The following is a 72,089-nucleotide window of genomic DNA, read 5'->3' on the forward strand; positions in this document are numbered from 1 at the left end:
AGATGCAGCCACCATATCCTACGTATGACCCTGCCGAAGCATTCTATAGCACTTATGGTTATGCCTGGAACCCCTATTGGTACCAATATCATCCTTAGTTTACTTATTATTATTTTTTTTTTGTAATTTGTAATTATTGATACGTTTAATACTTTTGTTAATATTGTAATCATTTTTATAATTATCTAACTTTTATTCTTAGATTTTAATAATTTTTGAATGTGGGGTAATATACCAAACTTCAAAAATATGTATATATGTTTGCAGTTTATCTTATGTACACAACAGGGTAAAACAACGCATTTTCAAAGACTGGCATTAAGTTCAGCAAAAGCAACTAATTTTGACGACAAGATGCAAAATATATGTGAAATAACAACAAGACGGAATGAACAAATGATGTGCACCATTTATCATTCAGCAAACAAACGCCAATATATTTGGAAACTTTGGTAAAATTTAATCATTTTCACACTAATCACCCTCAATAATTTAAATTGTTACTGATTTCTTGCAAATGAGGGCATTGCAAGATCTTAAGTGTGGGAAGGGGTTAAATTCTTTCGGATTTTAAAATTTTTATCTTAAACTTAAATTCTTTCGGATTTTAAAATTTTTATCTTAAACACTTGGTTACCATTAAAAAAAACTAGTAAAGCAGTAGTTGTATTAGAATCTAGTGCTCTCTGATAATAAAGAACAGCCCTAGTCTTATATACTAACTACCCAATTCTAGTAAAATTTTAAAAAAAAAAAAAAAAAATTTCAATTAAATGAATTCAAAATCATGTTATACATATTTATGAACGATAAAACTAGGTTTTAACACCGAAATTATTGTTACCTCGGAAAGGACATAAATTGAGAAACAAACTAAAATGTTAAAATTCATTTAAAATGGAATAGATGACGATAAAAAGGAAAATAAAAAGCCAAGTGTGGGAAAATTTACCAAGTTATTTTAAACATATGTCACATATATCTGTAACAAATAACTGAAAATACTTTTGCAATGGACTAAACTAAACTGTTTTACCCGATGAAAGAAAAGAAGAGATGGATCTACATGATGAATCAATTCCATCATTAAAAGGAAGTAAAGTCTTCCGAAAAAGAAACGCGTTTCTTGATTTAGGTCATGAAGTTGTCGTCCAGACCAGCTGTAGGTTGACGAAAAATCTAGAAAAGTCATCACTAAAATCAGCAGGAAATCCACGGACCTCAGCATTAAACAGGGTCGCCAAGTGGTCAGATTTATCCTAACCATGAGAAGGATTTATCTCGTACAATGGGGGACACCATGCAAATTAGCTGGATAAGACTAATGAATCAGATCCCCAGAAAGGATAATCTCCTTAAAGATTAAAAATCAGCTTTTAAGACTGATATTACTCAATCCTAGAGATTGACCTTAAAGATTGAGAATTCAAACTCATGGAATTCAATGATATCTAAACTCGAGCTTAAACGAGAAAATATTTTGATCAAAATTACAAACCGATTTGTTTTCTGAAAACCCTATTTTCAATGCATTCATTACCATTGAACGTAAAATCCTAGGAATTCACCTGGAATTCATTAGGTCACCTGAACCAAATCGGGTGTCAACCGTAAGAACGGTGGTTGCATAGTGGTCAAAGACAGGACCTTGTGCCAGACCGAAAAAATTATAAGGGTGAGCTTTACTATTGCTCCTACCAAGGATAGTAATTGCGTCCGACACGTTATAGACCATAATTAAAAGCATGTCAGGGGACATTGCCTTAACAGTTGCTTGTTCAACGCTTTCCTTTACAACCGGACGGTAGTTTACCGAAAGGTAATATACGGGACAAGTAAACTGGACGTGTTGCTTTCCAAATACAAGGTTAGCAAGTGGGTGACACAAAACCGCAAGTTTTGAGCTAAAATTTTCAAATCTGAAACCCACCAAACCCACAAAAATATTTTGCAAACACCGGTAAAGGGTTATTCCGGAAAACTTATCTAGGGTAAAAACTAGATTTCAAAAGATCAAATGTTTTCATAAAGATCCAATTTCCTTAATGGATCTAAATTTTTATAGTCATTTGGGACTGTAAACCATATCGTTACTACCATTGTTTATACCGCCGTATAGAAATCACTGATGTACAAAGTGTGAAGAATAAAGAAGTGATTCTAGTATTTCAAGACGATATTGCTTGAGGACAAGCAACGCTCAAGTGTGGGAATATTTGATAATGCTAAAAACGAACATATATTTCATAGCATTATTCCTCAAGAAAGACAAGCTTTTAGTTGCAATTGTTCTATTTACAAGAGATATTCGTTTAAATAATAAAAGGTGAAGACAAAAGACAGATTCGACGAATTGAAGACGCAAACGACCAAAAAGCTCAAAAGTACAAAAGACAATCAAAAAGGTTCCAATTATTGATAAGAAATGTCTCGAAATTACAAGAGTACAAGATTCAAAACGCAAAGTACAAAATATAAAATTGTACGCAAGGACGTTCGAAAATCCGGAACCGGGACCAGAGTCAACTCTTAACGCTCGACGCAACGGACTAAAAATTACAAGTTAACTATGTATATAAATATAATATAATATATAATTAATTATATTAATTATATATATATTATATATATAATAAAAACCGTCGGCAGAGAAAGACTCCAAGATGTGAGCTGAAATTTCAAACTCCGCGACTTGCGAAGTTTGAAGGCTAAATTCACCGCGAGTCGCGGAGCCCCAAAATTGAAAACTGCCTATAAAGCCAACCGAATTCTGATCAAAATCATCATCTTTTTCTTCTCTTATCATACATAAAATTTATATATATATATATAATTTATATTTTAATTTTAATTATAATTCTAATAATAAGGGTATGTTAACGAATGTTGTAAGGGTGTAAGTCGAAATTCTGTCCGTGTAACGCTACGCTATTTTTAATCATTGTAAGTTATGTTCAACCTTTTTACATTAATGTCTCGTAGCTAAGTTATTATTATGCTTATTTAAAACGAAGTAATCATGATGTTGGGCTAATTACTAAAATTGGGTAATTGGGCTTTATACCATAATTGGGGTTTGGACAAAAGAACGACACTTGTGGAAATTAGACTATGGGCTATTAATGGGCTTTATATTTGTTTAACTAAATGATAGTTTGTTAATGTTAATATAAAGATTTACAATTGGGCGTCCCTATAAATTACCATATACACTCGATCGGACACGATGGGCGGGGTATTTATATGTACGAATAATCGTTCATTTAACGGGACACGGGAATGGATTAATAGCCACTAGAATAATTAAAACAGGGGTGAAATTACATTCAAGGGTGTAGTAAAACCTTGGTTTACACACAGTCGATAACCTGGTGTATTCATTAAACAAAGTATTAAAACCTTGTTACAATTCGAATCCCCAATTAGTTGGAATATTTAACTTCGGGTATAAGAATAATTTGATGAGGACACTCGCACTTTATATTTATGACTGATGGACTGTTATGGACAAAAACCAGACGGACATATTAAATAATCCAGGACAAAGGACAATTAACCCATGGGCATAAAACTAAAATCAACACGTCAAACATCATGATTACGGAAGTTTAAATAAGCATAATTCTTTTATTTCATATTTAATTTCCTTTATTTTATATTTAATTGCACTTCTAATTATCGCACTTTTATTTATTGTTATTTAATCGCACTTTTAATTATCGTACTTTTTAATTATCGTAAGTTTATTTTATCGCACTTTTATTATTCGCAATTTCATTATCGTTATTTACTTTACGCTTTAATTTAAGTCTTGTATTTATTTTATATTTTACATTAGGTTTTAACTGCGACTAAAGTCTTAAAATCGACAAACCGGTCATTAAACGGTAAAAACCCCCCTTTATAATAATAATATTACTTATATATATATTTGTATTTTTAATAAAAGTAAACTAATATAGCGTTGAGCTTTGTTTAAAGATTTCCCTGTGGAACGAACCGGACTTACTAAAAACTACACTACTGTACGATTAGGTACACTGCCTATAAGTGTTGTAGCAAGGTTTAAGTATATCCATTCTATAAATAAATAAATATCTTGTGTAAAATTGTATCGTATTTAATAGTATTTCCTGCTAAAATTAATAACTATTTTATATACACCTCGCATAACTAAAATTAAGAACGGGCTGTTTTGGGTTAGTTAATTAAAAACTATGATAAACTTTGATTTAAAAGTTGTTATTCTGAGAAAATGATTTTTATTATGAACATGAAACTATATCCAAAAATTATGGTTAAACTCAAAGCGGAAGTATGTTTTCTAAAATGGTCATCTAGACGTCGTTCTTTCGACTGAAATGACTACCTTTACAAAAAACGACTTGTAACTTATTTTTCCGACTATAAACCTATACTTTTTCTGTTTAGATTCATAAAATAGAGTTCAATATGAAACCATAGCAATTTGATTCACTCAAAACGGATTTAAAATGAAGAAGTTATGGGTAAAACAAGATTGGATAATTTTTCTCATTTTAGCTACGTGAAAATTGGTAACAAATCTATTCCAACCATAACTTAATCAACTTGTATTGTATATTATGTAATCTTGAGATACCATAGACACGTATACAATGTTTCGACCTATCATGTCGACACATCTATATATATTTCGGAACAACCATAGACACTCTATATGTGAATGTTGGAGTTAGCTATACAGGGTTGAGGTTGATTCCAAAATATATATAGTTTGAGTTGTGATCAATACTGAGATACGTATACACTGGGTCGTGGATTGATTCAAGATAATATTTATCGATTTATTTCTATACATCTAACTGTGGACAACTAGTTGTAGGTTACTAACGAGGACAGCTGACTTAATAAACTTAAAACATCAAAATATATTAAAAGTGTTGTAAATATATTTTGAACATACTTTGATATATATGTATATATTGTTATAGGTTCGTGAATCAACCAGTGGCCAAGTCTTACTTCCCGACGAAGTAAAAATCTGTGAAAGTGAGTTATAGTCCCACTTTTAAAATCTAATATTTTTGGGATGAGAATACATGCAGGTTTTATAAATGATTTACAAAATAGACACAAGTACGTGAAACTACATTCTATGGTTGAATTATTGAAATCGAATATGCCCCTTTTTATTAAGTCTGGTAATCTAAGAATTAGGGAACAGACACCCTAATTGACGCGAATCCTAAAGATAGATCTATTGGGCCTAACAAACCCCATCCAAAGTACCGGATGCTTTAGTACTTCGAAATTTATATCATATCCGAAGGGTGTCCCAGAATGATGGGGATATTCTTAAAAAATGCATCTTGTTATTGTCGGTTACCAGGTGTTCACCATATGAATGATTTTTATCTCTATGTATGGGATGTGTATTGAAATATGAAATCTTGTGGTCTATTGTTACGATTTGATATATATAGGTTAAACCTATAACTCACCAACATTTTTGTTGACGTTTAAAGCATGTTTATTCTCAGGTGAAGATGTGAGTAACAATGAAGAAGTTACACCACCACCACTAACAGAGTATGTAAAGCCAGTGGTGGTACCATACAGACCACCCATCCCATTTCCAAGAAAAGGAGTTGAGTATGAGCAAGTAATAGGTAATAAAGTTTGTGATACCTCTGGCAAGAAGAAGAAGAATAAGAAAGTGCAAGAAACAAAAACCGTAAAGATAAACTCGGTGAAGACAGTTCCACCAAAACCTCCACCCAGGTTGGGTGATCCGGGTGAATTTATTGTTCCTTGTCTACTTAGTGATTGTGTCATGTATGATGCACTAGCAGATTTAGGTGCGAGTGTGAGTGTTATGCCTCTTTCATTATATAAGAGATTAGGAGTAGGTGAGTTAAGTCTAACGGAAATGAGTGTTCGACTCTTTGATCAAACCTTTAGGCACCCGGTTGGAATTGCTAACAACCTACCCGTTCAAATGAGTAATTTAACCTTTCTAGTCGAATTTGTTGTCATTGACATAGAAGAGGACTCAAACATTCCTCTAATTTTAGGTCGACCATTCTTAGCTTCCATCAGGGCGTTATTTGATGTAAGAGAGGGTATAATGACACTTAGTAATGATGAAAAATTGATCACCTTTGTGAGTCGAAAGGCTAAATCTCCACCAACCAAAACCGTTGAACCAACAAAAATGATTGGTAAGAACCATATTGTTTTACCAACTCCAACGGTAGTGCTTAGCAATAATAAAATGCCTAAGTGTGGGGAAGATTAAGTAACACCTAATGATGACCTGATAACAAAGAACCCCGTTGTTGATACAAAATTAAATGACTCCGTTATTAACAGTTCAATGAAGAAACTTATTAAACGGATTCGCGATGCTAGAACTAAGGGGAACTTTAAGTTATGTAACCGGTTAGTATCCAATCTATCGCCTAAAGAAAAGGCGAAACTAGTTGAATTTGTGGATATTACACAGGAATACGACCAATGGCTTAAAGCAAAAGTCACAGATATGCAAGTTGATTATGGTCTAAGAGAAATTGACGATGAGGTTAATCACAATTTCGACACCACAGCTACCTAAGTGTGAGGAGATTCAAATGTTCTAAAAAGAAAACGCTGTCTAGAGTTAGTTGTTCTGTTCTCGTGTAGTTCTGAGAATGGAATTCGATTGGTCTTTTCTACTAGCAGACACTAAAGAACTAGTTTTCTCCCCCCATTCTGAATTTTTGTTTGTAGGTTTTGTATGAAATTAATATGCATTTTTAAATTTAAGTTTTGTGTGAATTTAAAAATAAAAATTACTTTATTTCATTAAGTTTAAAAAATGATTTCTAAAATTCATCGTAAGTTGAAGACTAGGTCATAGAACCGAAATTGCTTTACCCGAGGGCGGGGCGAAAAATTTTGTTATCATTATTTTTAATTTTATTAATCTAAAGTATACCAAAAAAAATTTAAAAAACCAAAAATCTTTACTTTTAAAAAAATCGCTTTAAAAACGACAAATTTTAAATTTTGTCGAGGGACGGACTAGGTAAACATACCGAAACTACCTAAAGTAAAAGGAAACAAAATTTTAAAAAATTATTCATTTAAATTGTTTTAATAAATAAAGGTTTTATTAAATATATATATATATATATATATATATTATATATATGTTTGTAGTTTATCTTATGTACAAAACTGGGTAACACATCGCATTTTCAAAGACTGACATTAAAGTTCAGCAAAAGCTACTAATTTTAACGATAAGACGCAAAACATATGTGAAATTACAACAAAAAGAATGAACGATGAGGCGCGCCATCTATCATTCGACGAGCTTAGAAATTTCAAACTGGGTATTTTTAATCACTTTTCTACACTAATCACCCTCATGAATTTATAATTATAGTCCGATTTCATGCAAATGAGGGCATTGCATGATCTCAAGTGTGGGGAAGGGTTATAAATTCTCTCCGGTTTACACTTAGTTTAATTGCCAAATTTTGTGAAAATTTGAAAAATTTTCAACTAAATGAATTCAAAATTATGTTTATATATATTTATGAACGATAAAACTAGGTGTTAATGCCGAAATTATTGTTACCTCGGAGAGAACATAAATGGAGAAACAACCCAAAACGTTAGAATTCATTTAAAATGAAATAGAGGAGAATCAAAAGGCAAAGAAAAAAAAAAGCTAAGTGTGGGAAGAATTTACCAAGTTATTTAAAACACATATCACATATGTTTGTACAAGATTATTACAGGTACTTTTGTTTTGAACGATTTTAATCAGTTTTACCTAATTTACTGTAATATATTTGAAAGAAAGATGGATCTGCACGATGAATCAATTCCATCATTAAAAGGAAGTAAAGTCTTCCGAAAAAGACACGCGCTTCTTGATTTAGGTCAGGAAGTTGTTGTCCAGACCAGCTGTAGGTTGACGAAAAATCTAGAAAAGTCATCTCTAAAATCAGCTGGAAATCCACGGACCTCAGCATCAAACAGGGTCGCCAAGTGGTCAGACTTATCCTAACCATGAGAGGATCTGTCTCGTAAAATGGGGAGGGCGCCGTGCAAATTAGCTTGATAAGACTAATGAATCAGACCCCCAGAAAGGATAATCTACTTAAAGATTAAAAATCAGCTTTTAAGCATGATATTACTCAATCCTTGAGATTGACTTTTAAAGATTGAGAATTACAAACTCATGGAATTCAATGATATCTAAACTCAAGCTTGAACGAGAAAATATTTTGATCAAATTACAAACCGATTTGTTTTCTGAAAACCCATTTTTAATGCATTCATTACCATTGAACGTAAAATCCTAGGAATTCACCTGGAATTCATTAGGTCACTGAACCAAATCGAGTGTCAACCGTAAGAACGGTGGTTGCATAGCATGGTCGAAGACATGACCTTGTGCCAGACCGAAAAACTATAGGGTGATCTTTACTATTGCTCCTACAAAGGATAGTAATTGCATCCGACACGATATAGACCATAATCAAAAGCATGTCACGGGACATTGCCTTAACAGTTGCTTGTTCAACGCTTTCCTTTACAACCGGACGGTAGTTTACCGAAAGGTAATATACGGAGCAAGTATACTGGACGTGTTGCTTTCCTAATACAAGGTTAGCAAGTGGGTGACACAAAACCATAAGTTTTGAGCTAAAATTTTCAAATCTGAAACCCACAAAACCCACAAAAATAATTTGCAAACACCGGTGAAGGGTTATTTCGGAAAACTTATCTAGGGTAAAAGCTAGATTGAATTTTCAAAAAGATCAAATGTTTTCATAAAGATCCAAATTCCTAAAGGATCTAAATTTTCATAGTCATGTGGGACTGTAAACCACAACGTTACTATCATTGTTCATACCGCTGTATTAAAATCACTGATGTACAAAGTGTGAAGAATAAAGAAGTGATTCAAGTATGTTTATATTCAAGTTCTATATTGCTTGAGGACAAGCAACGCTCAAGTGTGGAAATATTATAATGCTAAAACCGAACATATATTTCATAGCATTATCCCTCAAGAAAGACAATCTTTTAGTTGCAATTGTTCTATTTACAAGTGATATTCGTTTAAATAATAAAAAGTGAAGACAAAAGACAGATTCGACGATTTGAAGACGCAAACGACCAAAAAGCTAAAAAGTACAAAGTACAATCAAAGTGGTTCAATTTATTGATAAGAAACGTCTAAAAGTTACAAGAGTACAAGCCGCAAAACGCAAAGTACAAGATATTAAATAGTACGAAAGGACGTTCGAAAATCCGAAACCGGGACATGAACCAACTTTAAACGCGTGACGCAACGGAGCTAAAATGACAAGTCAACTATACACATGAATATAATATAATATATAAATAATTCTTAAAATTATATATATATTATATTATATATTAAAAACCGTCGGCAAACTAGCAAACAAGCGAATGTGAGCTGTCCCAGGGGGCCATGCGATCGCATGGCCAGACAGTGTTAAATCCATGCGGTCGCATGGCTTCCTGTAGCATGCCACATTCTATAAAAAGCACGAGTTCTGGCCGAAATATACACAATATTCAATACCTCTCAGTCTCTATGATATATATATATATATATATATATATATATATATATATTATATATATATATATATATATATATATATATATAATTTTAATTTTAATTTTAGTTTAAGATTAATAATAATAAGGTTATGTTAGCGAATGTTGTAAGTGTGTAAGTCAAAATTCTATCTGTGTAACGCTACGCGATTAATACTCATTGTAAGTTATGTTCAACCTTTTTAAATTAATGTCTCGTAGCTAAGTTATTATTATGCTTATTTAAGCCGAAGTAATCGTGATGTTGGGCTAAATATTAAAGACGGGGTAATTGGGCTTTGTACCATAATTGGGGTTTAGACAAAAGAACGACACTTGTGGAAATTGGACTATGGGCTATTAATGGTCTTTATATTAACTAAACGATATCTCGTTAATTTAATATAAAGGTTACAATTTGACGTATCTATATATAACCACATACGCTTAATCGGGTACGGTGGGCGGGATATCTATAAATACGAATTATCGTTCATTTTACCGGACACGGGGATTAATAGTTAATGGACTCATTAAAACAGGGGTGGATTACATTCAAGGGTAATTGGTGTAATTGTTAACAAAGTAGTAAAACCTTGGATTACACGCAGTCGATAACCTGGTGTATTCATTAAACAAAGTATTAAGACCTTGTTACAATTCGAATCCCCAATTAGTTGGAATATTTGACTTCGGACATAAGGATAATTTGACGAAGACTCTCGCACTTTATAATTATGACCGATGGACTATTATGGACAAAACCGTATGGACATATCGAATAATCCAGGACAAAGGACAATTAACCCATGGTAATAGACTAAAATCAACACGTCGAACATCATGATTACGGAAGTTTAAATAAGCATGATTCCTTTATTTTATATCTCATCGCACTTTTATTTACTGTCATTTTATTTATCGCACTTTTAATTATCGTACTTTTTAATTATCGCAATTTTATTTACTGTCATTTTATTTATCGCACTTTTAATTAACGTACTTTTTAATTATCGTAATTTTATTTACTGTCATTTTATTTATCGCACTTTAATTTATCGCACTTTAATTATCATCATTTACTTTACGCTTTAAATTAAGTTATATTTATTAGGTTTTAATTATGACTAAAGTTTTAAATCAACAAACCGGCCATTAAACGGTAAAAACCACCTTTTATAATAATAATAATAATACTTATACATATATATATATATATATATATATATATATATATATATATATATATATTTATATTTATACAAATATAGTTTTTAAAAATATAGCGTTAAACTTGGCTGGCTCCCTGTGGAACGAACCGGACTTACTAAAAAATACACTACTGTACGATTAGGTACACTGCCTATAAGTGTTGTAGCAAGGTTTAGGTATATCCACTCTATAAATAAATAAATAACTTGTGTAAAATTGTATCGTATTTAATAGTATTTCGCAATAAAAATATAACTATTTCGTATACGCTGCTGCACACATCAGGGATGTTACTCCCGATAGGCCTACCCCTAATAATTAAGAATGCATTTAACGAGCAAATAAAAATATCACTGTAGGGACTTAGTCAGACATAGCCGGGTATAGCATAGTTTAACAATTGGTACTTGTGTCTAAATTGTAAATAGTAAAAGTAGCATGTGTCTCACCCCAAAAAGTTAAATAAGTTTGCTAGCAATTAAGAGAGGGGCTATGAGTTCACCTTAGTAAGCATATGAGAGATTGTTATTCCTCGAAATAGAATAGTTGGGTGAACGTGAGCAGAAAGTCAACCTAATGACATTTTAAGAGTAGTTAAATGTTTTTGCCCAAGTTTAAGTTTAAGTATGCAAGTGTTTAAGTATAGTTTGTTTTACTATGTTTCCATTCTTAGTATGTTTCCACTTTTAGTAAGTTTCTACTTTTAGTAAGTTAGTGTTGAACAGTAGTGAGTTGTCCTTAGCAAATCTACCACTTATTAAGTGTGAAAGTAACTAAGTGTATGATTACTATATTCGGGTTGATATTGTGCACCATACCCAAACATCTATGCCACCGCCGAGTCACTAGAATGACCAATTGTTACCGGTTGGCCCAGGATTTCTCGACCAAAATCTAAGTTTGGCATTCGAAATCCACAAGCGTCTCGTAGTGGTACCAAGGATCACCCTAGGCCTTAAGCAGCGTCGACGTTCGAGCAAATTTACAATATCGTATATGTTATAACCTTATAATATAAGTGTTATGATATAAGTAGTACACTATAAGTGTTAATAGTAGTATAGGTGTGTAAGTAGTAGTATGTAGTATAGTATAAGTAGTATTAAGTGAATGATTTGTAGTATTAGGGTTAAGTAGTAACTAAGTGTATGATTACTATAGTCGGGTTGATATTGTGCACCATACCCAAACATCTATGCCACCGCCGAGTCACTAGGATGACCAATTGTTACCGGTTGGCCCAGGATTTCTCGACCAAAATCTAAGTTTGGCATTCGAAATCCACAAGCGTCCCATACTGGTACCAAGGATCACCCTAGGCCTTAAGCAACGTCGACGTTCGAGCAAATTTACAATATCGTATACGTTATAACCTTATAATATAAGTGTTATGATATAAGTAGTACACTATAAGTGTTAATAGTAGTATAGGTGTGTAAGTAGTAGTATGTAGTATAGTATAAGTAGTATTAAGTGATTGATTTGTAGTATTAGGGTTAAGTAGTAAGTAGTATTAATTAATTAGGTTTAATTAATTAAGGTAGTATTAATGATTAGGGTTTAGTAAAGTAATGATTGGGTAATGATTATTAGGGTTAGATAATAAATGTTTAGGGTTTAGGTAGTAAATTAGGGTTTGATAATTTAGGGTTTTATTTATTTAATGTTTATGAATATATATGTATATCGTATATGTGTATATATATATAGTTTTTATTTTTTTATATACCGTATATATATATATATATATATATATATATATATATATGTATATGTATATATATGTATATATAGAGAATATATATTTTTTTTGTACATATATATATATATATATATATATATATATATATATATATATATATATATATATATATATATATATATATATATATATATATATATATGTAAACCGCATATGTATATATAGCATGTATATATTTGTTTCCTTTTTTAAATGCTAACAAATCTCTAACAAATCTTTAGGGTTCTTAAAGATAAAAAAAAATCCTTTTTTTTTATAAAAACCGTAGGTGTTTATGTATGAACATGTTATATTTTTTTTACATGAATAATATGAATGTTAAGATCATGCATGAATGTAATTATGAAAACATGAATTGAAAGTAGGATTTAAAAGAGTTGGATCTAGGGTTTTTACCTTGATGAACGATGATGAAGATTAACAAGAAAAGTTGAAGATGACTTGAAGATGAAGATCAAAACCCTTGAATAACGAAGAACACCTTGAATATCTATGAAGAACGCGAAGAACGAGCTTGAAGATCACTTGAAAACCTTGAAGATCTTGATGATGATTTCGATGGTGGTGGTGGTTTCGGTTTTTTGGCAGAAATTAGGAGAGGGAGAGAGAGATTTAGAGTTTTTGTGTGATGAATGAGATGAGAAAAACCTAAACCCTTGCACCTCCTTTTATACTTGAGCTAGGAAGGATCTAGAATTAGGGTTTTAGTTAGGTTTTCTTAGGGAATAAGTTAGGTTTATGGAGGAGGTGTTTTGGGCCGAAATTGAGAGGGGTAAGATGGTCATTTTCCCCTTTTTTTTTATTAAAAAATTCGGCTAGGGTTTTAAAAGAAAGGGTTTGGAACTTTTTCGTTTTAAACCTTGTACTTTAGATTAGCTTAAATGGTTCCAAACTTGTTCAAGATTAATTTTGTTATATACATTAAGCTTTAGTTTATTACATTTTGTTCATGGAAGTTAATTGGCTTATTATTTACATCTTTTATTAACTTATCAATTATTGCACCAAGTTAATTAATATGTTTTATAACTTTTAATACTTAACAATTATTGATTAAAGTTTAATCGTTAAGTTTTAATTATATTGTTAGGACATTAAATATTGGAAACATATAGAATGGAAAAATGAGGGTCGTTATATTTGGCATACTTTAGATCTTTAAGATTAAAAATAATGATAACAAAATTTGTCGTCCCGCCCTTGGGTAAAGCAATTTCGGTTTCATAACCTAGTCTTTAACTCACGACGCATTTTAGAAATCATTTTTTTATATAATGAAATAAAGTAAATTTTGTTTTTAAATTCACACAAAACTTAAATTTAAAATGCATATTAATAAAATTTCATATAAATATTATTAATATTTATATACATTAGTTTTATAAAATTATATTAAATTATATTTATAGTTATATATTAACTTAGAAAACAAGGTAAAAATAACAAATAAAAATAAAAAAAAAATTTGGTCTTTTATCCCACTTTAATCAATCAAATATTAACAAAAATATACGTCCCTCTTTTGGGTAAAGTAATTTCGGTTCAACGACCTAGTTTTACTCCTGATGAATTTCTGAAATATTTTGGATTGATTAATTAAAGATATTTATACCTCATGAATAAATGGTTAATTTCGCAATGATGAATTAAATTTTCGTCTGATATCAATAATTTTGATTTATTATACCTAATTTTATTGAATATCAATTTAATACTTTATAGCGAACGATTCAGCGTTTATTAACAAAAGGTTAAAAGCAATAAATAAAATAAAAATTGTACATACTTACCTATGAGATAGAATTCTCAGAGACCTGCTTTAGTCGACTCATAGGGGAGTCGTTCGATTTGATTTTCCATAGCTACATAGGCGTAACCACGAGTTTTCAATAACTTTTCTTCTAAACATATGAACGGTCCTTCTCTGCATAGAGTAACGAATTCAGAATTGGAATGTATTTGATTGTTCGAACATTTCCCTTTGTGTGACCATTTTCCGCATTTATGACATCTTTCAAGGTTTCGTGCTCTTCTTTTTGTTACGGATTTTGATTTTCCTTTACCAAAATGTGTCTTATTATGATTTTTTCTGAGTTCTTTTCTCACTTCGTCCATTTTGCCTCTTATCTCCGACACCAGTTCACTCGGGAAGGTGTTATTATTACGCTTTGTAATCATAGCTTGTAGTAGTAGACCATGGTTCAAATCAAAGGAATTCTTCATCTCGTAAAACCTAAAAACACAAAAAATCAGAATGGAGGGAGAAGACTAGTTCTTTAGGGTCTGCTAGGGAAAGGCCATTCGGATTCCATTCTCGAGAACTACACGAAAACAGAACATCTAACTCTAGACAGCATTATGTAATCCTTAAAAGATTCGATTCTCCCCACACTTAGTTAGCTGTGGTGTCGAACTTGTGATTAACTTCATTGTTAATTTCAATTGGACCATCAACAACTTGCATATCTCTAACTTTTTCTTCAAGCCATTTGTTGATTTCCTCTGTAACATTCACAAATTCAACTAACATCGCCTTTTCTTTAGGCGATAATTTGGATACTAATCGGTTACATAACTTAAAGTTCCCCTTAATCCTAGCATCTTGAATCCGTTTATAAAGTTTCTTCGTTGAACTGTTAAAAACCGGGTCTTCTAATTTTGTATCAACAACGGGGTTCTTTGTTATCAGGTTATCATTAGGTGTTACTTCATCTTTCCCACACTTAGGCATTTTTATTGGTTCAACAGTTTTGGTTGGTGGAGATTTAGACTTTCGATTCACAAAGGTGACGGATTTGTCACCATCACTAAGTGTCATTTTACCCTCTCTTACATCAATGAACGCCTCGGTGGACGCTAAAAATGTGCAACCTAAAATTAGAGGAATATCAAGGTCTTCCTCCATATTAATAACTATGAAATTTGCAACAAAGGTCAAACTTCCTACTTTAACAAGTAAATTGTTGGCTATTCCAACCGGGTGTTTAATGGTTTGGTTAAATGATTGAACACCTATGCTGGTTGGTCTTAATTTACCCACACCTAATCTTTTGTATAAGGAAAGAAGCATAACATTCGCACTTGCTCCTAAATCTGCGAGCCCATTATACATAGCACCATCATTAAGCAAGCAAGGAATGATAAATTCACCTGGGTCTCCTAATTTAGGAGGTGGAGTTGGTTTGTTAACCTTTTCCGGGTGATCTTTTCTTGGTTCTTCCACTTCTACTTGGACTTCTTGTTTATATTTTTCTTTGTTTCTTGGAATGGAAGGTTTATATAGAAATTCTTCTTCGTCACTCTAATTTGAAACCTCCCCGTCTTCCAATTTTGGCTTTTCATATGTCGTTGAAAACATATTTATGTTTTCATTCTGAGGGTTTTCTTTGGTGGTGAAATTATGATTAACTTCATTGCCAACTTTCATCGGACCATGTATGTAATGTTTAACTCTGTGACCATTAACTTTAAATTCAATCTCATTTGAATTTATTAACTCTATTGTTCCGTATGGAAAAACGCTTTTGACTATGAATGGTCCAGACCATCTTGATTTCAATTTTCCAGGAAATAGCTTGAATCGTGAATTGAAAAGAAGAACTTTGTCTCCTTCCTTAAATTCTATTGAACTTCTGATTCTTTTATCATGTCATTTCTTTGTTCTTTCCTTATAGATTAACGAATTTTCATATGCATCATGTCTTAATTCTTCTAATTCATTTAGTTGACTTAACCGTAGACGTTCGGCTTCATGCAAATCAAGATTACATGTCTTCAAAGCCCAGAATGCTTTGTGCTCAATTTCTACTGGAAGGTGACATGCTTTTCCGTAAATGAGTTTAAAAGGTGTGGTGCCAATTGGAGTTTTGTAGGCTGTTCTAAAAGCCCAAAGTGCATCCTCCAATTTTATGGACCATTCCTTCGGATTTGTTCCTACAGTTTTTTCTAGAATACGTTTTAAAGCTCGGTTGGTATTTTCAACTTGTCCACTTGTTTGTGGATGATAAGCGGTTGAGATTTTATGAGTTACTCCATATCTTTTGAGAACTTTCTCAAGTTGATTATTACAAAAATGAGTACCCCGATCACTTATTAAAGCTTTCGGTGTTCCGAACCTTGCAAAAAGACGTTTTAAGAAGTTGACTACAACTCGTGCATCGTTAGTTGGGAAAGCTTGTGCTTCCGCCCATTTAGATACATAATCAATGGCAACGAGAATGTAGAGATTATTATGAGAATTTGGAAATGGACCCATAAAGTCAATACCCCAAACGTCGAATACTTCACATACTTGAATGACATTTTGTGGCATTTCATCATGTTGACTTATTTTTTTGGCCCTTTAACATGCATCATAGGATTTACAAAGAAGGTGTGTGTCTTTGAAAATTGTAGGCCAATAGAATCCAGCGTCGTAGAATTTTCTTGCTGTGAGTTGAGGCCCATAATGCCCTTGATAATGTTAAAAACGAACATATATTTCATAGCATTATCCCTCAAGAAAGACAAGCTTTTAGTTGCAATTGTTCTATTTACAAGTGATATTCGTTTAAATAATAAAAGGTGAAGACAAAAGACAGATTCGAAGAATTGAAGACGCAAATGACCAAAAAGCTCAAAAGTACAAAGTACAATCAAAGTGGTTCAAATTATTGATGAGAAACGTCTCAAAATTACAAGAGTACAAGACGCAAAACGCAAAGTACAAGATATTAAATTGTACGCAAGGATGTTCGAAAATCTGGAACTGGGACCAGAGTCAACTCTCAACGCTCGATACAACGGACTAAAAATTACAAGTCAACTATGTACATGAATATAATATAATATATAATTAATTCTTAAAATTATATATATTATATTATTTAATAAAATCGTCGGCAAGAAGCAAACAAACGAATGTGAGCTGGAATCCCAGGCGATGCGATTGCATGGTCAGCAAGACCAAATTCCATGCGATCGAATGGAGCAAAAAAGTTGGTGACATCCTATAAATTTCGCAGTTTTCGGCCGAATATCACACATCATTTTCTCTTCTCTATCTCTCAACGTAATATATATATATATATATATATATATATATATATATATATATATATATATATATATATATATATATATATATATATATATATATATATATATATATATATATATATTATAATTTTAATTTTAATTTTAATTTTAATTTTAATTTTAATTTTAATAATAATAAGGGTATGTTAGCGAATGTTGTAAGTGTGTAAGTCAAAATTCTGTCCGTGTAACGCTACGCTATTATTAATCATTGTAAGTTATGTTCAACCTTTTTAAATTATTGTCTCGTAGCTAAGTTATTATTATGCTTATTTAAATTGAAGTAATCATGATGTTGGACTAAATATTAAAGACGGGGTAATTGGGCTTTGTACCATAATTGGGGTTTGGACAAAAGAACGACACTTGTGGAAATTAGACTATGGGCTATTAATGGGCTTTATATTTGTTTAATTAAATGATAGTTTGTTAATTTAATATAAAGATTTACAATTGGACGTACCTATAAATAACCATATACACTCAATCGGACACGATGGGCGGGATATTTATAAGTACTAATAATCGTTCATTTAACCGGACACGGGAATGGATTAATAGTTAATGGACTAATTAAAACAGGGGTGAATTATATACAAGGAAAATTGGTGTAATTATAGTTTAAGTCCCCAATTAGTTGGAATATTTAACTTCGGATATAAGGATAATTTGACGAGGACACTCGCACTTTATATTTATGACTGATGGACTGTTATGGACAAAAATCAGATGGACATATTTAATAATCCAGGACAAAGGACAATTAACCCATGGTAATAAACTAAAATCAACACGTCAAACATCATGATTACGGAAGTTTAAATAAGCATAATTCCTTTATTTCATATTTAATTGCACTTTTAATTATCGCACTTTAATTTATTGTCATTTTAATTATCGTATTTTTTTTAATTATCGCAATTTTATTTATTTATCGCACTTTAATATATCGCACTTTAATTATTGTTATTTAATTTACGCTTTAAATTAAGTCTTTTATATATTTAATATTTTACATTAGGTTTTAACTGCGACTTAAGTTTTTAAATCGACAAACCGGTCATTAAACGGTAAAAACCCCCTTTTATAATAATAATACTACTAATATTTATATTTATATTTATATTTATACAAATATAGTTTTAAAAATATAGCGTTAAACTTGGCTAGCTCCCTGTGGAACGAACCGGACTTACTAAAAACTACACTACTGTACGATTAGGTACACTGCCTATAAGTGTTGTAGCAAGGTTTAGGTATATCCACTCTATAAATATATAAATAACTTGTGTAAAATTGTATATCGTATTTAATAGTATTTTGTAGTAAAAATATAACTATTTCGTATACACCTCTACGCACATCAGCCCTCTTGTTGGTCCTGTGTGACAATGGTTTAAGATTTGGCTAGCTTCATCCCCGAATACACATCGGCGTATTATTCCATCGGGACAACTTTTGAATAAATGTGGATCTTCCCACAAATAGTGTTTTATATCGCTAAAGAATTTCTTTCGTTTTTGGTACGACAACCCTTTTTCAAGGAATCCACATACTAAGTAGTTTGCAAAGTCTGCAAACCATGGAATTTTACTATAATCGATTTTCTAGAGATATTCATCAGGAAAGTTATCTTTTATGGTTGATTCATTTAGAACTTCTAATTCAGGATTTTCAAGACGAGAAAGATGATCAGCTGCGAGATTTTTTGCTCCCTTTTTGTCTCGGATTTCAATATCGAATTCTTGTAAGAGTAAGATCTAACAGATTAATCATGGTTTGGTATCTTGTTTTGAAAATAGGTATCTAAGAGCAGAATGATCAGTATAGACCACCGTTTTAGCTAGAACGAGATATGAACGAAATTTGTCAAAAGCAAAGACAATAGCAAGGAGTTCTTTTTCAGTAGTTGTGTAATTCGTTTGTGCTCCTTGTAACGTTTCACTAGCATAATAGATAGGTTGAAATCTTTTTTCAATTCTTTGACCTAAAATGGCTCCCATTGTAAAATCACTTGCATCGCACATGAGTTCAAATGGCAGATTCTAATTTGGAGTTATCATGATCTGCGCATTAGTGAGTTTTTGTTTAAGAATATTAAAAGATTTTATGCATTCATCCGAAAAGATGAATGGAGCGTCTTTTTCAAGGAGTTTGTTCATTGGAGTGGCAATTTTAGAAAAATCTTTTATGAAACATCGGTAAAAACCGACATGCCCTAGAAAACTCCTAACTCCTCTAACATTGGTGGGATGTGGAAGTTTAGCAATTACATCTACTTTAGCTCTATCTACTTCAATTCCTTCACTTGAATTTTTATGACCAAGAACGATGCCTATTCTAACCATGAAATGGCATTTCTTCCAATTAAGTACTAGATTTGATTTCTCGCATATAATAAGCATTCGTTCAAGATTAACTAAACATGTTTCAAAAGTATCACCGAAGACTGAAAATTCATCCATGAAAACTTCCATGCATTCTTCTATCATGTCGTGAAAAATTGCCATCATCCATCTTTGAGAGGTTGCAGGGGCGTTGTAAAGTCCAAATGGCATGCGTTTATAAGCAAAAGTACCATAAGGGCACGTGAATGTGGTTTTCTCTTGGTCCTCGGGTGCGATTGGAATTTGAAAGTATCCAGAAAAACCTTCAAAAAAACAATAGTAATTGTTCCCAGCTAACCTTTCCAACATTTGATCAATGAAAGGTAAGGGAAAGTGATCTTTTCTAGTGGCGTCATTTAATTTTCTATAATCAATACAAACACGCCATCCTGTTATAGTCCTAGTAGGAATAAGCTCTTCTTTTTCATTTGTGATGACAGTGATGCCACCCTTCTTAGGTACGCATTGAACTGGGCTTACCCATGGACTATCAGAGATTAGATAAATTAATCCTGCATCAAGCAGTTTAATAATTTATTTCTTAACAACATCTTGCATATTTGGATTTAGTCTTCATTGGCGTTGCACATATGTTTTATGACCTTCTTCCATAAGGATTTTATGTGTGCAATATGAAGGACTTATACCTTTAATGTCATGAATCTTCCATGCAATAGCTGGTTTATGAGCTTTTAGCACAGAAATGAGTCGAGATTTTTCATTTTTCGTAAGAGAAGATGAGATTATTAAAGGTAATTCAGATTCACCATGTAAATAAGCGTATTCCAAATGGGTTGAAAGTGGCTTTAACTCTAATGTCGGTGGTTCTTCTATCAATGATTTGTATCGATATTTGTCTTCCTCTTTTAGCATTTGAAGTTCTTCTGTTGTTGGTTCGTATTCCTTAGCCATTAGTGTAGCTAACATTTCAGCTTCATCAATTGGTTCAGTTCCTTCTCCTAAAGAACATTCTCCTGTTCCTTGTAATTCTGGAAATTCTTGTAACAATTTTGCATGTGAATCTATAGTTTGAACATAATGACATGTATCATCTGCAGATTGCGGTTGTTGCATGGCTCTATCAACAGAAAAAGTAACACTCTCGTCCTCTATATTTAGAGTCAGTTTCTTACCAAACACGTCTATTATTGCTTTAGCCGTGTTTAAGAATGGTCTTCCTAATATAAGAGGAACTCAGGAATCTTCTTCCATGTCCAGGATAACAAAGTCTACAGGAAATACTAAAGTACCAACTTTAACTAGCATGTTCTCCATTATCCCTCTATGATATTTTATTGATCGGTCGGCTAGTTGTATGTTTATTCGTGTTGGTTTCAATTCTCCAAGGTCTAGTTTAGTGTATAATGAATACGACATTAAATTTATACTAGCACCTAAGTCTGCCAATGCTTCTATTGAATTAAGACTATCCAGAAAACATGAAATTGTAAAACTTCCTGGATCTGATAATTTTTCTGGTATCTTATTCAACAGCACTGCAGAACAATTAGCATTCATTGTAACAGCCGAGAGTTCTTCCATTTTTCTTCTATTTGTGATTAGATCTTTCAAGAATTTAGCATATCTTGGCATTCCTGAAATCACATCATTGAAAGGAAGATTGACATTTATTTGTTTAAACATATCCAAGAATTTGGATTGCTCGGCTTCAAGTCTTTCTTTTCTCATTTTACTCGGGTATGGAAGTGGTGGTTGGTATGGTTTAACATAAGGCTTTGCCTTAACTGTGTTATCTTCATTAACCTTTTCAACTACCGGTTCTGATTCCTTCTCTTGCTCAGGCTGTGGTGCCTGTGTAGTAGGAATAGAGTCATCAGAAATTACAGGCATTTCAGGTGGTTTAAGTATAATACCACTTCTTGTGGTAATAGTTTTAGCTGTTTCATTTTGGGGGTTAGCATTTGTATCGCTAGGTAGACTCTCGGTTTTCTTTCACCTATCAACCTAGCTAGGTTACTTACTTCTTGTTCCAAATTTTGGATTGAAGCTTGTTGATTTCTAAATGCTTGAGCATTTTGTTCATTAGTTTGTTTCTGAGATGTGAAAAATCGAGTTTGAGATTCAACTAGCTTTGACATCATATCTTCTAAATTTGGCTTTTTATCATCGGTTTGTGGTGGTTTATTAAAATACCCAGGTCTTTGCTGATTGTAAGTATTGTTAGATACTTGTTGATTGCTAGGACCTTGTTGGTTGTTGTGTTGGGCATTTGGATTGTACGGAACGTTTCGATTACAGTTTGGCCTTGGCGGTTGATAATTATTTTGATAATTATTTCCCGGCCTTTGGTTCATGTATGAAACATTCTCTCGTTGTTCCATTGTTTGTTCAACACTGAGACAATCTTTTGTAAAATGTGGTCATCCACACTTCTCACAACTAATTCGTATTGCATGAATATCTTTAGTCATCTTTTCCATTCGTCTCTCGAAAGCATCTGGCTTTGCGGAAATGGAATCAAAGTCATGGCTAGAATCGGCTCTAGCCGCTTTAGATGAACGAAATATATCTTTTTCTTGATGCCACTCATGTGAGTGGGAGGTTGTGTTATCAATAATTTTGTGAGCTTCGGTTGTGGTTTTCTTCATAATGGAACCACCAGCTGCTGTGTCGATGTATTTTCGTGTAGCGACGTCGACACCTTGGTAGAATATTTGTACTATGTGATAAGTGTCTAAACCGTGTTGAGGACATCCTCTCAACAACTTTCCGAATCTTGTCCACGCCTCATATAATGTTTCATTTGGCTTTTGCGCAAACGTAACAATTTCTCCTTGAAGTCTCATGGCTTTAGATGCCGGAACGAATCTTTTAAGAAATTTCTCAACTAAAACATCCCATGTATCAATCGCTCCTTCTGGTAACAATTCTAACCAATCTTTGGCTTCTCCCTTTAAAGTCCAGGGAAACAACATGAGATATATCTGTTCATCCTCAACTTCTCTGATTTTAAATAGAGTACAGATCCTATTAAAAGTTTGAAGATGTTCGTTTGGATCTTCTTTTGGCGTACCACTAAATTTGTAAGACCCAAATATTATCCTTGTATATAAGCAAAGTTAAAATACTTGAAGTGGGGTTTTGGTTGTTCAAATTTAAAAAGAAATGCAGAATTCTGAACTGGGGGTGACGCGCGCCGCGCCATCTGTCTGCGACAGATTCCCCTTTTCTTTTTAATTAGATATTTTGAGGGCATTTTGGTAAAATCACTTTGGGGTCCGAATTTAATGCCTTAGATCAGTTTTAGGAGCTCATTAACTCCATTCACAACCACCTTATCCTCTCCAATTCAATTCTAGTGAGAGAGTGCATTTCTTGAGTGAGAAAGCTTCATTAAAGGGTAAAGGAGGTTGAATCGGGTCTTAGTGCGAGTTCTAAAGTCGTTCATCTAGTCGCTAGCTTCGTAGTGATTGTGTTGGTAAGTTCTAAAACCTAGATTCTTACTTTAATTGCATTAAGGGTTAGGGTTTGGGTTAGTGATGCACACAAAACCCACTTGCTAGTAATTTGGGGGTTTTTGGGTGAATTTGGGTCATGTAGACTCAAAGGTAACTAATTAGGGTTTTCAAAGTGTTAATTTATGTTTATGAACCTAATTAGTTAGTTAAAGTACTAGAACACTTCAATGATATGTAAATGGGTGTTAATTGGGCATGGATGACCCAAATGGGTGTGTTGACCTTGAAATGGGTCAAATGGGTCTTTAATGACCTAAGTGGTCATGCATGTGTGAAAATGAGTTAAATTGGTGATTTAAAAATGTAATAAGACCATATTTGACTAGAGTTAGGGTTTTTGGTGAAGTTGACCCATTATTAGGGTTAATGGTGCAAAATGGGTCGGGATTGCACTTTGGGTCAAAATGACTTAGGAATGGTGAAAGAATTGGTTGACCGACTTGAGTTTGCATTTGATAATATGTATAATGTGTTAGGTACGTTACTTTGAGGTTTCGCAAGCTCGAGTATCTTTTCACAAGACTTTGAGGTGAGTGGAATAATTATATGCGTAGGTATATAATGTATCTATTTGTTGTAGCGTGAAATGTGTAGTGTCGTGGTGTTAAGACACCACGTTTCACGTGAAGAGTGTAGCATCGAGGTGTTAAGATGCCACTCGGGTGTAGCATCGAGGTGTTAAGATGCCACCTAGGAGTGTAGTGTCGAGGTGTTAAGACACCACTCCGTAAAATAATGAGTGAAGCATCGAGGTGTTAAGATGCCACTCGGGGTGAAGTGCCGAGGTGTTAAGGTGCCACCCTAGGGGTTAGTGGTGCGAGGTGTTAAGTGCCCTAACGGATGTTGTGAACACCGATGGCGTTTTCGCGAGCACCGTTCCCTTGTACTATTAGTTAACCATGGTTATTTGTGTTGTAAGCATATTATATTATTCGAGTTATACTTATATGTGGTTGTTATGCTAGCTTGGGGGTATTGGTGAATTATAGCTTGTTATTGCGACGATAAGCTAATGTTGTTTGCTAGCATGTTTGCGGTTGTGTAAGTGTATGCAAGTAGGTATAATTATATATGTATTCGTATAATTATTGCATTCACTAAGCTTTGCTTACTCTCTCATTGTTTACTATTTTTATAGGTTCGGTTGTGGACAAGGGTAAGGGCATTATCATGGAATAGAGATCCCGCTTTGTTGATTTGGGGACGCTTTTTGGAAGTTTAGTTCTTGGAGTTTGACCGAGACTTGGGTAGTTTAATCCCAAACGCCATGCTCGTGGTGTAGTTTGGTACTTAAACTTTTTGGCGGTCGAAACTCATATTTTGTATTAAACACGTAAAACGGCCGAAGTGGGCCCCGCTTTGTAAAACTCATTTTACGTTTGAATTGTGTTAGTTTTACATATTTGAATGTGTGGTTAAAAACGTGTCGTCTAAAAATGTCGGGAACTAGTCGATCTTTTTCCCATTTTGAGACTTTCCGGACAGACCCGAATGGCGCGTCGCGCGGCCATCCTGGCGCGCCTCGCCAATTCACTGTGCAGAATTTTTTTTTTTTTTTTGTATTTTTTACGTGGTTTGCTCGCGGGTTGGTTTGGGTTGTTACAAAATTGGCATTGATTAGTTACCATGTGTAGGATTTGTCCTTTGATTTCATAATCTGGCGCATTAATGTCTGGTTGAGTAATGGCATGTCCTTGGCCCGTGCGTGTGGCTCTCATTCGGTCTTCCATACTTTGAGGTTCCATTTCTGCCATATCGTGAATAGTTGAATCTGAATTACTAGAAGATTCTGATTTAACGGTTTCTTCCTCGATAATCTCCGGATGAATAATTTGTGGTTCAGGAGGAATGATTAGTGGTTCAGGATCTCTGAATTGTCCTTGAATATCCTCCGGGTTCTCAATTGTGAAGTCGGGCTCAAAAAATGGATTATCGGAAATTTGATTTGGAGAACTTGTTCGACTAGATGATGATTCAAAAGAAAAATCAATGGCGACAATATTGGATAAATGTCTTGATCGAGTTACACGTGGGGAACGTATGAAAGGTGGTGAACGTTTTGCTCGGTGCATTCACTAAATATATTATTAGAAATTATATAAGTTATCAAATCAATAGACTTTTCTGATTTTGCCCACGTTTCGAATAGCCAATAGATGCAGCAGGTAGCCAGGACCCTTTAAATCGGAAGTCCACAACTCGCCACTAACAAATCCAACTATTACTACGAATCAGAAAATTTTGGATGTCTATCAATTTAACTGTTTAAAATAATTTTTCGTCAAAATTTAAAGAAAATAAAGAAAATTCTATGTCCTAAAAACTAGAGCGTAGAAATGAAAAAGAAAAAGCGCGCGTCGAAAAACAAGAGGCGAAAAACAAACGTCGAAAAACAAATGAACAAAAGTTTTACGTCTAAAGCTTAGCGTCTAAAAACTTAAAACTAAAAGTTGCGACTAAAGTTCTAAAGGAACTAAAAATGCAATTCTAAAAGGAAATTCGGCAATTACTTAGAAGGTACTAAAATTTAAAAATTGCGTCGCAAAATTCTATAGCGCCTAAATCTTAATCTAAAGAAAAAGCACTTAAAGGATTTTACGGCAAAACCTAAAAATCTAGAAATATAAAATAACTGCGGCAAAAACACTAAACTTAAAACTAATTACGAATGACAAATATAAAAAATTACGAATAAACGATTAAAAGATACAAATTATAAAAAGATATAAAAATGATAAAAATAAAATTTTATATAAAAATGTTATTTTTATATTATTATTTTAAAAAAATATTAATTTATATAATTAATAATAATAATAAAACTTAATATTACAAAATATTAATTAAAACTGGAATAAAAAAACTAATTAATTAATTAAAACCCTAATTATGTTAAATAATAATAATAAAATTAATAAAACCCTAACCGTAATTAATGCGTACTAGGTTCAGCCTGTCAGATCATACCATGCGACCGCATGAATTTAAGGCATCCGGCTCATAAGATCGTATGGGCCTGAAATCCAGAATTGATTTTGGGCTTCGACTGGTTCGGCCCAATTTTAATTTTAATTATTATTATTATTATTATTATTATTATTATTATTATTATTATTATTATTATTATTATTATTATTATTATTATTATTATTATTATTATTATTATTTTATGATTTTAATTTTTACAAAATAATATATACATAATTTATATAAAATAAAATAAACTTATATTTTAAAAACTTAAAATAAAAACACTTTTTATAGATAAAATCTTAATTTTTTAATTTGTTTTTAGAATATAACGTTTCGCTTCGGCGTTTTCCCCGGCAGCGGCGCCAAAAATACTTGATGTGTGCGAGGTGGCGTACGAAATACTATTAATTTTATTACGAAATACTATTAAATACGATACAATTTACACAAGTTATTTATTTATTTATAGAATGGATATACCTAAACCTTGCTACAACACTTATAGGCAGTGTACCTAATCGTAGAGTAGTGTAGTTTTTAGTAAGTCCGGTTCGTTCTACAGGGATCCACTTATTGCGTACACTATATTTTTAAACAATTATATTTGTATATATATATATATATATATATATATATATATATATATATATATATATATATAGTATTATTATTATTATTAAAGGGGGTTTTACCGTTTAATGACCGGTTTGTCGATTTTAAGTCTTATATCACAGTTAAAACCTAATGCAAAATATTAAATATAAATATAACTTAATTTAAAGCGTAAAGTAAATGACGATAATTAAAAGTGCGATAATTTAAAGTATGATAATTAAAAGTACGATAAATAAAATGACAGTAAATAAAAGTACGATGAGATATAAATTAAAAGAATTATGCTTATTTAAACTTTCGTAATCATGATGTTTGACATTTTGATTTTAATTTATTACCATGGGTTAATTGTCCTTTGTCCTGGATTATTTTATATGTCCATCTGGTTTTGTCCATAATAGTCCATCGGTCATAATTATAAAGTGCGAGAGTCTTCGCCAAATTAACCTAATACCCGTAGTCAAATATTCCAACTAATTGGGGACTTAAACTGTAACAAGGTCTTAATACTTTGTTAATGATTACACCAGGTTATCGACTGCGTGTAATCCAAGGTTTTATTACTTTGTTAACAATTACACCAATTACCCTTGAATGTAATCCACCCCTGTTTTAATGAGTCCATTGACTATTAATCCATCCCCGTGTCCGGTCAAATGAACAATTATTCGTATTTATAAATATCCCGCCCACCGTACCTAGTCAAGCGTATGTGGTTATATATAAATACGTCAAATTATAAATCTCTATATTAAATTAACAAGATATCATTTACTTAATCAAATATAAAGCCCATTAATAGCCCATAGTCCAATTTCCACAAGTGTCGGTCTTTTGTTCAAACCACGATTATGGTCCAAAGCCCAATAACCTTGTCTTAATATTTAGTCCAACATCACGATTAATTCGGCTTAAATAAGCATAATAATAACTTAGCTACAAGACATTAATTTAAAAAGGTTGAACATAACTTACAATGAGTATTAATCGCGTAGTGTTACACGGACAAGGTTTCGAATTACAGAACCTTAAAACATTCGCTACAATAATCTTTTTATTTTTAACTTGATATTAAAATTATAATTATAAAATATAAATATAAATATATTGAGAGAGAGTGAGAGAGATCAGTTGATTGAGGTGTGTACAACTCGTCGAATTTCACTGCTATTTATAGAACCTGGCCACACTGTTGGGCTCATGCGATCGCATGAGTTTAAGGCATCCAGGCCATGCTATCGCATGGCCGCCTTCTCCTGCTCACATATCATTTAAAACGTGGGCTGCTCGATTTTATTTAATATATAATATAATATATATAATTTTATATAATTATATATATATTATATTATATTCTTGTGCAATGTTGACTTGTAATTTTAGGTCCGTTGACTCGGTCGTTGATAGTTGGTTCATGTCTTGGTTCCGGATTTTCGAACGTCCTTTTGTACATTTAGATATCTTGTACTTTGCGTTCCGCGGCTTGTACTCTTGTAATTTTTAGACGTTTCTCATCAATAAATTGAACTACTTGAATTGTATCTTGTACATTTGAGCTTTTTGGTCATTTGCGTCTTCAAATCGTCGATTCTGTCTTTTGTCTTCACGTTTTATTATTTAAACGAATATCACTTGTAAATAGAACAATTGCAACTAAAAGCTTGTCTTTCTGGAAGGATAATGCTATGAAATATATGTTCATTTTTAGCATTATCAGAAACATATGATACGCAGTTTCATCTTCCCAATGCTGTAATCTCATAACACCTTCAAACATGGTGAGAAAGTCTTATGGATCTGTTGTGCCATCATAAACACCGATAGATGGAATTCCCAAATTTCTTGATAATGGATAATCTGCAATTCGAGGGATAAAAAACTGTGTTGACTCTGCCATTGCTGGCGATTTGATAGCTTCATCTCCAGTAATCAAAGCAAACAAATTATCTACAGCCGTTGCACGGATGGCTGGCTGTGCTAATTTCTGCTTATATCGTGATGGTGCCGTCTTGGTCAAAATTTCATCCAGTAACTTTCCTGTCATTTCCTCAGTCATAAAGAACTGCTCGTCTTCTTCTCCAAAATTCCAATCATCTTCCACAAAACCTTCATCATTGTATTGATTCTCAGTATCATCGACCAAAGTATTCAATTGATTGAATAGCTTGAACAATTGTGATTTTGAAATTGACTTCCCTTTGCTGTTGTGCTTAACATTCATATCAGATGTCTTCTTAAAAGAAACATTGTGTGTTCCTCGCCTGGCTTTCCACATTCCTCCACTAGAACTTCCCATCAATGGTTTCTTCAATCGTGGTATAGTTTCATGCACTTGATCATCTGTTGTGCTAGCGTGCAAATGATCTTCTTCCTCAATTGAAGTTTCGTCAAGAGTTAACTGATCCACTAGTATATTTTCAATGATATTTTCATCAACTGGTTCAAGTGCTGTTTTTGTTGAGGTTGTTTCGGTTGCCTTCATGCTCTTGGTGTTTTTGATGGTCTTTGAGACGGATGGCGCCATTTGTTGGTACGATTTTCTGTGTAGCGGCTGTAAGGTACCAGTACAAGACAATAACTGCTCAGAATGTGGCGTATGATGTTGATTGTTGTTTGCCCTCGAGAAATAATCTCTGCAGACCCGGAACACGGATGAGAGATCCGTGGGGTGGCATCAATCAATCTGGGGATCAATCTGTAATTGATCCGTCTAACGTATTGCTGCTAAGCGGCTAATGTGCGTTTAGAGTGAGAAAGAACTGTGTGAGAGAGAAAGTGTACTTCTCTCTGACTGAAGTTCCGATATCAAATGTGGTGACCCAGGGGGTCTATTTATAGGCGGAGAATGTCCGAAATTCTCGGGATACACGTGTCAATTACTGAGTGGTTCTGTTACACGAAATATCCGGAAGGTCGGTGGCCTGTGCTGACGTGGCTACGTGCCGTTCACGCGCTGAGTTAAAGGGCTTAAGCATAGAAGCTGCATGCATGGTTTACGCTTGACGCTGGGCGGAAAATAATGAAAATCGCCAAATTTTGTTATCTTTTGTATTGTTTGATCCATTTTTCTGTATAAAAATGGTGTTTTTATGCGTGTATCCCCTAAGATACATCATTATTATAATATTGTATACAAATTCTTTTCATGAAAATTTACTTATTATTGAATACCTTTTCATAATCTTTTTTTTTTTTTTTTTTTTTTTTTTTTTTTTAAAGCAAACCGATGTTATTAAAACTCTGAATAAGGAAACTTACAAATATACAGGAGCAAGTCACAGTCTGTGACTTACATGAGCATACATTTACCTATCTCACTAATGTAAAGACTAAAAACTTGATCACGAGCACAACCAGTTTTGTATTTTGAATATATTAGACAACACCTAGATCACGAATACGACCAGCCTTGTAATTTGATTATATTGTCATAATGTTTAATGTCGTTGCAAGTTGCGTAAATATTATTTACAGTTTTTTTTACAATAATATACTATCATATCATATCCTACTATCATATCATATTCTATCCTATCCTATCCTACTTCCTACTATACATTAAAAGAGAGTTTTTATTAGATAATAAATATTTTTAAAACCCCTTTAATCACCGTTATATTAGAAAATTACATTACAATACCCGTTAATCCAATAATTATTAATCGTCCACTAAAAATATTAGGTAATAAAATAATAAATCAATTTTAAATACACTTCATCCCTAAAATACCCTTTTATACCGTCAAAAATTAAGGAGTCTATATTAGAGCCAAATTAAAACATACGGAGTCGAATTAGAAATTGATGGTGAACCCTAAAGTGATTAACAGTCCGTAAACAACATAGATTAACGGTGATGCTGAAGTGATTAACGACAATTTCGTTAAGAAAAGGTACGTGAGCCATTGACGCTTGGGTTTCATTTTCTGTTGAATTCCGGTCAAAACCTGCTACTCGTTTGATTATGAGCGTGTTTTTGAAACCCATTACATCACTTGTGTTCCACTTTAAAGTTGACCGTTGAATGTATTTAGAACACGGTGTGGTCGTAAACAGTTGTGAGTGCTTCACCTATTACCTAATTTCCAGAAAGATATTTTAATATTTATTAATACAGACTAAGAGTTAAAATTGTGATTGTTAATACAGTACATATATGGTTGTATTATAAGTATATTAACAGTATAGATATTATCAGTTGATTCATTTAGATGCCAACAATCACAATTATAATTAGTTTTGAAAAAAAAAATTAGGACCCCATTAGGTTTTCATTTTAGAATCGCCCCTGCAATTAAGTGACCACACTTTTTAAGTTTGTGCATATAATGTGTTTGATGAAATGCACACAAAAGGAAAAAAACAATTGTATACACTGATAGTAGATGATGGTCTCATTTATGTCAGAGTGGGTTTGGGATAAAAGGAATTAGACTAAATCACATGTTGCAACTGTTTCGGGTTCACTTTCTTGGAACTCGACGTGTAGTTTTGTCAAGCTAACGCTTGACCCTTTTTGTTAATAAGTGCAGTTATCGGACGTCTTTTGTTAAGGTGTGGGCAGGGAGTGAATAATGTCCTTGTATGAGCTAGGCTACTGTACATTTTGCCATAATCTGATTTTAAATTGCCATATAATAGTCAAATAGTTATAATTAACTTTGTTTATAGTAAAATCCAATCTTTAGTGTTTGAGGTGTGTGTCATTTGTACATTAATGCTTGGGTTTATTTTGGTTAGTGTGCAGGGTTTATTTTGGTGTATCTCATTTGTCCATTTGTGCTATTTATTATTTTGGCATAAACTTTTTAAGTATCCAAAACGATCATCTTCTACTAATACTTATGTTCATGTCAAGATAAACAGGACCGCAACGATCATTCAAAGTGGTGACATTGTTGCAAAAAGAAAATTTAAGAGTCTGTTAATTGGTTGATTTTTCTGGGTCAGACGGAGAAGTCAAAGAAATAAGGGTGGTGATAAATTAGAAAGGTGATGTGGGGAAAGCGTTTATGCATTATGGTATTTTTAATTCTCATTAATGTCGATTGATAGATTATTGATGTCAAGTAGTACAAATGCCATTACAAATCAACGTGATAATCTCACATTTTTCTTTAGTTCAATTTTTCATTTTTATGTTTTTGTGACTACTAATTTGACGTACGTAGTGTTTGTTTGTTGTGAAACATCTGCATTGGGCTAATTATGAAGATAGATATGTTGCATTGTGAAAAGAAACAAATATCGCGAAGCGATATGGAACGCCTTCTTGGTGTTAGTGAGCACACTGTTGAATCAATTCCATTTTCGTAAGCATTTCTAGATTGAAATTAGCTTGAGGTAACTTCTTAGTACTCAAATTTTAGTAAAACTTGGTATCTATAACTTGGGAGCACAATAACGTTGTTCAGATTTTTTTGATTTTCTCATGAATTGGTAACTTTTGTACACGGGTTATTACTTGCATACCAAGATGAGACATTTTTCACGGTTTCATAATTTGGAGTTCTTCCATAAAAACAACGTAAGCAGTCGAATGCTAACGATGCAATGTCTTAATAAATCGAATATGTTGTTGCCTGATTATGTTTTTGCCTTCTCTAACCATAGAGCATCTCTCAACTTCAATGAAACATAAATATAAAGTTCTTCCGTCTTCTGAATCTGTAGTTTTATATCCAAATCGTTGGTTTTTAGAGTAAAACATTACTAATATAAAAAATTTATGTACAAGAGACATTAGGAAGCACAACACAATCAGTTGGTCATAACCAAGGCCAGTTATGTTCCTTGTATGAGATGCGTTTTCGACCATCAGTTGGGAAAATGCTAGATGTTATCGACCATCAGATGAGAATACAGACATAAAACACCATTGTTGCAAAAGATGCTTTACTGGATCAAGGTTAAGTATATATGCAAATTATATGGATACATAAAAAGCTAAGCTGGTTAACTTGGGTTTGAGCTTCCGTTAAGGCTATGTCGAATGAGACGACCCGTCTAAATCCATAAGGACGAATACAATAACATATGGTTACATTGCGAGGTATTTGACCTCTATATGATACATTTTACAAACATTGCATTCGTTTTAAAAGACAAACTTTCATTACATCGAAAGTTGACAGGCATGCATACCATTTCATAATATCCAACTATAAATGACCTAATTTGTCATTTACTTAATCATAATCTTTATTGAACTCGACGACTTGAATGCAACGTCTTTTGAAATATGTCATGAATGACTCAAAGTAATATCTTTAAAATGAGCAAATGCACAGCGGAAGATTTCTTTCAATCCTGAGAATAAACATTCTTTAAAGTGTCAACCAAAAGGTTGGTGAGTTCATTAGTTTATCATCAATAATCACTTCCATCATTTTTAATAGACCACAAGATTTCATATTTTCATTTCTCATAAACATTATGCATGCATATAGCCATCTGCATAAAAATCATTCATATGGATTGAACACCTGGTAACCGACATTAACCATAATGCATAGAATATCCCCACAGACATCGACGTCTGTATAATAATAATCTCGAAGTACTAAAGCCATCCATAGACATGAATGGGGGTTGTTAGGCCCAATAGATCTATCTTTAGGATTCGCGTCAATTAGGGGCCATTTTCCTAATTCTTAGGTTACCATACTTGAAGGGCGATATTCGATTTCGATAATCCAACCATAGAATGTAATTTTGATTACTTGTGTCTATTTCGTAAAACATTTATAAAAGCAGCGCATGTATTCTCAGTCCCAAAAATATATATTGCAAACGCATTTAAAAATGGAGCAAATGAAACTCACAATACTGTATTTCGTAGTAAAAATACATATGACGGCATTGAACAAGTGCAAGGTTGGCCTCGGATTCACGAACCTATATTAAGTATATGTATATTTATATAATGGTCAATATTTGTCTAACAATTTAGGTCAAGTCATAGTGTACCACAATCTTAATGCTCGAGATTATCATGCAAAAGTCAACAAAAGTCAATCTGACTAAAAATGATTTTCGAAATTTATACGTGTTTATAATATAACTTAAATATAGTAGTTTTATATATATTTAAATATATTTATTAGATTTTATTAAAGTAATTAATAAAAGTCATTTATTAATAAAAATTTATATTAAAATATATATATGATAAAAATATACTTTTATATATCTTAAGTAATATAATTTAATAATTTCACTTAATATCATAAAAATATAGTGGTATGTATTATTAATGTAATTATATTACGTGTGGTGAAAATATCTTTGTATCACATATTTATTTGATAAAATAATATTGATAATAATAATAATGAGTAAAAGTTGTATTATTTTATAATAATAAATATTATTATTATTATTCTACTAATAATAACAACAACATTTATATTTACCAATGATGATATTAATTATAATAAAGTGTTAATTCTAATCATGATAATCTTAATAATAACGATACTTTTTAATATCAAATGTAATAATAATAATATTTTATATAAAAATAATAATTCTATTAAAAATGATAAATAATAATACTAAAATGATAATAATAATAATAATATTTTATAATAACAATGATATTTCTATTAAAAATGATAATTTTAATAAAAAATGATAGTTTTAATATTAATGACACTTTTAATAGTAAAAATGATAAAATAATGAAAGCGATATTTTTATCTAAATCAATATCTTACAATATTTTAATTTTATCATGATGCTTATACTCATTATTTTCTAATCGATTTGTTTAATAGCTTTTAGTCCTCGTTTATATCACATTCATAATAATGGTAATAATTTTAATCATAATAATTAGATGATACTAATATTAGTTTTAATGATAATGATACTAATAAGTATTATAATAATATTAATGATAATACTAATAATTATAATAATAATAATAATAATAATAATAATAATGATATTATTATTAATAACCTTAATGATAATAATGATAGTAATAATAATAACAATAACAATTTTTAATAATAATAATACTTATATTAATAATATTAATAATGATAATAATAATAATAATAATAATAATAATAATAATAATAATAATAATAATAATAATAATAATAATAATAATAATAATAATTATTGGATAATAATAATAACGACGATAGTAACAATAATCATTTTAACAATAATAATACTAAAATCTATAATAATTTAGTTGACCATATCTTTTAATCCGTTCATCAAAATCACACGATTCCTAAATGAAAAGTTATTGATTTTTCGTCAGCTTTCCAACGACATACATATCATATACCTTATTTGTAGTGACCCGAACTTTTCCATGTTTATATATATTAATTGAGATTGATATTTACATGATTAAATGTTTCCAACATGTTAAGCAATCAAACTTGTTAAGACTTGATTAATTAAAATATGTTTCATATAGACAATTGACCACCCAAGTTGACCGGTGATTCACGAACGTTAAAACTTGTAAAAACTATATGATGACATATATATGGATATATATATAGTTAACATGATACTATGATAAGTAAACATATCATTAAGTATATTAACAATGAACTACATATGTAAAAACAAGACTACTAAGTTAATGATTTTTAAACGAGACATATATGTAACGATTATCGTTGTAAAGACATTTAATGTATATATATCATATTAAGAGATATTCATACATGATAATATCATGATAATATAATAAATTAAAATCTCATTTGATATTATAAACATTGGGTTAACAACATTTAACAAGATCGTTAACCTAAAGGTTTCAAAACAACACTTACATGTAACGACTAACGATGACTTAACGACTCAGTTAAAATGTATATACATGTAGTGTTTTAATATGTATTTATACACTTTTGAAAGACTTCAATACACTTATCAAAATACTTTTACTTAACAAAAATTCTTACAATTACATCCTCGTTCAGTTTCATCAACAATTCTACTCGTATGCACCCGTATTCGTACTCGTACAATACACAGTTTTTAGATGTATGTACTATTGGTATATACACTCCAATGATCAGCTCTTAGCAGCCCATGTGAGTCACCTAACACATGTGGGAACCATCATTTGGCAACTAGCATGAAATATCTCATAAAATTACAAAAATATGAGTAATCATTCATGACTTATTTACAAGAAAACAAAATTACATATCCTTTATATCTAATCCATACACCAACGAACAAAAACACCTACAAACACTTTAATTCTTCAATTTTCTTCATCTAATTGATCTCTCTCAAGTTCTATCTTCAAGTTCTAAGTGTTCTTCATAAATTCCAAAAGTTCTAGTTTCATAAAATCAAGAATACTTTCAAGTTTGCTAGCTCACTTCCAATCTTGTAAGGTGATCATCCAACCTCAAGAAATCTTTGTTTCTTACAGTAGGTTATCATTCTAATACAAGGTAATAATCATATTCAAACTTTGGTTCAATTTCTATAACTATAACAATCTTATTTCAAGTGATGATCTTACTTGAACTTGTTTTCGTGTCATGATTCTGCTTCAAGAACTTCGAGCCATCCAAGGATCCGTTGAAGCTAGATCCATTTTTCTCTTTTCCAGTAGGTTTATCCAAGGAACTTAAGGTAGTAATGATGTTCATAACATCATTCGATTCATACATATAAAGCTATCTTATTCGAAGGTTTAAACTTGTAATCACTAGAACATAGTTTAGTTAATTCTAAACTTGTTCGCAAACAAAAGTTAATCCTTCTAACTTGACTTTTAAAATCAACTAAACACATGTTCTATATCTATATGATATGCTAACTTAATGATTTAAAACCTGGAAACACGAAAAACACCGTAAAACCGGATTTACGCCGTCGTAGTAACACCGCGGGCTGTTTTGGGTTAGTTAATTAAAAACTATGATAAACTTTGATTTAAAAGTTGTTATTCTGAGAAAATGATTTTTATTATGAACATGAAACTATATCCAAAAATTATGGTTAAACTCAAAGTGGAAGTATGTTTTCTAAAATGGTCATCTAGACGTCGTTCTTTCGACTGAAATGACTACCTTTACAAAAACGACTTGTAACTTATTTTTCCGACTATAAACCTATACTTTTTCTATTTAGATTCATAAAATAGAGTTCAATATAAAACCATAGCAATTTGATTCACTCAAAACGGATTTAAAATGAAGAAGTTATGGGTAAAACAAGATTGGATAATTTTTCTCATTTTAGCTACGTGAAAATTGGTAACAAATCTATTCCAACCATAACTTAATCAACTTGTATTGTATATTATGAAATCTTGAGATACCATAGACACGTATACAATGTTTCGACCTATCATGTCGACACATCTATATATATTTCGGAACAACCATAGACACTCTATATGTGAATGTTGGAGTTAGCTATACAGGGTTGAGGTTGATTCCAAAATATATATAGTTTGAGTTGTGATCAATACTGAGATACGTATACACTGGGTCGTGGATTGATTCAAGATAATATTTATCGATTTATTTCTGTATATCTAACTGTGGACAACTAGTTGTAGGTTACTAACGAGGACAGCTGACTTAATAAACTTAAAACATCAAAATATATTAAAAGTGTTGTAAATATATTTTGAACATACTTTGATATATATGTATATATTGTTATAGGTTCGTGAATCAACCAGTGGCCAAGTCTTACTTCCCGACGAAGTAAAAATCTGTGAAAGTGAGTTATAGTCCCACTTTTAAAATCTAATATTTTTGGGATGAGAATACATGCAGGTTTTATAAATGATTTACAAAATAGACACAAGTACGTGAAACTACATTCTATGGTTGAATTATCGAAATCGAATATGCCCCTTTTTATTAAGTCTGGTAATCTAAGAATTAGGGAACAGACACCCTAATTGACGCGAATCCTAAAGATAGATCTATTGGGCCTAACAAACCCCATCCAAAGTACCGGATGCTTTAGTACTTCGAAATTTATATCATATCCGAAGGGTGTCCCGGAATGATGGGGATATTCTTATATATGCATCTTGTCATTATCGGTTACCAGGTGTTCACCATATGAATGATTTTTATCTCTATGTATGGGATGTGTATTGAAATATGAAATCTTGTGGTCTATTATTATGATTTGATATATATAGGTTAAACCTATAACTCACCAACATTTTTGTTGACGTTTTAAGCATGTTTATTCTCAGGTGATTATTAAGAGCTTCCGCTGTCGCATACTTAAATAAGGACGAGAATTGGAGTCCATGCTTGTATGATATTGTGTAAAAACTGCATTCAAGAAACTTATTTTGTTGTAACATATTTGTATTGTAAACCATTATGTAATGGTCGTGTGTAAACAGGATATTTTAGATTATCATTATTTGATAATCTACGTAAAGCTTTTTAAACCTTTATTGATGAAATAAAGGTTATGGTTTGTTTTAAAATGAATGCAGTCTTTGAAAAACGTCTCATATAGAGGTCAAAACCTCGCAACGAAATCAATTAATATGGAACGTTTTTAATCAATAAGAACGGGACATTTCAGTTGGTATCCGAGCGTTGGTCTTAGAGAACCAGAAAATTTGCATTAGTGTGTCTTATCGAGTTTGTTAGGATGCATTAGTGAGTCTGGACTTCGACCGTGTTTTCTTTAAAAATGATTGCTTAACATTTTTTGTTGGAAACTATATATTTTTAACATATGAATATTATGTGATATATTAATCTCTTATCGTGTTTGATATTATGTGATAGATGTCTACCTCTAGAACAAGTCCCATTGACTCACCTAATAATAATGAAGAGTTAAATGTAAATTGGAATGATTCGTGGACTGATTCACAAGTTCCCGAAGAGGAACCGGAAGAAGAGTCGGAACCGGAAGAAGAATCGGAACCGGAAGAAGAAATAGAATCGGTGGGGGAAATAATAAAACGGTTAAGTAAAAGAGAATCCTCAACCAACCGACCAAGGTTAATCATGGTCAATGGTGTTTCCGCCAAGGAAGCAAAATATTGGGAGGATTACCAATTCTCCGATGAATCGGATTCCGACGAGAATTCCGATGATGTTATAGAAATTACCCCAACTGAATTTAAAAAGGCAAAAGAAAATAATAAGGGAAAGGGCATAAAAATAGAGAAATCTAATTCCAACCCCGATGAACTTTATATGTATCGTCAACCCCTGAAGTCCTTAAGTTGTAACAATGACCCGGGAACCTCTAAACCACCAGGTTTTTCTAAACCAATGTGGAAAATTACGGCTCGTATTAGGGGAACATCATATATCCCTAGAAACTTGGCAAAACGAACCAAAACCGAAGAAGAAGAAACAAGCGAGTCAGAATAAGATAGTTGTATTCGTGTGGTGTAATATATGTAATATAGTGTGCTTATGCTTTATGATATATGTAAAAATTGTTTGTATTAAATAAGTATTTTTTTTATGAAGCTAACTCTTGTCTATTTTACAGTATAAAAACACAAAATGGATAGACAACCCAATATTTTAAGAGACCTACCCGGAGACATGATTGATGAAATCTTGTCTAGAGTCGGTCAGAATTCTTCGGCACAACTATTTAAGGCGAGATCAGTTTGTAAGACATTCGAAGAATGTTCCAAGAATGCCTTGGTTTATAAAAGGCTTTCGTTCGAAAGATGGGGGATATCACATTGGGAAATCCATAAGTTACGATGTGTTTACTTTGACGCATATATTGCGGGGAACCCAAATGCTATTTTACGCAATGGGTTAAGAAATTATTTTGACTCAATATATCCGAATATTGGACTTCGTGATTTAGAAAAAGCGGCTAACATGCAACATAAAGAAGCATGTTATGCTTACGGATTAGTAATGTTCGCTTCTCACCAAAGTGAGAACAAGAACATCGGCCTACAACTATTAAACAAAACGTTCCCACAAGTGACGGAGTCGGTAATTGGGGTAAGAAATGAGGTTTTTAGGTTATTACGAGACTGTTGGTCATTACGTAACCCTCGTCCCTTTGATGACGTTACAACACGCTGTCTTATCAATGGCCATAACGGTTATGTTCCACAAGACCAAGGATGGGAAGTAGTCCTAGTAAAACCAGAATGCATGACTTGTTTCTGGACGTATGAATTACGTGTCTTTATTGCCTTTGCTGAACGACTTATGTACTAGCTAGAATTATCTTCACAACTATCTTGTATCGAAGTTATTGTGTGCTATATTTCATGCTTTATGTAAAATAAGCGGTATTGTAAGTTTGTAAAATATTGTATAAAAGTTTGAACGCGAAATATTATTATAATCAGTTTTTCATATAGAATTGTAGTAGTTGAATTGTATATTAGCTACTAAGTATGAACTTAACGGGTAGGTAATACCCGAATTTAAACTTATAAAACGCTAATATGAAGAAAAAGCTTTTATAAATGAGTTCATATTATGCTACGAAATACTATTAACTACTCTTAATATTCTGTATGATTAACTTGTTCCATTTGACTATTTTGAAGGAAATGGCACCGACTACTCGACACACCGTGAATATGAATGAAGAGGAATTCCGTACTTTTCTAGCTTCAAACATAGCCGCAGTACAGGCTGCGCTACATACCAACAATAACCTTAGATCTAGCAGTACAGGAAATCGTGTAGGATGCACCTACAAAGAATTCACTGCCTGCAAACCTTTAGAATTTGATGGAACCGAAGGACCAATCGGATTGAAACGGTGGACCGAAAAGGTCGAATCGGTGTTTGCCATAAGTAAGTGTACTGAAGAGGACAAAGTGAAGTACGCTACGCATACCTTCACAGGTTCTGCGTTAACATAGTGGAATACCTATCTAGAGCAAGTGGGACAAGACGATGCGTACGCACTACCGTGGTCAGCATTCAAGCACTTGATGAACGAGAAGTACCGTCCCAGAACCGAGGTCAATAAGCTCAAGACAGAACTTAGAGGGTTACGAACCCAAGGATTTGATATTACCACGTATGAAAGACGATTCACAGAATTGTGCCTATTGTGTCCGGGAGCATTCGAAGATGAGGAAGAGAAGATCGACGCGTTTGTGAAAGGATTACCGGAAAGAATCCAAGAAGATATAAGTTCACACGAGCCCGCCTCCATACAACAGGCATGTAGAATGGCTCACAAACTAGTGAACCAGATTGAAGAAAGAATTAAAGAACAGACTGCTGAAGAGACCAATGTGAAGCAAGTCAAAAGAAAGTGGGAGGAAAACGGTGATAAGAATCACCAATACAACAACAACAGCAATTACAACAATAATCGCAACAATTATCCCAACAATCGCAACATCAATCGCAACTACAACAAACGGCCCAACAACAACAACAACAACAACAGCAACAGCAACTACAACAATCATCCCAACAACAATAATAACTGCAACAACAACAACAATCAGAAGCAGCTATGCCAAAGGTGTGAAAAGTATCACTCGGGGTTCTGCACCAAATTTTGCAACAAGTGTAAAAGAAATGGTCATAGCGCGGCGAAGTGTGAGGTCTACAGACCAGGGGTTAATAGAACGAAAGGAACAAATGGTGTCGGAACGAGTAATGGCGGAGCAAGTAGTGTCGGAGCAAGTTATGCCAATGTAGTTTGTTATAAATGTGGAAAACCGGGTCACATTATTAGAAATTGCCCAAACCAGGAGAACACGAATGGACAAGGCCACGGAAGAGTTTTCAATATTAATGCGGCAGAGGCACAGGAAGACCCGGAGCTTGTTACGGGTACGTTTCTTATTGACAATAAATCTGCTTACGTTTTATTTGATTCGGGTGCGGATAGAAGCTATATGAGTAGAGATTTTTGTGCTAAATTAAGTTGTCCATTGACGCCTTTGGATAGTAAATTTTTACTCGAATTAGCAAATGGTAAATTAATTTCAGCAGATAATATATGTCAGAATCGAGAAATTAAACTGGTTAGCGAAACATTTAAGATTGATTTGATACCAGTAGAGTTAGGGAGTTTTGATGTGATAATCGGTATGGACTGGTTGAAAGAAGTGAAAGCAGAGATCGTTTGTTACAAAAATGCAATTCGCATTATACGAGAAAAAGGAAAACCCTTAATGGTGTACGGAGAAAAGGGCAACACGAAGCTACATCTTATTAGTAATTTGAAGGCACAAAAACTAATAAGAAAAGGTTGCTATGCTGTTCTAGCACACGTCGAGAAAGTACAAACTGAAGAAAAGAGCATCAATGATATTCCCGTCGCAAAATAATTTCCCGATGTATTTCTGAAAGAATTACCGGGACTACCTCCACATCGATCTGTTGAATTTCGAATAGATCTTGTACCAGGAGCTGCACCAATAGCTCATGCTCCTTATAGACTCGCACCCAGTGAGATGAAAGAACTGCAAAGCCAACTGCAAGAACTATTAGAACGGGGTTTCATTCGACCAAGCACATCACCATCGGGAGCTCCTGTTTTGTTTGTCAAGAAGAAGGATGGTACATTTAGGTTGTGTATTGACTATAGAGAGTTGAACAAACTTACCATCAAAAACCATTATCCACTGCCGAGAATTGACGACTTATTTGATCAACTACAAGGCTCTTCAGTTTATTCGAAGATCGATTTACGTTCTGGATATCATCAAATGCGAGTAAAGGAGGATGATATTCCAAAAACTGCTTTTAGGACGCGTTATGGTCATTACGAGTTTATGGTTATGCCGTTTGGATTGACTAACGCACCAGCTGTGTTCATGGACCTTATGAACCGAGTGTGTGGACCATACCTTGACAAGTTTGTCATTGTTTTCATTGATGACATACTTATTTACTCAAAGAATGACCAAGAACACGGTGAACATTTGAGAAAGGTGTTAGAAGTATTGAGGAAGGAAGAGTTGTACGCTAAGTTTTCAAAGTGTGCATTTTGGTTGGAAGAAGTTCAATTCCTCGGTCACATAGTGAACAAAGAAGGTATTAAGGTGGATCCAGCAAAGATAGAAACTGTTGAAAAGTGGGAAACCCCGAAAACTCCGAAACACATACGCCAGTTTTTAGGACTAGCTGGTTACTACAGAAGGTTCATCCAAGACTTTTCCAGAATAGCAAAACCCTTGACTGCATTAACGCATAAAGGGAAGAAATTTGAATGGAATGATGAACAAGAGAAAGCGTTTCAGTTATTGAAGAAAAAGCTAACTACGGCACCTATATTATCATTGCCTGAAGGGAATGATGATTTTGTGATTTATTGTGACGCATCAAAGCAAGGTCTCGGTTGTGTATTAATGCAACGAACGAAGGTGATTGCTTATGCGTCTAGACAATTGAAGATTCACGAACAAAATTATACGACGCATGATTTGGAATTAGGCGCGGTTGTTTTTGCATTAAAGACTTGGAGGCACTACTTATATGGGGTCAAAAGTATTATATATACCGACCACAAAAGTCTTCAACACATATTTAATCAGAAACAACTGAATATGAGGCAGCGTAGGTGGATTGAATTGTTGAATGATTACGACTTTGAGATTCGTTACCACCCGGGGAAGGCAAATGTGGTAGCCGATGCCTTGAGCAGGAAGGACAGAGAACCCATTCGAGTAAAATCTATGAATATAATGATTCATAATAACCTTACTACTCAAATAAAGGAGGCGCAACAAGGAGTTTTAAAAGAGGGAAATTTAAAGGATGAAATACCCAAAGGATCGGAGAAGCATCTTAATATTTGGGAAGACGGAACCCGGTATAGGGCTGAAAGGATTTGGGTACCAAAATTTGGAGATATGAGAGAAATGGTACTTAGAGAAGCTCATAAAACCAGATACTCAATACATCCTGGAACGGGGAAGATGTACAAGGATCTCAAGAAACATTTTTGGTGGCCGGGTATGAAAGCCGATGTTGCTAAATACGTAGGAGAATGTTTGACTTGTTCTAAGGTCAAAGCTGAGCATCAGAAACCATCAGGTCTACTTCAACAACCCGAAATCCCAGAATGGAAATGGGAAAACATTACCATGGATTTCATCACTAAATTGCCAAGGACTGCAAGTGGTTTTGATACTATTTGGGTAATAGTTGATCGTCTCACCAAATCAGCACACTTCCTGTCAATAAGAGAAGATGACAAGATGGAGAAGTTAGCACGACTGTATTTGAAGGAAGTCGTCTCCAGACATGGAATACCAATCTCTATTATCTCTGATAGGGATGGCAGATTTATTTCAAGATTCTGGCAGACATTACAGCAAGCATTAGGAACTCGTCTAGACATGAGTACTGCCTATCATCCACAAACTGATGGGCAGAGCGAAAGGACGATACAAACGCTTGAAGACATGCTACGAGCATGTGTTATTGAATTTGGAAACAGTTGGGATCGACATCTACCATTAGCAGAATTTTCCTACAACAACAGCTACCATTCAAGCATTGAGATGGCGCCGTTTGAAGCACTTTATGGTAGAAAGTGCAGGTCTCCAATTTGTTGGAGTGAAGTGGGGGATAGACAGATTACGGGTCCGGAGATTATACAAGAAACTACCGAGAAGATCATCCAAATTCAACAACGGTTGAAAACCGCCCAAAGTCGACAAAAGAGCTACGCTGACATTAAAAGAAAAGATATAGAATTTGAAATTGGAGAGATGGTCATGCTTAAAGTTGCACCTTGGAAAGGCGTTGTTCGATTTGGTAAACGAGGGAAATTAAATCCAAGGTATATTGGACCATTCAAGATTATTGATCGTGTCGGACCAGTAGCTTACCGACTTGAGTTACCTCAACAACTCGCGACTGTACATAACACTTTCCACGTCTAGAATTTGAAGAAATGTTTTGCTAAATAAGATCTCACTATTCCGTTAGATGAAATCCAAATCAACGAAAAACTTCAATTCATCGAAGAACCCGTCAAAATAATGGATCGTGAGATTAAAAGACTTAAGCAAAACAAGATACCAATTGTTAAGGTTCGATGGAATGCTCGTAGAGGACCCGAGTTCACCTGGGAGTGTGAAGATCAGATGAAGAAGAAATACCCACATCTATTTTCAGAAGATTCGTCAACACCTTCAACAGCTTAAAATTTCGGGACGAAATTTAATTAACGGGTAGGTACTGTAGTGACCCGAACTTTTCCATGTTTATATATATTAATTAAGATTGATATTTACATGATTAAATGTTTCCAACATGTTAAGCAATCAAACTTGTTAAGACTTGATTAATTAAAATATGTTTCATATAGACAATTGACCACCCAAGTTGACCGGTGATTCACGAACGTTAAAACTTGTAAAAACTATATGATGACATATATATGGATATATATATAGTTAACATGGTACTATGATAAGTAAACATATTATTAAGTATATTAACAATGAACTACATATGTAAAAACAAGACTACTAACTTAATGATTTTTAAACGAGACATATATGTAACGATTATCGTTGTAAAGACATTTAATGTATATATATCATATTAAGAGATATTCATACATGATAATATCATGATAATATAATAAATTAAAATCTCATTTTATATTATAAACATTGGGTTAACAACATTTAACAAGATCGTTAACCTAAAGGTTTCAAAACAACACTTACATGTAACGACTAACGATGACTTAACGACTCAGTTAAAATGTATATACATGTAGTGTTTTAATATGTATTTATACACTTTTGAAAGACTTCAATACACTTATCAAAATACTTCTACTTAACAAAAATTCTTACAATTACATCCTCGTTCAGTTTCATCAACAATTCTACTCGTATGCACCCGTATTCGTACTCGTACAATACACAGCTTTTAGATGTATGTACTATTGGTATATACACTCCAATGATCAGCTCTTAGCAGCCCATGTGAGTCACCTAACACATGTGGGAACCATCATTTGGCAACTAGCATGAAATATCTCATAAAATTACAAAAATATGAGTAATCATTCATGACTTATTTACATGAAAACAAAATTACATATCCTTTATATCTAATCCATACACCAACGACCAAAAACACCTACAAACACTTTAATTCTTCAATTTTCTTCATCTAATTGATCTCTCTCAAGTTCTATCTTCAAGTTCTAAGTGTTCTTCATAAATTCCAAAAGTTCTAGTTTCATAAAATCAAGAATACTTTCAAGTTTGCTAGCTCACTTCCAATCTTGTAAGGTGATCATCCAACCTCAAGAAATCTTTGTTTCTTACAGTAGGTTATCATTCTAATACAAGGTAATAATCATATTCAAACTTTGGTTCAATTTCTATAACTATAACAATCTTATTTCAAGTGATGATCTTACTTGAACTTGTTTTCGTGTCATGATTCTGCTTCAAGAACTTCGAGCCATCCAAGGATCCGTTGAAGCTAGATCCATTTTTCTCTTTTCCAGTAGGTTTATCCAAGGAACTTAAGGTAGTAATGATGTTCATAACATCATTCGATTCATACATATAAAGCTATCTTATTCGAAGGTTTAAACTTGTAATCACTAGAACATAGTTTAGTTAATTCTAAACTTGTTCGCAAACAAAAGTTAATCCTTCTAACTTGACTTTTAAAATCAACTAAACACATGTTCTATATCTATATGATATGCTAACTTAATGATTTAAAACCTGGAAACACGAAAAACACCGTAAAACCGGATTTACGCCGTCGTAGTAACACCGCGGGCTGTTTTGGGTTAGTTAATTAAAAACTATGATAAACTTTGATTTAAAAGTTGTTATTCTGAGAAAATGATTTTTATTATGAACATGAAACTATATCCAAAAATTATGGTTAAACTCAAAGTGGAAGTATGTTTTCTAAAATGGTCATCTAGACGTCGTTCTTTCGACTGAAATGACTACCTTTACAAAAATGACTTGTAACTTATTTTTCCGACTATAAACCTATACTTTTTCTATTTAGATTCATAAAATAGAGTTCAATATAAAACCATAGCAATTTGATTCACTCAAAACGGATTTAAAATGAAGAAGTTATGGGTAAAACAAGATTGGATAATTTTTCTCATTTTAGCTACGTGAAAATTGGTAACAAATCTATTCCAACCATAACTTAATCAACTTGTATTGTATATTATGAAATCTTGAGATACCATAGACACGTATACAATGTTTCGACCTATCATGTCGACACATCTATATATATTTCGGAACAACCATAGACACTCTATATGTGAATGTTGGAGTTAGCTATACAGGGTTGAGGTTGATTCCAAAATATATATAGTTTGAGTTGTGATCAATACTGAGATACGTATACACTGGGTCGTGGATTGATTCAAGATAATATTTATCGATTTATTTCTGTACATCTAACTGTGGACAACTAGTTGTAGGTTACTAACGAGGACAGCTGACTTAATAAACTTAAAACATCAAAATATATTAAAAGTGTTGTAAATATATTTTGAACATACTTTGATATATATGTATATATTGTTATAGGTTCGTGAATCAACCAGTGGCCAAGTCTTACTTCCCGACGAAGTAAAAATCTGTGAAAGTGAGTTATAGTCCCACTTTTAAAATCTAATATTTTTGGGATGAGAATACATGCAGGTTTTATAAATGATTTACAAAATAGACACAAGTACGTGAAACTACATTCTATGGTTGAATTATCGAAATCGAATATGCCCCTTTTTATTAAGTCTGGTAATCTAAGAATTAGGGAACAGACACCCTAATTGACGCGAATCCTAAAGATAGATCTATTGGGCCTAACAAACCCCATCCAAAGTACCGGATGCTTTAGTACTTCGAAATTTATATCATATCCGAAGGGTGTCCCGGAATGATGGGGATATTCTTATATATGCATCTTGTCATTGTCGGTTACCAGGTGTTCACCATATGAATGATTTTTATCTCTATGTATGGGATATGTATTGAAATATGAAATCTTGTGGTCTATTATTATGATTTGATATATATAGGTTAAACCTATAACTCACCAACATTTTTGTTGACGTTTTAAGCATGTTTATTCTCAGGTGATTATTAAGAGCTTCCGCTGTCGCATACTTAAATAAGGACGAGAATTGGAGTCCATGCTTGTATGATATTGTGTAAAAACTGCATTCAAGAAACTTATTTTGTTGTAACATATTTGTATTGTAAACCATTATGTAATGGTCGTGTGTAAACAGGATATTTTAGATTATCATTATTTGATAATCTACGTAAAGCTTTTTAAACCTTTATTGATGAAATAAAGGTTATGGTTTGTTTTAAAATGAATGCAGTCTTTGAAAAACGTCTCATATAGAGGTCAAAACCTCGCAACGAAATCAATTAATATGGAACGTTTTTAATCAATAAGAACGGGACATTTCATTATTCTAGTAGCATACGTAATAAATTCGTGATTTATCATAAACTATTTAACGACGAAATTAAACATACAAGCATGCATAATCATATATACTCGAGCACTAGTCAGGGATACACTATTAATATATAAAAAATAAGATATGAGTGCTCACGTATCAATATTGAGATTAAATATTGCAGGAAAGTACGTAGATGCAACGGAGTTGATAAACACTAGTTTGACCTCACGAGCTATACCCTCGAACCATACCCATAACCTCCATAGCTATAACCCATCATTTCTTTAGCTTTATCCCTCTCGAAAAACCCATTTTGAAATTACCCGGACATAACCTCGTCGTAGTATTTTATGTATAATACTAATAATAATAATGATACTAATACTCCTAATAATAATTATATTAATCTTAATATTAATAATAATAATAATAGTAATAATAATAATAATAATAATAATAATAATAATAATAATAATAATAATAATAATAATAATAATAATATATAATATATATATATATATATATAATATATATATATACATTTGAGAGATTGAGATCGAGAGTAAATGATGAACGAATTCGGCAGAAACATGATGGGGTTTTATAGCCCTTTCCTGGACCCCATACCCCCGCAATTGTGGGGTTCCTCTTCTTCATTTGACCGCGATCGCGGAGAAACCGAGACCAGCTCACCCCTCGTTTGGTAGTTTCCTGCCGACGGTTTTATTATAATATATAATATATTTAATTTATATAATTAATTATATATTATATTATATTTACGTGCATAGTTATCCTGTAATTTTTGTTCCAATGAGTTGTACGCTGTCACACGACTTATGTTCCGGTTCCGGTCTCTCGAACGCTATTTTGTACGCTTAGAAAACTATCACTTTACGTTTAGTGACTCGTACCCTTGTCAAAATATAGCCTTAGATTATTAATAAACTATATCACTCAAGATATATCTTAATCATTTGAGTGTTTTGGTCATTTACTTCTATAAATCAACGTCTCGTTATATAATAATATTATTTTAAATCAAAACGTTTTATGACTACGTTATTATTATATCTCGTTACATTGTAAAGTATATATATATATATATATATATATATATATATATATATATATATATATATATATATATATATATATATATATATATCAAAATATAAGTTTGAAATATTTTTAATAATATAATATTTAGTCTTTCAAAAGTAATTATATTTCAAGATTCATTTATAATCGTTTAAATGATAGAAAATATTATGTCATATTACGTTTACGTTTTTGAAACAAAATTTATATATTCGTAAATTATAATATAAAGCTTTAATTAAGTTCTTCAAAATTCATTAACAAAGTATCTTATAAAACGTTTTGATAATAAAGTTCTTTCTAAATTGAAAACGTTTTAGTACTAAATCAAATAAATAAGATAACTTTTGTTTTCCAAAACTAATATATTTAAGAATCATTTTGTTAAAAGGTTAAAATAATGAAAATCGTTATATCGTATTTGAAAAGTAAAATTATATATAATAGGTTTCAAGTTTTTTAATTACTAAATATTGATGAAGCGTGAGATAAAGTCCAAATGTTAAACGTACAAAATCATTTTAAGGTAAAACGTCGATATTCATATTCTAAGTTATCTATATCCTATAACTTTACTTTCGCATTAAGTAATATAAAAGTTAACTAGTTAATACCTATATAGGAAATCGAACAGGAAAACTTCACTAACCCTTGTCTTACTTGTAAATCACTTTACCAATTATTCCGAATACCGTTAAAAAGGAAAGTTTTCCTAAATCAAAGTGGACCTCTCAACAGAAACACGTAAATCATATCATAATGAATCTTGATAATTTAATCATTTGATATTATCTTATAATTCCTTTGATAAACATATTGAAACAAATACGTTCATGAAAAGTATTTTACGTTTAATACTTTGTTAATATTCTCAAGTTATAATATATATATATATATATACATATATACATATATATATATATATATATATATATAACCATATCCATTTATATAATGGTTCGTGAATCGTCAGAATTTGGTCGAGGTTAAATGAATGTATGAACACAGTTTAAAAATCTTTGAGATTCAACATTGCAGACTTTGCTTATCATGTCGGGAACATATAAAGATTAAAGTTTAAATTTGGTCAGAAATTTCCGGGTTGTCACAGTACCTACCCGTTAAAGAAATTTCGTCCCGAAATTTGATTAGGATGGTCATGGTTGACAATAAGTATGTTTTCATGACGCATATGAGCTGAAAATTAGAGTTTTATCATCATTGGGTAATATAGATAAAAATATTCGATTTTTGTGAAGAGTACGAATGAAGTTATCACAAAAGAGTGAATTGAGTAAGCGTAGATTCATCATATCTTTTGACGTAGATAGGATTGATTTCCGGAGTTCAAGGGATTTAGAGAAAATCTTCGTAATAAGATTTAATTCTTCGGTAATTAAAGAAATTAGGATCCGCTTTGATTAAATGCGATAATCTGTTTTGATTGATCTGTCGGATATCTTACTATATATCCACCCTCTTCATTTCCTTATTTCCACAACTCACATCTTCTATTCTTTCTCCCTCACTCATACTTTAAAGTATTCGTCAATATGCTCCATCCAGTTCTGATTCTTGATATACTCCTAACTTTCATATCTATCATTCTTCTTTTTCATCTCCCGCCGGAGGAATCTATTCACTTCTGCTATACTCTTGGTTTTATAGTGTTTTTAGTTCTCCCGTGTCTTTACGTTGCAATACTTATTGATATACACGGTTTGTAATTTCTGGGTTGTTGTTGGGCTTTATATCTTCCCTTATATTTCAAAGTCCCTGCTTCTGTCTTCTATAATCATTGTCATCCACAGTTAATGTTTTCTCCTATTTGCTGCGATTTATACTCCAATTTCTATTTCGGAGCTTCATTCTTTTGTTTTCTCTTCTTGCCATTAAGCACTGCATGTAATGGTCCAGAATTCGTAGATATGAATTTCGAAATGAACATGGTTAATGTTCTAAGAAGGAAATTGTAATAGCACGATCTTGATTTGTCAAATTACCAGAATACCTTGGAAAAGACCGAATCATCAAGAAAAATATTTTCTTGATATGTTTAGAGGTTAAGTAGAATACAAGAGTCGTGTAACATGGCACATGATGACGTTATGATCTGTGAATCATCATGTTTCATTTAGAAACTCAGCATGACTTACTGTAATATAATCACGTTGATCAAGTGTCATTATATTATACTAACTCATGCTTCAGTTCCCAACACTACTTCAATAACATTCATATTTTAAGTTTCAATTTTTCAGAATTTAGAAACTTAAAATGGTTTCCTTTCTGATGTAATACAGATAGCGCGAAGAGATAATTGATTTCAGATAAGAATAGTTATGAAAATATCTCCAGAAATATCGAGGATATTTATAATGAAAGATACGATGGTATCTTGGAATTTTTAATATCAGAGGATGATGAAGAATGTTGTCCGCAAGGGTTTAGAATCAGGAGCAAGATATTCGTTAATGACTTCAGCAGACACTGAATCATTTGGATTCTTTGAAGGCAGGTTTAGTCTTTGTGATTTGTCCACAGCCTCCTTCATGGTTTGCTCAATCCGTTTTTCAGTACCAAAATTTTCTTTTGAGCTTTTCTAACGTATCCTTCTTTATCATCAAACTTTTGACTGTTAAGGTCGTTTACGGTTTTTTTTTTCCGGCTTCATTCAGCATTTTTCCAAAATTCGGAGAACTAGTTCGCAGTATAGGGTGCTTTTCAGAAACTTCACATTCGAAGTATGTAAGTCTTGGAGATAGACGTTATATGTATATATATAACTGTTGGTGTAGAATTACTGCGAAATTCAAGAATAATGATTCAAGCTTTTTGGTATGGCAACTACTATTACAAGATGGAGATGAGTACATGATAGGGTTTCAATGAATAAGTATAGTGATTTTTCGGAGAGGCTTGAAGATCAATGAAGTTGTCAGTAAGTTTACTGCTAATGTGGCGAGATATAAAAGGTTCTCCGGTAATGATGACGAAAGGGAAATGTATATATCGAGGTTATAATAAGACTGTTTCAACTGAAAAGTCGAAGTTGACTTGCCGAAGCTGTGACAAAACTGGCTACTTTGAAAAGGAATCGCAAAGTTATTTTTTTATTTTTATTTTTTTGCTAATAAATGCCAAAGGATCATACGCGGATACGTGTTAAACTTTACTTAGGTTCCGGGAGTTTCCAGATGCATGATTGTGGATAACATGTGGTTGGATCATCATCTCGATTGTTTTCTTAATTGAGGTGTTTTCAAGAATCATGAAGGGTTTGAATGTAGATTGTAATGAATTTTGAATGACACAAAAATTGTTTTATGGGTTTATTGAATAGTAATAATGTTCTAGCACAATTTTGAAGTCAAAGTATAGATTTGAAAGATGTAGGAATCTAAAAGTGATGATATCGATTATATCTCGATTTGGATTCTGATCTGTTAAGGTCTAAGTATGTAACTGAATCTAGATATGAATGGTTGTTCTGATTTTTATAAAAGAATGTATATTGTTGTGAAAGTAGTGAATATAGTTGATGATTGCTGAATCAGAATCGAAGAATGTAACATAGTAATTGTGAATTTATATATCTTACGGGTATTACCTACCCGTTAAAAAAAAATCACAAATAATATTTTGTACAAGAGAATTTTATCACAGTCTTTATGAAAATATATGTATATTTTCTTCAGTTGTAATACAGATTTAATGAGTTAATATTAAATTAAACTCATTTGATTTTCGGCTGGAACTAGAAACGAATAATCTTTAAAACTTTATAAATTACGTAATCTTCGTGGATTATTTCTTCAAAGTAAATGAAATTATGAATCAATACTTCATTATTCATTTTTATTGATGTTTACTCGGTGAATGATTTGGTGTTCGTGGGATTCTTGTGAACTTCGCAAGGTACGAATGATGTTATCTAGAAAGTTTCGAATATATCGAAATTGTAAAATCAAATATGTAATTGAATAATACACTTAGTTTATTATGAAACGGAATTCATTGAATTTTCGAAACAGAGATTGTAGTTAATGATGGTTAAATTGCTAATGAAGGGTGTACATTATAGCATATTAGTCATATGAATATGAATTAACCGAGTAGTATGTACCCCTTTTTCAATTCATACATAATAGGTTAGTACGAAAAGATATATTATGGTTCCAAAATTTATGTAATATATAAATTCTTTGGAAATAATGAGTTAATACCTCATAACTCGTTATTTCAATATATCCATAGGTGATCGTGGTGTTGATATCGTTGGTGGTTATGTAACTGGTGGAGCTTGTAGTGTTACTGGTGTTGCTGGTGTTGGTAATACTGATGGTGATGTTGGCGGTACTGACGGTGCCGATGATGCTGGCGGTACTGTTGATGATGTTGGTAAAGCAAATCTTGCTTGTAAATCGTGCACCATTCCGGTCAGGGTTTCTACTCTTCCTTCTATCATTTTGGTCCACTCATCTAATTTATGGTTAAAGCTAAAATAGATAATCTCTAAAACTTTAGAAATTACATAATCGTCGCAGAATGTTTCTCCAATGAAGTTATGAATCAATACTTCATCAGTTATTGTTGTTGGTACTCCTTGGTATTTATAGTGCGTATGACGTTGATGCTCAAGGTACAGATTGTGATGTTGAGGTGTGGGATGCGGATGTTGCTGTTGGTGGTGATGATGGTACTGTTGGTGTTGTTGATGGTGGTACTGTTGCTGCTGGTGCTGCTGCTGGTGCTTGTAACCTTTGCACCATATTCTCCAAAGTCACTACCCGAGCGCGAAGCTCGTTGACTTCTTCTATTACACTGGAATGATTGGCGGTTCGGACGAGCAGATGAATAAGATCCAGAATTTGAGATAATATGTAGTCGTGACGAGATACTCCGGAAATGAGAGAGAAAATGGTGTCTCGAACAGGTTTGCCGGTAAGTGCTTCAGGTTCTTCGCCAAGAGGGCAATGTGGTGGATGGAATGGATCACCTTCTTCTTTTCTCCAATGATTAAGTAGACTACGAACCCATCCCCAATTCATCCAGAATAGATGATGGCTAATTGGTTGATCCATTCCGGTCACACTGCTTTCGGAGCTCGAGTGAAACTCCATATCGGAATCCGAGGGACTTGAAATAGTGGCGAGTTCCATTTCGTACGATTGAATAAAGGATTTTTCGATATGAAATGATTTTCGGCTATCGGATGATATTCTAATTACATAGAATATCTATATATATAGAACAAAAGATTTCATAGATTACGGAGGAATTTACAGAATATGTCAGACAAAGTTTACAGTAACAGATACGCTAAGATATGAATTTTGTCCATACACTATTCATGCAATCAATGCAGTAAGACGAGTCTAGACTAAGAATGATAAGCAGGTAATTTTCCGACAAGAAATGATAAGCAAAACTTTTTGATATGCAGACACGGTCGAAGTCCAGACTCACTAATGCATCTTAATAACTATCCGTTAGACACACTAATGCAAGACCTGGTTCGCTAAGACCACCGCTCTGATACCACATGAGACGGCCCATTCAAATCCATAAGGACGAATACAATAACATATGGTTACATTGCGAGGTATTTGACCTCTATATGATACATTTTACAAACATTGCATTTGTTTTAAAAGACAAACTTTCATTACATCGAAAGTTGACAGGCATGCATTCCATTTCATAATATCCAACTATAAATGACCTAATTTGTCATTTACTTAATCATAATCTTTATTGAACTCAACGACTTGAATGCAACGTCTTTTGAAATATGCCATGAATGACTCCAAGTAATATCTTTAAAATGAGCAAATGCACAGCGGAAGATTTCTTTCAATCCTGAGAATAAACATGCTTTAAAGTATCAACCAAAAGGTTGGTGAGTTCATTAGTTTATCATCAATATTCATTTCCATCATTTTTAATAGACCACAAGATTTCATATTTCCATTTCTCATAAACATTATGCATGCGTATAGCCATCTGCATAAAAATCATTCATATGGATTGAACACCTGGTAACCGACATTAACCATAATGCATAGAATATCCCCACAGACATCGACGTCTGTATAATAATAATCTCGAAGTACTAAAGCCATCCATAGACATGAATGGGGGTTGTTAGGCCCAATAGATCTATCTTTAGGATTCGCGTCAATTAGGGGCCATTTCCCTAATTCTTAGGTTACCAGACTTGAAGGGTGATATTCGATTTCGATAATCCAACCATAGAATGTAATTTCAATTACTTGTGTCTATTTCGTAAAATATTTATAAAAGCATCGCATGTATTCTCAGTCCCAAAAATATATATTGCAAACGCATTTAAAAAGGGAGCAAATGAAACTCACAATACTGTATTTCGTAGTAAAAATACATATGACGGCATTGAACAAGTACAAGGTTGGCCTCGGATACACGAACCTATATTAAGTATATGTATATTTATATAATGGTCGATATCTGTCTAACAATTTAGGTCAAGTCATAGTGTACCACAATCTTAATGCTCGAGATTATCATGCAAAAGTCAACAAAAGTCAATCTGACTAAAAATGATTTCCAAAATTTATACGCGTTTATAATATAACTTAAATATAGTCGTTATATATATATTTAAATATATTTATTAGATTTTATTAAAGTAATTAATAAAAGTCATTTATTAATAAAAATTTATATTAAAATATATATATGATAAAAAATATACTTTTATATATCTTAAGTAATATAATTTAATAATTTCACTTAATATCATAAAAATATAGTGGTATGTATTATTAATGTAATTATATTACATGTGGTGAAAATATCTTTGTATCACATATTTATTTGATAAAATAATATTGATAATAATAATAATGAGTAAAAGTTGTATTATTTTATAATAATAAATATTATTATTATTCTACTAATAATAACAACAATATTTATATTTACCAATGATGATATTAATTATAATAAAGTGTTAATTCTAATCATGATAATCTTAATAATAACGATACTTTTAATATCAACTGTAATAATAAAAATATTTTATATAAAAATAATAATTCTATTAAAAATGATAAATAATAATACTAAAATGATAATAATAATAATATTTTATAATAACAATGATATTTCTATTAAAAATGATAATTTTAATAAAAAAATGATAGTTTTAATATTAATTACACTTTTAATAGTAATAATGATAAAATAATGAAAACGATATTTTTATCTAAATCAATATCTTACAATATTTTAATTTTATCATGATGCTTATACTCATTATTTTCTAATCGATTTGTTTAATAGCTTTTAGTCCTCGTTTATATCGCATTCATAATAATGGTAATAATTTTAATCATAATAATTAGATGATACTAATATTAGTTTTAATGATAATGATACTAAAAATATTATAATAATATTAATGATAATACTAATAATAATAATAATAATAATAATAATAATAATAATAATAATATTAATAATAACATTAATGATAATAACGATAGTAATAATAATAACAATAACAATTTTTAATAATAATAATACTTATATTAATAATGATAATGATAATAATAATAATAATAATAATAATAATAATAATAATAATAATAATTATTATTATTATTATTATTATTATTATTATTATTATTATTATTATTATTATTATTATTATTATTATTATTGGATAATAATAATAACGACGATAATAACGACGATAGTAACAATAATCATTTTAACAATAATAATACTAAAATCAATAATAATTCAGTTGACCATGTCTTTTAATACGTTCATCAAAATCACACGATTTCTAAATGAAAAGTTATTGATTTTTCGTCAGCTTTTCAATGACATGCATATCATATACCTTATTCTAGTAGCATACGTAATAAATTCGTGATTTATCATAAACTATTTAACGACGAAATTAAACATACAAGCATGCATAATCATATATACTCGAGCACTAGTCAGGGATACACTATTAATATATAAAAAATAAGATATGAGTGCTCACGTATCAATATTGAGATTCAATATTGCAGGAAAGTACGTAAACGCAACGAAGTTGATAAACACTAGTTTGACCTCACGAGCTATACCCTCGAACCATACCCATAACCTCCATAGCTATAACCCATCATTTCTTTAGCTCTATCTCTCTCGAAAAACCCATTTTAAATTACCCGGACATAACCTCGTCGTAGTATTTTATGTATAATACTAATAATAATAATGATACTAATACTCCTAATAATAATTATATTAATCTTAATATTAATAATATATATATATATATATATATATATATATATATATATATATATATACACACACATTTGAGAGATTGAGATCGAGAGTAAATGATGAACGAATACGGCAAAAACATGATGGGGTTTTATAGCCCTTTCCTGGACCCCATACCCCCGCGATTGCGGGGTTCCTCTTCTTCATTTGACCGCGATCGCGGAGAAACCGAGACCAGCTCACCCCTCGTTTGGTTGTTTCTTGCCGACGGTTATATTATAATATATAATATATTTAATTTATATAATTAATTATATATTATATTATATTTACGTGCATAGTTATCCTGTAATTTTTGTTCCAATGACTTGTACGTTGTCACTCAACTTATGTTCCAGTTCCGGTCTCTCGAACGCTATTCCGTACGCTTAGAAAACTATCACTTTACGTTTAGTGACTCGTACCCTTGTCAAAATATAGCTTTAGATTATTAATAAACTATATCACTCAAGATGTATCTTAATCATTTGAGTGTTTTGGTCATTTGCTTCTATAAATCAACGTCTCGTTATATAATAATATTATTTTAAATCAAAATGTTTTATGACTACGTTATTATTATATCTCGTTACATTGTAAAGTGTATGTATATATATATATATATATATATATATATATATATATATATATATATATATATATATATATATATCTCAAAATATAAGTTTGAAATATTTTTAATAATATAATATTTAGTCTTTCAAAAGTAATTATATTTCAAGACTCATTTATAATCGTTTAAATGATAGAAAATATTATGTCATATTACGTTTACGTTTTTGAAACACAATAAATATATTCGTAATTTATAATATAAAGCTTTAATTAAGTTCTTCAAAATTCATTAACAAAGTATCTTATAAAACGTTTTGATAATAAAGTTCTTTCTAAATTGAAAACGTTTTAGTACTAAATCAAATAAATATGATAACTTTTGTTTTCCAAAACTACTATATTTAAGAATCATTTTGTTAAAAGGTTAAAATAATGAAAATCGTTATATCATATTTGAAAAGTAAAATTATATATAATAGGTTTTAAGTTTTTAAATTACTAAATATTGATGAAGCGTGAGATAAAGTCCAAAGGTTAAACGTACGAAATCATTTTAAGGTAAAATGTCGATATTCATATTCTAAGTTATCTATATCCTATAACTTTACTTTCACATTAAGTAATATGAAAGTTAACTAGTTAATACCTATATAGAAAATCGAACAGGAAAACTTCACTAACCCTTGTCTTACTTGTAAATCACTTTACCAATTATTTTGAATACCGTTAAAAAGGAAAGGTTTCCTAAATCAAAGTGGACCTCTCAACAGAGACACGTAAATCATATCATAATGAATCTTGATAATTCAATCATTTGATATTATCTTATAATTCCCTCGATAAACATATTGAAACAAATACGTTCATGAAAAGTATTTTACGTTTAATACTTTGTTAATATTCTCAAGTTATAATATATATATACATACATATATATATATATATATATAACAATATCCATTTATATAATGGTTCGTGAATCGTTGGAATTTGGTCGAGGTTAAATGAATGTATGAACACAGTTTCATTACAGACTTTGCTTATCATGTCGGGAACATATAAAGATTAAAGTTTACATTTGGTCAAAAATTTTCGGGTTGTCACATCGAAGGTCAAATATTTTTGGTTGAAAGTCTTTCCGGGTTGAATATGTGGTGTTATGTGGTAATAGGTTTTAGACATTGGCAGTGAAAAACTTACTACGGAGAATGTGAGATAGATGTCCCGTTGAAATTGTCCGACAATGACAACGAACTTCGTATGGCAACTGCTAACTTTGAGAGGAATTTCAGTTCATAGAACATCATGTACCCAATATAACATTTCATTTCCATATGTAAGTGAAAATCATATGATGAGGAATCAATTAAAAGTTGTTGTTGTGCAATCCGGTGCATCTTGAGGTGATGTATATTCTCATAAAATTATGACATAATTATACTTACGGTTAATTATGGACTATTTGATTGTTTTTTCTTTGGAACATATTGACACATACAGGTATTTTATTTTAACTTGATTGAAAATGGTTTTAAAATATCATTGTGGTAGAAACCCGCGAAACTGGTTTTATGAAATGAAGATATTGTAATTCACTAATTTATTTGTCATTTAGATTATTTGTAAGACAAATGAGGTTATATAGATTTGGTTCATGACATATAATGTTGCAGTAAGTAAGTCAATCAAAGTCATTGGTATATATGTTAATCTATATATCATTTTATATCATTACGGGTTGTGGGTGCTGGGAGTGTTAGCCTACATTGCAGAGTCTTTTCTGCTGTCTTTCGACTTGCTAGCGAAGCAATAGTATGTGTTTTGCCAAGATTAGCAAAATTGTTGTTGACTTGGTATTACAATTACCATAAATATCAACCGGGTACTTGCAAATTATTGTTCGGTTTGTCAATATTGGTACTTTCACATGGTCGATAGCTATAATGCCTCTTCGGTTTTTTTGATTCTTTAATTACAACACGCATTTGTACTAACGATTGTTTTTGATGATGCTGACAGCTCCCAATAAAAATGAATGATATTCATTGAAAGAAGGTTAATAAAAGAGGTTGTGATGATGAATTTGTAAGGGTTGGATCGGGCAATGAGAAAAAAATGATTTCGTATATTGGCGGGCAACTTACAGTATGCATCCATGGCAATTCATGTTCTCTTGCTTGATTTTACATACATATCTGAGCCTAAGATAATGCAACTTGTTAATGTTATTAAACATAAGTAGTTGATAGTTTTGTTTTGCATATATGACTTTGATTTTCACTGCTTTTGAAGTTGCAATAGTTCGAAATAACATATGCTTGAGACTGTTAGAATTTGTTCTTATTTATTTTTTTATAAAGAATCATAAACAACAATTAATAATAATGAATGTTCCGATGTCTTTGCAGAGAACATAAAATTGTGATTGATTTTTAGTCATGTTGGCAAGGGATTCTTGAGTTTCAAGAGATTTAGAATATCAAGTAATTAGAAGAAGGTTGTGAAGTTGGTATTATTTGTTCACCACCCTTTTGAATATATTATTTCTTTTGTAAAATTGAATAGGTTAGGGTTTAGGGTTTAGATTCTAGGATTTAGATTTTAGGACATACGGTTTAGGGTTTAGGTTTAGAGTTTTTAAGGTTTGGAGTTTAGGTTTAGGGTTCAAGGTTTAGATTTAAGGTTTAGGGTTTAGATTTTAGGGTTTAGAGTTTAGGTTTTGGGTTTAGATTTAGGGTTTAGGCTTTAGATTTAGGGTTTAGATTTTAGGGTTTAGAGTTTAGGTTTAGGATTTTGGGTTTAGATTTAGGGTTTAGGGTTTAGGTTAGGGTTTAGATTTTAGGGCTTAGGGGCAGATCAACATATTTTTCAAGGTAAATAACTCAAATTCAATTACAAAAGGTAATTTTTTTTACTATTTAGAGAATTGGCCCATTCTAGGTTAATAAAGTTGAACGGTCTGTGATAGAATATACTCGGATTATCTGTAAAGCAAAAAATTTATACGGAGTACTAATTATAGTGACACTAATTGATCTTGGTTGGGTTGGGTTGGTTTAGCTGTATATACGTAAAATTATGATATTATTTTTAGGGTTAAAGTCACAAATTGGCTATATACTTTTGCAAATGTCCTGATGCCGCCCATATACCCATTTGCGTGATTGCGTCCCACTGTCGTCTACAAACTTTCAAAAAATGTACCGATGTCGCCCACTATACTTTTTTTCACCTGTAACAAAAACGATTTATGATGTGGCTTCTAGGTAGTCATGACACGTCGATGATACATCGGAACAGAAACCGAAAGTATATTGGGCGACATCGGAACACAACTGAAAGTATATGGGCGACATCGAGACATATAAAATGTAAAAAAAGGTTAAATAATCAACTTTACCAGTTCAGCAGGTAACCCGTAACGAAATGTTAACATTGGTACATTTTTTGAAAGTTTGTAGACGATAGTGGGACGCAAATGGGTATATGGGCGACATCGGGACATTTGAGAAAGTATATAGCCAATTTGTGATGCCCCGTACAAAACCATCGTGTACGAATCATCAACAACAGGATCATTACAAGGTCAAATACTATATGCTGTTTCAAAATAAGTTTGCATTCGTGAATAAAGATGACGTTTTAACCAACGTCAAATGTTTAACAACCAAAAGTATGCTTCTACGAATAGCAAGCAATAATAGTACGTGACCCATAGGTCGTTACAAATACATTGTTTCAAAAGTAATATTGTTTGAATGCAAAATAAACGTTTCATGCGGTGACATCTCTAATAAGCGCAGCGGGTGTCTACAAAGCATGACTAGTACAGCGAAAGCAAGCAAACCTTAAGCACATGAGAAAAACATGCTTAAAAACGTCAACACAAAGGTTGGTGAGCTATAGTTTAAGTATAACAGTAATGTAAGATAGGCCACGAGATTTCAGTGCTTCAAACAGCGTTTCAAAACAGTATGAAAAGTATATGTATAACCGTGGGCACTTGGTAACTAACTTAACGTTTATCACCCCCTAAAAGTACACTTGGCGAGTGCGTATGTTTACGAAGTATTAAACACCCGTTAAATGCTAGCGCTACTAGCCCGAGTGGGGATGTCAAATCCTATGGATCCATATCTAAGATTCGCGTTCACCGATTCAAAGACCAATGACTAAACGTTACCGAGCTAAGGGGAAAGTTTATGCCGTTGTATAACCCACACATATATAAAGTTAAGTACTCGTGCCTAGTATGTAAAACGTAAAAATGCGCATGTATTCTCAGTTCCCAAAATAGTTAAAGTAAAAAGGGATGCTATAAATCACAGTGGAAGTAGTAAAAGTCGATACGCGGGAATAGTAAGCAAGTGGTTGGTCCGGAAGGTCCTCAACCTAAGTCAAAAGTTACTAAGTTAGTAAATCGTTCCCGAAGGTTTAAAATTATGTAAATTAGGTCTTAAGTATCATCATCATCCATCATTAAACAAAAAGTGTAAAGTAAGTTTCGTTCAAGAAAAGAGTTTAAAACAAAGGCTGATTTCGTTCAGCCGCTACGACCTCTATACAAACTAAAATAAGGTGAGGCCAGTGGCCATGGCTCCGTATATGAGTCCCCTAGAGGATGACCAATTTCTAGAACCAAACTCATCTTAGTTTGACCGTGGTGACGGTTTAAGTGCGAGTAGGTCAGAAATTTCAGCATAACGTTAATAGGGTGTAGTGACTTTTGGAGAGCCATAAATCCTAAACCGTAACTCGGATTAAGACGAGGCCTAAATGTAAGATCATCTAATCGAATCGAACTAACTGAGAATCAACTCTAAAGTAGCCCAGGTTACTGATAAGGTCTCCAAAAACAGTAAACAGAGTGCTTCGGTGGGTTCTTGGTGCTTGATGGTTATCACGGTTCTCATCCTTGATGCATATAGCTTCAAGTGTACAACTCGTTGATGTGTTTACATCATATTAACCAAGGTTTGACCATCATAACACTAGTGTAAGTCTAAGATATGTAGCACAACTCACTTAAGAGTTGTATGTAGTTGATGAACCAAAGTTACAATCAAGATCTTAGATCTGACACATACAGGAGTTCTACTAGTAATATTAAGCTACAAACTTGAAAGTAAACTAAATAAACAAGATCTTAAGTTGTAGAACATAGTTCTTAGTTAGATCTTGAAGATCCTATACCCAAAAGTCTAGACCTAAAGTTCTTAAGTTAGATCCTAAGTTATAATACTTGGATCTTTACTTTAATGAAACCATAAGTTATGAAACTTAGATTTTCATCTTGAAAAGTGTATGTAAGCTCATAAGCTCTTGTTTACAACAAAATTAGAAGACCATAAGCTATAGAAACTTAGATCCAACACAAGTATATGAAGTTATAACTAGAAAGTTATACTTCCATGTTCTTTGAACTTACAAAGTTAACTTTGGTTCAAGAAAAATGAGATCAAGATTAACTAGTAACACTTGACCAAAATTACAACATCACAAACTTTAAAGTACTTACAAAAGAAGGAAATAAACTAAAGTACAAGTATTATGTTCATGTTTTATTTCATACTTAGGAAGATTCAAATCAAAGTTTGAATCTTATGATTTAAGTCTACAAACATGAACACAAGTATGAATATGAAACTTATGAACTTTAAATCTTGAAAATATTTAAATGTAGAACCATAAACTAACAAGTTTAGGTTCTTGTTCTTGGTTCTTCATCAAACAAAAGATGGAAGAAAACAAGATTTATGAAGATACAAACTAACAAGTTTGATCTTTAATCAACACAACAACAAGTAACTAGTAAATGATGATGATGGAACTTGAATTTAAAAGAAAGAAAAGAAAGAAAATAAGTTTATTACTTACAAAGTTTAGAGAGAAAAAAGAGAGAAAAAGAGTGCAAGTAAGTATGTGTGTGTAAAAGTGAAGTGAACTAGTAAATAAGTATCAAGAAAAACTGAAAATGGAACTCTCCCCATGGAGCCCTAAGTGGACGGTTTTCTCAACAAATGGGGAAAGGTCAAAATTTAACTTTCAAACATGGGAGAAAGGTGTGAGCTTGAAGTGGTATTAAAGTTAAATGGTGTTGAAAAATGGTGTAAGTATACAAGTAACTAGATTCCTTATGACTAATTAATCCATGTTCTTAATCTTAATAATTCATTAGCTTAATGACGGGCTAACTAGTCCATTAAGGAAGTAGGGTGGGCTTCCAAGTCCATATCAAATAATAAAAGTCCAAGTCCAAGTAAGTATGCAATTAAATAAATAAGGCCCAAGTAATTAACTAGTAACCTTAGTTAATTAAAATGACTAATAATAATTAATCATGAATGTAAATAATATTTGAAAATATTATTCGCGAAAAGTACGTATGTCACAAAGACAAGTCGGGACATGTAAAGTCAATCACGGTAACAAGTAAATGTAATACAATACATTTATTAAAACACAAGTATTAATAACAAATATTAATAAGTATAAGTTGGAAAAACCAGGGTCGTTACATTACCCACCTGTTAAAGAAAATTTCGTCCCGAAATTTTAAGCTGAGGTAGATGAAGGAGTTGGGAAAAGGTGAGGATACTTCTGCATCATTTGATCCTCTCATTCCCAGGTAAACTCAGGTCCTCGTTTGGCATTCCATTGTACTCGGACGATTAGAATCTTATTGTGTTTCAAAGTTTTGACCTCACGGTCCATAATTTCAACAGGCTCTTCCACGAAGTGGAGTTTGTCATCAATTGTATGTTCTTCCAATGGTATGACATGTTCCGGCTCAGCAAGACACTTCTTCAAATTCGATACGTGAAAAGTAGGATGAATTGAGCTTAATTGAGTTGGAAGATCCAAACGGTAAGCAACTGGCCCAACACGCTCCAAGATTTCAGAAGGACCAATGTATCGCGGGTTTAACTTTCCACGTTTTCCAAAACGGATCACACCTTTCCAAGGCGCGACCTTCAACATTACACGGTCACCCACGTTGAATTCAAAGTCTTTTCGTTTATGGTCGGCATAACTCTTTTGACGATCACGGGCCGTCTTAAGTCTCGCTTGAATTTGGACAATCTTCTCAGTTGTTTCATGGACTATCTCGGGTCCGGTGATTTGCGTTTCGCCTACTTCGGCCCAACAAATAGGAGATCGGCACTTGCGGCCATACAACGCTTCAAAAGGTGCGGCATTAATACTCGAGTGATAACTGTTGTTGTAAGAGAATTCGGCTAGCGGCAAATGCCTTTCCCAAGCCTTTCCAAAATCAATAACACAAGCACGCAACATGTCCTCCAAAGTCTGAATCGTTCATTCGCTCTGACCGTCGGTTTGTGGGTGATACGCAGTGCTCATGTCGAGACGTGTTCCCAAGGCTTCTTGCAAAGAACGCCAAAATCTGGAAGCAAAACGGGGATCGCGATCTGAGATGATCGATAAGGGCACACCATGACGAGATACAACCTCTTTTATGTATAGTTGAGTAAGTCTTTCCATCGTATCCGTTTCCTTCATGGCTAAGAAGTGTGCAGATTTGGTAAGACGATCAACGATAACCCAGATGGTATCGTATCCGCCCACCATCTTTGGTAGCTTCGTAATGAAATCCATTGTTATCCTTTCCCAATTCCATTACGGGATTTCCGATTGTTGAAGTAATCCAGAGGGCCTCTGATGCTCGGCCTTAACTTTCGAACAAGTCAAACACTTCCCAACATAAGTTGCAACGTCCTTCTTAAGATTAGGCCACCAATACTATTCCTTAAGATCGTGGTACATTTTTCCGGCTCCTGGATGAATCGAATATCTCGACTTGTAGGCTTCATCTAATATAAGACTCTGTAGATCTCCATAACGGGGTACCCAAATTCTTTCGGCATAGCATCGGAGTCCAGTCTCCTTAACTTCGAATCGAGAGACGAGAATGTTCAAGTATTCATGAGATATATTCTCCTCCTTGAGAGCCTTATCTTGGGCTGCTCGGATCTGGCTATTGAGGTTCGAATGAATGGTGATGTTCAGGGCTCGGACACGAAGAGGTGCCATCCTCTCCTTTCAGCTCAAAGCGTCAGCTACAACATTGGCCTTGCCAGGATGATAACGAAGTTCACAATCATAGTCATTCAGCGTCTTGATCCATCGACGCTATCTCATATTCAGTTGCTTCTGATCAAAGATGTGTTGGAGGCTTTTATGATCGGTGAAAATAGTGCTCTTAGTTCCATAAAGATAGTGTCTCCACAGCTTTAATGCAAAGACAACGGCTCCAAGCTCGAGATCGTGCGTTATGTAATTTCACTCGTGAATCTTCAGTTGTCGGGAGGCGTAAGTGATAACCTTTGTTCGTTGCATCAGTACACAACCAAAACCAATTTTCGAAGCATCGCAGTAAACGACAAAATCGTCACTGCCTTCAGGAAGTGATAAGATAGGTGCGGTGGTTAACTTCTTTTTCAAGGTTTGAAATGCAGATTCCTGTTCGGGTTCCCAAATGAACTTCTTCCCTTTGTGAGTCAGCGCAGTCAAAGGACGCGCAATCAGAGAGAAACCTTCAATAAATCTTCGGTAGTAATCGGCGAGGCCTAAAAATTGGCGGATATGAGTCAGAGTAGTGGGGGTTTCCCACTTGCTGATAGCTTCGATCTTTGTAGGATCAACTTTGATACCTTGATCACTCACAACGTGACCCAGAAATTGGACTTCCTTCAACCAAAACTCACACTTGGAGAATTTTGCATAAAGTTGCTCTTGTCTGGTTCCAACACTAGACGAAGATGTTGTTTATGTTCTTCTTCGCTTTTGGAGTAGATGAGGATATCATCTATGAAGACGATAACAAACTTATCCAGATATGGCTTGCAGACACGATTCATGAGATCCATAAACACGGCAGGTGCGTTGGTTAAACCGAATGGCATCACGAGAAACTCATAATGACCATAACGGGTTCTGAATGCAGTTTTCATCACGTCACTCTCTTTCACCCTCAACTGGTGATTACCGGATAATCGATCTTAGAGTAAATGCTTGATCCTTGCAATTGGTCGAAAAGATCGTCAATTCGGGGAAGAGGATACCGATTCTTGATCGTCAATTTGTGAGTTCACGGTAGTCGATACACATGCGGAAGGATCCGTCCTTCTTCTTCACAAACAAAACAGGTGCACCCTAAGGCGAAGAACTTGGTTGGATAAATCCACGGTTTAACAGCTCTTGTAGTTGACTCTGCAACTCTTGCATTTCAGAAGGTGCGAGTCGATAAGGTGCGCGAGCTACAGGTGCAGCTCCTGACACTAAATCGATCTGAAACTCCACTGCTCTTGATGGCAGTAATCCAGTCAATTCTTCCGGGAAGACATCAGAAAATTCGTTCACAATTCGTACATCGTTCACACTCTTCACCTCGGTTTCTAACGTTTTCACATGTGCTAAAATGGCAAGACGTCATTTCTTCATGATCTTTTGCACTTTCATGCAACTAATGAGATTCAGTTTCGAGCTACATCTCTCCCCGTAAATAATCAGTGGCTCACCGTCTCCGTGTGGTATACGAAGAGCTTTATCTCCACAGATAATGTCAGCCCTTATCTTGGTCAACCATTCCATACCGACAATAACATCAAAGCTTCCCAATTTAATGGGTATTAAGTCAATCTCGAAATCCACACCAGCTATGTTGATAATAGCTCCTCGACTAATTTGGTCAACTTTCTCAAGTTTTCCATTGGCTACTTCTACAAGCATACTCTCCTTTAAAGGAACTAATGACCAATTTATCTTAGAGCAAAAGTGTCTACATACATAACTTCTATCGGCACCAGTATCAAATAGGACAGAAGCTAAAAAATTGTTGATAGTGAATATACCTGTGACCAAGTCGGGGTTCTCACGGGCATCCCTTGAGTTTACATTGAATGCTCTTCCACGCGGTGGTCCACCGTCCTTTCGCTTGTTGTGAAACTCATTTCTAAAGTGGCCCGTCTGTCCGCATTCATAACACTTTCTCGGTCCATTGGGGTTCGGCTTCCCAGTCATGGTGGTGATCTTGCAGTCCATGCCAATATGCCCGGTCCTTTTGCACTTTTCACAAACAACGTTACAGTACCAAGTATGGTGCTTGTAGCACCTCTTGCACTGTGGCAGACTACCCTTGTAGCTGGGGTTCAAGTTGGTGTTCGAATTGGGATTCCCACCGTTGTTGTGCCTCTTAGCAGGGGTTTGATCATAGGCTCTCCCCTTGTTGTTGTCCCACTTACGCTTATCACTACTACCCGCTTCGGATTTTGCCTTCTCCGGTTCATCGCTGATAATTTGGTTCATTAAGGTGTGCGCCATGCGCATTGCTTCCGGGACATTTGGTGGCTTAGATGAGGTGACATTTCCCTTAATGGACTTAGGAAGTCCCCACAAGTACCTTTCCATACGCTTAAACTCCGGGGTAACCATGGTAGGACACATCAGGGCTAGTTCCAGATACCTACGATTGTAACCATCGAGATCGTTCCAGATACGCCTCGTCAATACCCTTTGCTTAAACCAGTGTGTTCCACCAGGTTAGTGCGCCGTCTGACAGCGTACACGAGGCATACTTGGTTTTGTCCGTCTCTGAGCAGTTACTAACACGGAACACAGATTCTAATTTCTCAAACCACCTAGTGAGACCAACCGGCCCCTCAGTACCACTAAAGTTGTGGGGCTTGCAGCTTTGAAACTCTTTGTATGTGCACCCATTATGAATGGGCTGGTTAACTGGTGGAGCTTGGGGGTTCCTTTATGCTAAAGCTGCGGCCACACGTTCAGCGATTATTTCCTCGATCTGTGCTACGGTTGGCGTTGATCTTCCGTTGGCCATTGATGTTCTAAACAAAAATTTTGACTCAAGTCAAAATCCAGTATTCAAATAGTAATAATACAGTATATGGTATCTAGCATGGAATCAACACAACACATGCTAATTAAGTAATGCAAATAGATACAGATACAACAAAGTCATCATACAGTAATGTAAATAGAACACTGTGCAAGAATTAAACAACACAAAGTTCCATTCATTAATAATAAGTTGCATACATCCGCATATGTTCGTACAGTACATAAGTAATACATGAAACTACAAACGAGATTACATAATGAAGTCTACAACAAATGTCCTATGGTGACGGTGGGTGAAGGATGTCCATTATGTGGGACATCTGGTCCTCGAGCTCAGTTACCCGAGCACGGAGGATCTCCACTTCCCTTGTCAGTTCCTCGACAGAGGGAGATGGTGGGACAGGCGGTGCAGTCGGTACGGGTGGTGCTGGTGGTGCGGGTGGTGCAGACGGTCTGGTACCAGAAGTAGATGCTGCGTATCAGTTACCCCAGGAATAACAGTACCGTCAAAACGATACAGCTTCTTCGGCGGGGTAGAGGGTGGCTGCACGGGTGCTTCCTTGGGATCCTCGTCGGAATCCTCGTCACTGGAGTCATCAGAGGATGAGTCGACAGAATCATCTGGGAGTGGCTGTACGGGTGGCTCTACTCGACCGGCCATCATCAGTCGGTATCTGAAAGGCGGGATCGGTACAAGACGTCTATCAGGAAGGCGTCGGCACCAATGGTTATGCTCATTACGGAACGGACCTTCCCCAAGTTACGCGGGAATCACAGCACCACCGGTGTAGTGACCCGAACTTTTCCATGTTTATATATATTAATTGAGATTGATATTTACATGATTAAATGTTTCCAACATGTTAAGCAATCAAACTTGTTAAGACTTGATTAATTGAAATATGTTTCATATAGACAATTGACCACCCAAGTTGACCGGTGATTCACGAACGTTAAACCTTGTAAAAACTATATGATGACATATATATGGATATATATATATATAGTTAACATGATACTATGATAAGTAAACATATCATTAAGTATATTAACAATGAACTACATATGTAAAAACAAGACTACTAACTTAATGATTTTTAAACGAGACATATATGTAACGATTATTGTTGTAAAGACATTTAATGTATATATTTCATATTAAGAGATATTCATACATGATAATATCATGATAATATAATAATTTAAAATCTCATTTGATATTATAAACATTGGGTTAACAACATTTAACAAGATCATTAACCTAAAGGTTTCAAAACAACACTTACATGTAACGACTAACGATGACTTAACGACTCAGTTAAAATGTATATACATGTAGTGTTTTAATATGTATTTATACACTTTTGAAAGACTTCAATACACTTATCAAAATACTTCTACTTAACAAAAATGCTTACAATTACATCCTCGTTCAGTTTCATCAACAATTCTACTCGTATGCACCCGTATTCGTACTCGTACAATACACAGCTTTTAGATGTATGTACTATTGGTATATACACTCCAATGATCAGCTCTTAGCAGCCCATGTGAGTCACCTAACACATGTGGGAACCATCATTTGGAAACTAGCATGAAATATCTCATAAAATTACAAAAATATGAGTAATCATTCATGACTTATTTACATGAAAACAAAATTACATATCCTTTATATCTAATCCATACACCAACGACCAAAAACACCTACAAACACTTTCATTCTTCAATTTTCTTCATCTAATTGATCTCTCTCAAGTTCTATCTTCAAGTTCTAAGTGTTCTTCATATATTCTACAAGTTCTAGTTACATAAAATCAAGAATACTTTCAAGTTTGCTAGCTCACTTCCAATCTTGCAAGGTGATCATCCAACCTCAAGAAATCTTTATTTATTACAGTAGGTTATCATTCTAATACAAGTTAATAATCATATTCAAACTTTGGTTCAATTTCTATAACTATAACAATCTTATTTCAAGTGATGATCTTACTTGAACTTGTTTTCGTGCCATGATTCTGCTTCAAGAACTTCGAGCCATCCAAGGATCCGTTGAAGCTAGATCCATTTTTCTCTTTTCCAGTAGGTTTATCCAAGGAACTTAAGGTTGTAATGATGTTCATAACATCATTCGATTCATACATATAAAGCTATCTTATTTGAAGGTTTAAACTTGTAATCACTAGAACATAGTTTAGTTAATTCTAAACTTGTTCGCAAACAAAAGTTAATCCTTCTAACTTGACTTTTAAAATCAACTAAACACATGTTCTATATCTATATGATATGCTAACTTAATGATTTAAAACCTGGAGACACGAAAAACACCGTAAAACCGAATTTACGCCGTCGTAGTAACACCGCGGGCTGTTTTGGGTTAGTTAATTAAAAACTATGATAAACTTTGATTTAAAAGTTGTTATTCTAAGAAAATGATTTTTATTATGAACATGAAACTATATCCAAAAATTATGGTTAAACTCAAAGTGGAAGTATGTTTTCTAAAATGGTCATCTAGACGTCGTTCTTTCGACTGAAATGACTACCTTTACAAAAACGACTTGTAACTTATTTTTCCGACTATAAACTTATACTTTTTCTGTTTAGATTCATAAAATAGAGTTCAATATTAAACCATAGCAATTTGATTCACTCAAAACGGATTTAAAATGAAGAAGTTATGGGTAAAACAAGATTGGATAATTTTTCTCATTTTAGCTA

This window comes from Rutidosis leptorrhynchoides, chromosome 8, assembly GCF_046630445.1.
Source record: "Rutidosis leptorrhynchoides isolate AG116_Rl617_1_P2 chromosome 8, CSIRO_AGI_Rlap_v1, whole genome shotgun sequence".
NCBI classification, from domain to species: Eukaryota; Viridiplantae; Streptophyta; class Magnoliopsida; order Asterales; family Asteraceae; genus Rutidosis; species Rutidosis leptorrhynchoides.